The 72,089-nt window shown below is 41.7% G+C and overlaps 1 protein-coding gene across 1 annotated transcript; it reads left to right on the plus strand.

Moving 5' to 3' along the window:
* Positions 1–21,410: 21,410 nt before the first annotated feature.
* Positions 21,411–59,676, plus strand: LOC122893076 (aromatase). The gene is made up of 9 exons (XM_044229872.1): positions 21,411–21,555; positions 27,416–27,566; positions 38,628–38,782; positions 43,099–43,275; positions 45,684–45,798; positions 54,579–54,693; positions 55,121–55,283; positions 57,997–58,238; positions 59,428–59,676. Exons 1-9 carry the CDS (start codon positions 21,411–21,413, stop codon positions 59,674–59,676), a joined length of 1,512 nt encoding a protein of 503 aa, XP_044085807.1.
* Positions 59,677–72,089: the final 12,413 nt, after the last annotated feature.

The raw sequence follows: 72,089 nt of genomic DNA on the forward strand, positions 1-72,089 counted from the left end.
CACAGGCGGCATTGAGAAGAGAGAGGCAGGGGAGAGGCAAAACTTGCAGAGATAAAAGGGCAATTGAATATGGGGGTGGGATGGTGGGCAGGGAGAGATTGCCCGGAATCAGAAGACTTCAGTACTTTGCCCATCACCCACTTCAGCAAGCCTTCACAGCCATGATGTTCTCTCTCCCTGGAAAGACCTGCCCCACGCTTCCCTCTTTGGAATCCTATTGCTCCCTGGTGAGCTCTATGAAGCTCTCCTTGGTTACCCCAGGGAGAAGGACTCCTTCTCATTACCACATATATAACACAAGTGCTCTTATTGTTGACTCTATCAAGGCATTTGTGCCATCTGTGATGAACTGGCTAGTTCAAACTGGAACACTTGCCCCCCCCCCAAAAAAAATTAATAAGAGAAGCATATTTACTATTGTTATTTCCTTATAATTAACTAAGGATATCTCTTTTCTTATATCAAACAAAGTTCTGAAGGGATATGTTAATAATGCTAATTATTCATTTCTTTGACAAGATTTATACAAAGGTCTTGGCTGATCCTGGCTGCCTGCTCCTTACTTTTGTTTCAGAGTCAACAAGCTCTTAACTCTAGAATAGCCTAAGAGGCCATCTCCGAGCTTCTTCTTCTTCTTCTTCTTTTTTTTTTTTAATTCATTTATTTGACAGAGATCACATAGCAGGCAGAGAGGCAGGCAGAGAGAGAAGAGGAAGCAGGCTCCCTGCTGAGTAGAAAGCCTGATGCAGGGCTCCATCCCAGGACCCTGGGACCATGACCTGAGCCGAAGGCAGGGTTTTAACCCACTGAGCCACACAGGCGCCCCTATCTCTGAGCTTCTAAATGATGCTTGTATCCTGAAAACCCATGGTAACTGCTCTCCAGCTCAGCTGGTTCAAATCAACCTCTTTGTGAGCTTTGTGTGTGTGTGCTTTAGCAATGTAGCAAAGGGGCCAGACGTTTTTAGTTACACTGGATGCATATTATCACGTGGTTTAACTCATAAATGCTCTGGGTTGACTTAAACAGATTTCCTCATAGTAAATGCTTCTCCTAAAATTTCTGAACATTCACCAAGACTTCAGCAGTCCTTTAGGACCAATGCCTTCCATGAAAATGCTCAGAATATACCCGAGTTCGTGTCCTATACCATTGCCAAGAGCACTTTGACATCTAGTTTCCACAGAATCCTAATGATCCCACAACACCAGAAAGACTTCCTCCTTGTGAGATAGTTCCTGATTTCCATCATCTTCTGTGATCAGAGTCAATCCTTTGCTATTCCACTGTCATAATTTGCATACTCCTTTCCTGTGGAGTTTATCACAGAAAGCCTTGCTATTTTTATTTGTATTCATGTCTTTCTCTCTAGCTGTATCAAAACCTCCTTAACAGCACAGACATTATCCTTTTAGTCCTCCCTACCTGCCTTGCTTAATACCATGCCTTGCACTTAGTTGGAGTTCAGAGTTCTAGAAAAGTCAATGAGTCATAAGCATAATTTGGGTCATTTTTTTTTTCTGCAAAATGCATCACCTATCTTTGCCCACATTGAAAATCCTCAGCCTCTTCTCAGCCCACTCCTACTGGCTTCCTATAGTTTCTCCCCATCTGTCTGGCATTTCCCTCTACCTCTAGAGAGCTTTCCAATCTGCTCCCTCTTTTGACTCATTTTTAAACGTATTAATAGGGCTAGTTCCAGGGTTTAGCTTTCTTCCATTTGAGAACCGTTCTATCACTCCTGGTTTCTCCAGCCCTAAGAACAATGCCACCCACCCCGCCTCCTTACCCATGGCAAATCTACAAGAAAGCCGTATGAAGTTTCCCTTCGCAAAAGAGCTGGTCATCTTAGAACCAAAAGAAGCTAGGTGCAGTGCCCAATTCACCCCTAAAAATCTCCCTTGAAACTGAAGAACACAATGTGGTCTCTCTCTGGGTAATTTCCTTATACCATCTTTTATTGCACATAGCCAAAATGTTTCCAGCTATCTCCAGTTATTCCTAAACTTAAGCATTTGCCAGAATCTGATCCTGTGCAACACATTCACCATTATTTTTCATGCAATTTCTTTTCTTTCTCTTTCTTTCTTTCTTTCCCCCTTTCTTTTTCTTTCTTTCTTTCTTCATTGCTTCCTTCCTCCTTCCTACCGTCCTTCCTACCTACATTCCTTCCTTCCTTTCTTGCTTTGACTACTTGATAATTTGACAGATGTTACAGGGGATAGCAATGCTAAGCCCTAACTCTGCCTAGCATAATTCTCTGGGTGCTTGTACTAGAGATTCACAATCTCCTCTAGTGATTACATCATCCTCTGGATGGTGAGAGGGCAGGAATCATTAGCTCCATTTTACAGATGTACAATCTGGGGCTAGGAGAGAGCTTTTGTGATTTTCCTAAACTGCCACAGCTTGTAAATCATGGTAGGGGCTGGAGGTGGAAGTTAGTTAAACTCACAGCATCCTAAGACTTTCCCACTTTCTCAAGCTTTTGTCAAATTTGTCGTGAGCAGCATTTGCTGTGGCCCACTTTGGTTCCTTGGACATTCAGTCATCTACTTAAGATGGATGACCCCCCGCCTTAGTTTTTTCGATTTGAATTCTTCTAATTGGATAAATCAGACTTACATTTTAAAGAGAAAATCACTCTTATACTCCTCTTTGTTTTCTGTAAATATTTGCAACAATTTCAACAGAGCCTACCTTAGAATTCCAGACCGCCAACACATAGATAGGTACTGAGCACTTCTTTCTTAGCCCTTCTGCTAGACACAAAGAGGGCGGTGGGAAAGAAGTGCAAGGGCAGGAGGAACTGGAATCCAGTCCAAGGTCCACTGAAAGGGAGCCTTTCCCAAAGTTTTCCTTCCAGATGTGGACTTTTCTAGATCATACAAGTGTGCTGTAGAGGCTGACAGAGGTATTGCTGGGAAGTGACTGGACAGAGAGGCATGATAGTTTACAATCTAACCTGGAAGTCAAGCCACATGCTTAAAAGCACCTGGGTTACACTGGGATAAAGGCACGTTAGAAATGTCACAAGAAGCGACAAGAAGAGAAGCTCACAAGTGCTGACCCTGGTCGTGGGCAATAAAGGAAGACACGTGGGAGAGGGGACTGGGGAGATCTGGAAAGCTTTGTGGAGAAGAAGCAGTGATTTGGAAAGCACACAATCCTAGCTATAAGGACAAACATAGTTCCATCCTCTGGCAGGGCTCTAGAGTCCTACTTAGTGCCTGCTCAAAGAGCTTCTGGTCCTTTGGAAGTAGGTAACATATGTAACATTAGCTACCAGTACAGAGCAGAGGAGAGAGAAGAAAGCAAGAAGCAGTAGAGAGGATCAAAGTATGCTTCTGAGCTACACTGCCAGGATCTGAGTCTGGTTCTACCGCTCAGTAGCTTGGTGACCTTGGGCAAGCTGTTGCTAGTTTCTGGACTTCAGTATTAGTGTCTAACTCCTAGAGTTCGTATAAGGATTAAGTGAGAATATTACCTACAAGGCGCTTTGCACAGTGCCTGGTGCACAGTAAGTGCTCAATAAGTGTTAGCTATTACTATTTTTACGTTTACTGATATATACATAGGCACAAAATGTCTGTTGTGATCCACAAGTAGGATTGAGAGTTATAGTCTAAAAGATACCACAAAAGGGAAAGAGGGTTTGATCCTCATGTTGCTGCTGTTTTTGTATGGTTTAGCACTTTGGAATAGTATTTGGAAGAAAATATTGCAATGAGAAGGGTGCTGTTTGAGGCTGACCTCAGTGCCCTGGGCTCAGGCACTGGAGCACAGTGTCCAAGAAGCTAGGGCCTGTTTGGAATTCCTTCCACTCTGGCATGGAGGCAAAGCTCCTATTGGTCACCAACCCAAGAGCCAACATTCCTTTGAGCTCTGCACCCTTCCCAGAGCTGTTTGTGGTTCAGACCCTGGAGGTCATGGGAGACCAGCTCTACTGGCAAGGGAAATTTCCAGAGTGGCTCTCCTCACCCTCACAGAATCACTACCTGCTCTGCCCTTCTCTAGACTGAAGGCCACACAGAAGCTTGCTATTCCATCCAGCCCCAAGTTCTATGCTTTGTGAAATCTAAACTCTTAGGCAAGTTACTTCATCTCTCTAAGCCACATATGTAAATGGATATGAGAGTAAAATCTTTATGGGACTTATTGTGAGGCTTGGATGTAGCAAGGTAAAGCTTGGTGTTCAATAAAATGTAACCATTATAATTACTGATAGCTGCAGTCACTGTAGTGTGATGCTGCAGGCAGAAGGAAGGGGGTGACTGCTTCTGGAAGCACACTGAAGAATCACATATAATTAAGGTGATTATAAAATTTATTACTAAACTTGAACATTTTTGAGAGTAAAGGGAATACTGTTAATGGTGCAGGGACAATAGGCATCATTGGGAGTGTTTTGGGCAAACCAGTCCAAGACTCTCTCTCTACTGATATATACCCCTCACTCTACCCTCACCTCCAATGCCAAGCTGTCTGACTATACATCTTTTCTCAAAACATAGCTCTTAGTTGAATATTTTTTTTCTTCTTAACATCTTTGTCTTTTGACAGGTATTTATTTTACCATTAAGGTTGGCTATCACTTATTGGGGAATGAATATGCATTAGCCATTGTACGAGGTGCTTTAAGTAAATGAGCTCTAAAATCCTCACCAACCACTCTAGAAGGTAGGTGCTACTTCCATTACAAGGCTATCGAATCCGAGGCTCAGAGAGGTTAAGTAACTTGCCCAACCAAGGTTACCCGTCTATTAAATGGTATATTGGGGAATTACCACATAGGTCAAAGCCAGGCCTTTACTGGATCAGAATTTTTAGAGGTGAGCCCAGAATGATATATGCAGGGCCGTCATGCCCACCCCTCACCTGCTGGACTTATGGGTAAATATCCAAAGTAAATATCTTCCTCTCCTATAAATGCCAAATTTCCAAATTCTCAGGTCAGAGAATGGGGCTAAATAACCAGTGGCTTCTGTCTTGATTTTCACAGAAATGGGAGCTTCATAAATATAGGTTCTTGAACCTGCTCCTGGATTCTTTGTAAATGGAATCTTGTGTAGTTTTTGTAAGACCTAAAGATTGTACAGCTAAGCTGGCAGCAGATTTTATCTTTATTTTTTTTTTCCATTTTAAGATCCCTAGAGTGGGGGCAGAGGACAGAGGGCATTATCTCTAGGCTCAGTGCTTTTTTTTGATAAGCTGTACAGAAACATTTCTTTCAGGAATGCCTACTTTGCATTCTGCCACAGTGATATAGGTATACTGCCTTACCCATTAAGTATCTCTTGGTGGAAAGATACTAACTCTGAATGTCTGGTTCTATATGAGCAAAATTAGGGCTCCCATAAATTGAGGGAATAATACTCAGGATTTGGCTGAACTATTTGGGCCACTTCATTCTTTCTGGGGCAATAATTTTCAGGATGGTTCCCATCATGTGAGGAAAGGACTGCTTCTTATAGCACTGGCAGGAGTGTGGAAAGAGCTCTTTGGCAAACACCTTACTCATCCATCATTACAGAGCCTCTCACCCTCAGGATGCTTTCCAGACGTACTCTCTGCCTACGTCATATCCAAGCAAGGGGGAGTTTTCCTCTGTACCCCTTGGCTGGTTTCTTAGGACCCTTATTAGCAGCTCCCATGTAGAACTTGGGATCAATAGCAGGCAAGCCACAACTTTTGTCTCAGCTAAACGTGGGGTTAAAGGCTTCCAAACTTTTCCTGAGGAGTGGAAACACCAGAAAGCCTCCCTCCCCATTCACTTGTGAGCAAAACAAACTGAAAATGAAATTTCTTCTCAAAATATTCTGTTGAGTAAAGATTCCTTTGAGTTACTTTAACTGGGTTTTTATGGGAGACAGGGATCCCTCATTGTGCCCAGGTCAATAGTGACTTTAATGAGAAATGGTGACAATCAATTCAGTGGTAATCAATTCAGGCGAGTGCACCTGCACATGGGGCCGTCCCCCCATTTCACTCCCCCGACGAGTCAGGAAACCATGTAAGAACTTACAGCCCAGCTGTTCCAGAGACCCTCCACACAAATAAGATCTGCCTCCAATTACTGGAATAGTGTCTGCATAATTTGGAAAGAAGTTTTCCTACTTTAGGTAAGAGCATTTTCTTCTTAACCACCAGAGCCTTTATACACACTGTTCCCTCTCTCTGGAATAAGTTACCCCTTTGCCATTCCTTCTCCTGGAAAATACTATCTTTCAGATTGAACTTGAGTAGGCACCTGACCTCATCTGGGGAATCTGGAAGGGGTTTTCTGTTACATACTCCTATAGGACCATGCATGCTCTCTCTGATAAACCTTGTCTCAATGTTATGCTTACCAGTTCAAGGCCTGCCTTCACAACTAGGTCATGAGCTCTAGGAAAAGGGCCTGTCAACCATGTTCCTCAGGTGCCCATCACCTGATGTAGTACCTAGAACAGAAGGCCCTTGCTGAAGGAGTAGACACCTTGAGAGAACATGTCTGGTTCGCTGGTTGTGGCATTTCAGAGCCTTGCAGGGATCCCTGGAATGCTTACCTGAGGTTTTCTCTCTTTCAAGGGACTCTCTCTTTCGTTCATTTTTGCTTTGCTTCTGAATTCCCAAAAGAGAAGTAGTATCAGGCAAAATCCTGCTTGCCATTTGTACTCTATCACAGTGTATGTAGATATTTCATCTAAGTTATCTCAAGGCAAAGAAGACTCTATTATCTCCATTTTACTGGGAAGGAAACTGAAGGCTCAGATGCGTTTAGTAACTTGCCTCAAGTCACACAGTATGGGGCTGTAAAGTAAATTATTCCCCATTATGACAACATAGAATGTCATAAAAACTGTAACAATGCTGATTGTCTCACTCTCAAGTTCCAACTGGTCACAGATCATTCAGGGCCTTGTGCAAACTGTTTCTAACACTTATGAAGGATTCACCCATTCCCCTTTTCCAAGTTTACCCTGCATTAGAGAAATGTTGATCATTTTATTAGAATCCTCATGCCTGGCCAAAATCTCCCATGTTCACTATTCTACCCACTCTGGGAGAAGCCATTTTTATGTGTGTGTATTTCTGCTTGTTTCTTCTCCCTCCAGCTGGGTCACAGACCTCCATATCTAACCTATGTTTGCTCTCCTGGGTCTCCTGAGTATATCACTCTTTGTTCTTTATCCCTTGCTGCCTCCTCTGTTTACCATATCCAACTCTGGATGGATGAAGTCTAGAGCACCTCGGAAATCAACAACGCTGCCTTATTGCCACAGGGTCAGGCCTCAGAGCCACAGGACTGATGAGTAACTATTACATCAGACATTACAGGACCAAGCAGATGACACTCCTATTCAGCCTACTCACTCATTTCAATAATAGAAGCCAACACATCCCCAGAGTTGCTTCTTTGGAATTGCTTTCAGAAGCCTGTGACACTTGTAATTTCCTGAGTAAACTCCTGGTTCAAGACAGTAGGTAAAGCACACATTACAGTCTTTCTTTGTCACCCCAAATCTCTGGAATTGATAGAAAAAGATATTTTAAAAACCTACAACTGAACTCTAAAACAAGAAGGGAGCTCTCCTTGGGCCAGGAATTCTGAAAGTATAAAACCTGACAGGATTGACCTGGTAGAGGAGATAAATCAAAATACACACTGAAGAGTATCCCTACAAAGGAAAGACAAAACTGAATGGGACTCCCTATGTGGAGAAAGTAGATTCATGAGAGTAGGAGGAAACTAGGGGTAACAAGCAGGTTGAGGAATTGGCTTCAGGAGTTCCTGAATATCTCCTTCCCCCTTATCAAGCAGTAGCTGATGTAGGGACTCTTCCCAAAGGAGCTCTTGGCAGAGGGCTGGAGCGGGAGGTGTAAGGTATACCCGAGCCCAGAAGCCTAACTCTAAGATATTCTGACTAGTGGCACGTTTTACTTCTTTCTCACTCTTCCTGTAAACAGATTGGAATACAAACTGCACCAGAACGTCCTGTCTCTTCTCTTCCTCCCCAAAAAGGTGGACAAACAGAAGCAGCCAGATGCCTTACGGGGAATTTCAGCCACAAAAATGAGCATGTAATTAAGACTCACCAAAATCTGATGAATGCCAACACCAGAGGAAGTCACAAACTGTAAACAGAAGAGTTTGAACCTGAGGAAACAAGGCTTACTGGTCAATGAAAACAGGGCCCTATACAATACACTGAATTAATAACAACCTCAGAGATATCAGCAAATACTGCCATCCATAAAGAAATTAATATAAAATGGACATTAATAGTTTGATTTTTGAAATGGAAATCTGAATGGATAGACTGAAAGCCAAATAACAGTTGAAGACCTGGGAGTTTCAATCATGGAATTATCTCAGAATGCAGCACAAAGAGGAAAAGAGATGGGAGATGTAAAAAGAGCAGGTAAGAAACATGAAGAATGGATCCATAAGGCTCAATATTTGTCTAGCTGGTATTCTAGGAAGCAAAAATACTGAGAACAGAGGAGAGACAACAACCAAAGAAATATTAGCCAAGAATTTGCCAGAACTGAGTTGGGATTGCCTGAATTTTCCTACACATATATCAAGGGGCCAATTCTTCCTTCACCAATGAGAGACTTGATTTGGGAAGCCGTAAAAGGTCATTTGAAGCCATGTGTGGTGGAACAAATGGATGATCAAACCCAGTGCTTGTTGACAATGAGCCGTAAGTGAAATTAGATATGAATTTAAAACATTTTTGCAAGGCTCACAAATTGGTTTTGAGGATGCCTGCACCCACACAGGCAGTTTAGCTAGTCGAATTTTCTGTTTCTTCAAACCTTCCCCTAGTTTTCCTAGCACAGGAGTACATGAACAAGCTAGAAGCCAGGGGGTTAGCTAAGAGAATCCTGCCTCTCCTGTACCCTCCCTCATCATCCCTACCCCTGCTTAGAGCTCCGCCAGTGGACAGTAATGCTTCCCAATATGGATCTAGCTTCTTCAGTCTCGTTATCCCCAACCACCCTACTCATTCCTGCCTCCAAGCACTTACTAAACCCTGTCTTCTTCCCATTAAAACTCCAACCACATTTCAAGGCCCAGAACAAGTCTCACAATTCATGCAAAGCCTTCTTTGGCCACTTCTCTGTGCTAATATCTCTTTGTACTTGTCAACCGTGTCATGCTTATTAGTTCTCTTCTCCTTCTAGACCACAGGCTCCCAGAGAGCTGAGAGAGTGCCAAACATTTCTTTTGTGCCCTCCAAAAAACTGCTCCAGGCACCTGTTAAAATGAAAATATCCCTAGGAGGGAGAACAAGTTGAAAGATTAGCCCCTGGAGACCAATTATTTTGGTGAGATGATTTCTTATGACTGGGGAGAAGAAAGTGGGTGGGTACAAAATGTGGGCAAATGACTCAGAAAAGGAAGTCTGGGTGAGGAAGGGCACTGGAGGCAAACATCAATTATTCTGCAACTCTGCAATTCTGTTCAGGCCACCTCAGCCTCTCTCACATGATCCCCAATTGCTCCATGACAAAAGGGTCATAGAATCATTGACCTCCAGACAACCCAACAATGGGGCTTATGGTGCAGGGAGGTGTAGTGACTTGCCCCAAAGCACAGACATCTTTGGTGACCCCCAGGACACCACTCCAGTCCAGAGACTGCTGCTTCTAGCTATTTCTAGGACTGTCCCTTATAGTCTATGTTTTTGCTGGACACTGGAGACTAATAACAATAACATTTACTCAACTCTTCCCACGTGGTAGAGACACTAATAAGGTCTCTCTCTTTATAGTTACCACATCAAGAAACTCTATTTCTCCTTTTTTTCTGATGAAGAAACTGAGGCAGAGCTATAGCAGTGAACATAATCAGTGATGGCATTCATCTGAACACAGGAAAACTAATGGCATGGGGAGGGATGCAGAAACAGCTTTGAGTTTCCCCTGTCAATTCTTTTCTCATTCTCTTAAGCTGCAATGCCTTTCCTTCCATTTGATACCTTGAAAATAATGCTCCTCCTTCAAAGCCTGCTCACTAAACCATAGCCAACCTTCCCACCATAATCAGTTTCTCTTGTCTTCCTAAGAATGCCTGTGGTTAAACTTGTAATTTGACTTACAAGAATGATAATACAGGTGGCTCTGTATTGTCCAAATTAACTCCTTGAGGGCACGGACCTCATTTTGTTCATTGCTATATTCCTAGAGCCTAGTGCATAAGATGTTGTAGATACGAAACTTGGGGAGTGAGCACAATAGTCTGCCTGCATGTGTGTTTTCCCATGAGATGGGACCTTCCATGGCAGAAGTCCACAGATCTTCTGAGCCTTGATGCCTACCAAGGGTTACTTGGACAGTGTCAGTGAGAGACAGTGTCAGTGAGAGGTAGGCCACAGCTGGGATTTCAGGGTTATCAGACATTCTCCTGTTAATTTTTTCTCACTAGTTCCACTGGCTGCTTCATCTACCACCTTATCATTAAGGCTTCACCTGTAGATTCAGGGTCCAGGAGAAATGTAAAATTCCTAAAGGAAATTCCACTCACTTACAATCTGAAAATCACACTCTACTGGTCAGTGAAGGTGGTTTTGATGTGGAAAGGGTCTCTGGGATATTGGGAAACTGAAGTGGAAAGTGGAAAAATGAACTGGCCCCAGAGGTTGTTAATTTGAAGTCGGTGAATGGGCCTCAGGGGGTCCAGAATCCATAACTGTATTCAAAAACACTGCATATTGATTCCTGAGTGTGTTTCCCAGACTGAAGTTCTGTAAGTTCTTTCATTTAGTTCTCATAATGGGCCTGGGGATTTAAGGAGAATGAGAAGAGCTACAGCACCCCAGCTTCCCAGATATTCCAGTTTTGCTCTGGATACCTGGGCCTTTGGGCACCCCTGGCTGGCCTAAGGCAATGATACACAAGGCAAAAGAATCAAGGAAGATGAAGAGAGAACCAGGAAGGGAAGCTAAGATAAAGGGTAAGAATTCTGGGGATCAGACACAGAACTAGAAAAGGTCATATGGCCCAATCCCTGTGTTTTAGAGATAAGGAAAGGAGGTCCAGAGGGGTTAAGTAATGTGAACACTTGGGGTCAGCCAGTGGCTCCCTTGTCAGAGGCTGGCCCTGCTCTAGGCCATCTGTGTGGCCTAGTTTGCTCAACAACAGATAAGCACAAGGAAAGGCCAGCCGCTGTTATCTGACTGTATGGGTGGTGGCTGTGGGCCACTGCATTGCTGAAACTTGACATAGGCAAGCACAGATAGGATATGGAAAACATTCCCTTGCGGGTGTGTGAGTTCATCATGTTTTAACAACCCAGGCCCCAAAGTTTAACCTGCTAACCATTCATGTCACTGACATTTACTGAGCACTTACTAGGCACAAGGCACTCATGTAGCCTCCATGGGAGCCACAGAGAGGACAGAGATGTGACTGTTAGCCCTGGAGGAACTTATGCTGTGGTAATGACAAAAGACATCCCACTGCAGAGGCAGCTGGGCGTTCTATACAGGAGCCAGCTTAGTTATTGCCCTTAGAAGAACTTATCACATCCAGGTAGGTAAGCTAAAGCAGGGCCACTTGGGACCTCAGTGAAGTAAATCTTGGATACCAAGGCTGAGGGAGGGCTCTGGATCTTGCCACAAGAAAGAGGTTCTCTCTCTGGGCCTCTCCAGCTGGTGGCATCAGGGCTATCTTAGGCAATCACACTTGGGGACCTGGCATAGTTGCCCCCAAAGTCCTGGAGTCCCACAATCCCATGTGCCACAGAGAGTCTGAACCTGAGGAGCACCAGCCAACACCACTGGTGCTGGCTCTGGAGGTTTTGCTTTAACCCTTTTCTCCATGTCCTAAGGTAGAGAGAATTGGTTTCCTCAGCCAGGGGTCAGGGAGGCTTGGGAAGCAAACAAGCTCACAGAGCTGGTCAGCCACTGAGACCTGAACTCGGGCCCCCTCTCCAAAACTTCCTGTGATATGTGTCACTTCTGCTTTTTCCCTCTTCAGGTTAAAAGCCAAGATTAGGTTGAAAAACACTGCTACCTGTTCCCTCAGAGACCAGACAACATGTTGGGTCTTGTAAAACTGCACGGCCCATGGTGGGTCTCTGGTTCCACAATACCCACACCCTGTCTAGTGGCCTGAAAAGCTTTTAATGTCAAGATATAGAAGATTTTGCCAGGGATCTCTGCTAGCTATGTTTTAAAACATTGTCTTGGGAGGAGATATCAGATATAGCCCATTGGGAAGACAATGGATTAGGTATCTGAGGGACAAGAGGGTACCCTCAAATGGGCAAAGAGGAAAGCTAAGGTAACAGAGCAGCCAGGCCTACTGGTAGCTGGCCAGTAAGCTCTTGCAAAGAAAAGAGTATTTCCACAAACATGCACTGAAGTCATGGGACCTCAAAGATGAGGAAGAAAGCCCTAGTCCCGCCTGATGTCCAAGAGCTTTGGATCTGCATGCTTATGTGAAATGTGGGTTTTGACAGCTATGCAATTATTCAAGAGGGACCCTTGCCTTTAACACAATGTCAATAAGTCTTCCCTTTGTGTTTGGAGTGCCAGTGGCTCAGGTCTTGCCAGTAGACCCTAAAGGGGAGTCCAGGCCAACCACACAATGTTTATCCCTCCAGGTGTCCCCTGGTTGGTTCTTGTTATCTCTCCTTCTCCAGAACAAGAAATTCCCAGAGACTCACTTGGAAACTTGCTGGAAAGAATGACAAGAATCTGCAGTGTCATGACCCCAGTAGGAAGGCATCATGGAAATCATACCGTAGAATGTGCATGTGGGTAAACTTTTTCCACTTGTAAGGGACCACTGATGAGTGGATCTTTACTTCCCTGGACCTCAGGTGGTTGGTTCATTTTTCAAGAGAGAAAACTGTACTATTGGAAGATCTCAGAGTTTCTTTCCAGCTGTGTTTCCTTGATGTAGCAGTTCATGGGCAACTCTGCCTGTCATCCTAGAGACTTGCCATCCACCCACCAGTCCCTGGATTAACACCACCTTCTTGAAACTTGCCTTATGCCTCTCATCTCTGAATATAGCATCTTGCTCAGACAATATCTTTAATAAATGCTTGTTTAATGAAACAATGACTCTTGAGTTATAGAGTGACTTGGCAGTCAAAAGCAAGAGTGTCCCAGAACTAAAGTCAAAGAAAGGAGGGAGGGGTTTTTATACCAGGTAAGAGATGGCTCAGAGATGGGAGAGGAGGAAGCAAATCTTTCCTGTGAGGCCTGTAGGGCAGAACCAGCTAAGTTGGGGAGATAGGGAAGGCATGAGGAAGAGCTCCCAGGTAGGATGTCTGTGGATCAGTGAGGAGTCAGAATGTTGGTGCAGAAAGCCAAGGCATAAGTCTGAATGAGGATGAATTTGGAAGCCTTGCAATCAACTAGAAGCAAGGAGAGGCTTAGCAAGGAACTGATGTCATGAAAACTGAATTGAAAAGCAGTCTGGCAACAGTGCACAGGATAGACTGAAAGAGAAGGTCTGAAAAGAAGGGTCTCAGGGAGATTGCACCGAGGAGTAAAACCTGAATGAATGTGGAGACTGCAAACCCAGGCAACAGGCTTGTAGTGAGCGTATACCAAGTAAAGTCCAGGACACTGTTCCAGGAAGGAGAAAGACACAGATCTTTGGCCTTGGAGAACTCCCCTCCTAGAAGAAGTAACAAAAGGAGGGAGAGAACTTTTAAGGATGAATGCCTCATTTTATTCTGTAAGGGACTTACAAGGAGAACCAAGGTAGCTGGGTCACATTTCTCTGTGAGTGGGGACAAGAGGAGCACACCAGGTATAGTGACGAGAAGGAAAGGACGGGCAGGCTTGACACCTGGCCCACAGACCCAGGGTGGAAGGGTCCCCTAGACAGGTTGCCCCCATACTGCAAGGCAGGATTTGGTAGGATCTGGCCCGGCCAGGTGGTACTCCTGCAAGCCTGGGGACTTCTTCCCCACCCTGCGGAGGGTCAAGGCTGTACCAGGACATCTGGGAACCCCTCCTGGTACTGCAGGGCCCAGAGTGTGTCCTGAACTCAAGGCACCAGGACACCCAGGCTCTGCAGTTCCCCAGCAGCCTTTGCCCTGCACTGGGACTCTGGAGGTAGGACTGGCATTTCCTCATCCTGAGGTTATGGGGCAGTAAGTGAAGGTGTTAGGATACCTGTGGTTCCACAGAGCACAGTTTAGTACTTCCACAGGTCCTGTTTGGTACCAGGACCCATGTGGGATGCCCAGTGAGTGAAGAGTAGAGACTGCTTGGCAAACAAATGCCCGGAGCCCCAAATACTTGAGATGGCTTTTGAAGGAACATGGAACTTGAGGGCCATGTGTATGTGTATGTGTGTTTGGGAGTGGGGGCGGGGGAGGTATTCCTGGCACAGAGGACATCTAAGCATCCCCTATGACGTTCTAGGACTTTCCTACATTCCTATACCATTGCTCAAAGGTGTCTGTTCAACCAACCTGTCTGTGCGGCCCATTAGAATGTTCTACTGAACAAGAAAATCAATCTGCATGGAAAGAATTTGAAAGGACCTTTCCAGGTGTGGTATTCAAAGGTCTGAAAAGCTTACTCCTTTAAAGGAAGTCATTCTGAATAGCTTACAAATGAACATAAATAGCTTAGAATTGAAAAGTCCCTGAATGAAGAGACCCAATAAATCCCATAATAGGCATTAAAATGGCACTGAGAGCATGGGCTCTGCACTGGGTGTTGTATGTAAGTGATGAATCACTAGATTCTACACCTGCAACTAATGTTACATTGTATGTTAACCTAACTGGAATGTAAATAAAAACTTGAAAACCAAAAGCACATGGGCTCCAGGGAGAGACTACATGGACTTTAATCCCAACTCTGCAGTAAACAAGCTGGGTACCCTACTTATCACACTTCCCATTTCCTCATCTGTAAAATAGGGATCATCTTACTTAGCTCAGGATGGTTGTGAGGATGAATGACTTAGTATTTATAAAGCACTTGGAACAATGTCTGACACAGAGTAAATGGACGGTAAGCATTAAAAAAAAAAAAAAAACTCTCACACTCATCTTGAGGAAGATGAGGAACCAGCAACCAGATGAGGAACCAGGCCTCTAAGCCCTATTAAGCATTTAGACATACAGGCAGTCTTTGCTTTACACAGTAGTACAAGACCATAACAACGACTATAAAAAGTGAAACTGTAAAAATCAAAAGAAAAGGGCTCCTGGGTGGCTCAGCTGGTTAAAAATCTGCTTTCGGCTCAGGTCATGATTCCAGGGTCCTGGGATTGAGTCCTACATCAGGCTCCCTGCTCAGCGGGGAGTCTGCTTCTCCCTCTCCTTCTGCTGCTCCCTGCTTGTGCTCTCTCTCTGTCAAATAAAATAAAATCTTTTGCAGAAAAAACATTTGACAAAGTACAGCATCCTTTCTTGATCAAAACTCTTCACAGTATATGGATAGAGGGTACATACCTCAACATCATCAAAGCCATCTAGGAAAAACCCATTATCAAAAACCCAAATACCATTCTCAATGGGGAAAAACTGAGAGCTTTCCCCCTCAGGTCAGGAACACGGCAGGGCTGTCCACTATCACCACTGCTATTCAACATGGTACTAGAAGTCCTAGCCTCAGCAATCAGACAACAAAAAGGAAAAAAAAGCATCCGAATCAGCAAAGAAGAAGACAAACTCTCACTCTTTGCAGATGAGATGATACTTTATGTGGAAAACCCAAAAGATTCCATCCCAAAAGTGCTAGAACTCATACAGGAATTCAGTGAAGTATCAGGATATAAAATCAATGCACAGAAATCAGTTGCATTTCTATACACCAACAACAAGGCAGAAGAAAGAGAAATTAAGGAGTCGAACCCATTAACAACTGCACCCAAAACCATGAGATACCTAGGAATAAACCTAACCAAAGGCACAAAGAATCTATACTCAGAACACTCTAAAGCACTCATGAAAGAAACTGAGGAAGACACAAAGAAATGGAAAAATGTTCCATGCTCATGGATTAGAAGAACAAATACTGGGAAAATGTCTATGCTACCTAGAGCAATCTACACCTTTAATGAAATCTCTATCAAAGTACCATCAACTTTTTTCAAAGAAATGGAACAAATAATCCTAAAATTTGTATGGAACCAGAAAAGACCCCAAATAGCCAGAGGACTGTTGAAAAAGAAAACCAAAGTTGGTGGCATCACAATTATGGGCTTCAAGCTCTATTACAAAGCTGTAATCATGATGACAGTATGGTACTGGCACAAAAAGACACATAGACCAATGGAACAGAACAGAGAGCCCAAAAATGGGCCCTCAAGTTGACAAAGCAGGAAAGAATGTCCAATGGAAAAAAGAGTCTCTTCAACAAATGGTGTTGGGAAAATTGGACAGCCACATGCAGAAGAATAAAACTGGACCATTTCTTTCTACCACACACAAAAACAGATTCAAAATGGAGGAAAGACCTCAATGTGAAATACAAATCCATCAAAATCCTCTAGGAGAACACAAGCAACAACCTCTCCGACCTCAGCCACAGCAACTTCTTCCTAGAAACATCACCAAAGGCAAGAGAAGGGCAAAACTGAACTACTGGGACTTCATCAAGATCAAAAGCTTTTGTACAGCAAAGGAAACAGTCAACAAAACAAAACAAAACCTGACAGAATGGGTGAAAACATTTGCAAACAATGTATCAGATAAAGGGCTAGTATCCAAAAAATACATCAAAGTCAAAACCCAAGGAACAAATATCCCAACCAAGAAATGGGCAGAAGACATGAGCAGACATTTCTCCAAAGAAGACATACAAATGGCCAATAGACACATGAAAAAAATGCTCAACATCACTCGGTATCAGGGAAATACAAATGAAAACCACAATGAGATACCACCTCACGCCAGTCAGAATGACTAAAATTAACAAGTCAGGAAATGACAGATGTTGGAGAGGATGCAGAGAAAGGGGAACCTTCCTACACTGTTGGTGGGAATGAAAGCTAGTGTAATCACTCTGGAAAACAGTATGGGGATTCCTCAAGAAGTTGAAAATAGAGCTACCCTATGACCTAGCAACTGTACTACTGGGTATTTACCTGAAAGATACAAATGTAGTGATCCAAAGTGGCATGTGCACCCCAATGTTTATAGCAGCAATGTCCACAATAGCCAAACTATGGAAAGAACCCAGATGTCCATCAGTAAATGAATGGATAAAGATGTGAAATATATGTGTGTGTGTGTGTGTGTGTGTATACAGAGTCCCAGAGTCCTGGGATCCAGTCCCAGTGTGTACACACACACACACACACACATACATACATATACACACACTACATACATACACACAAAATGGAATATAATGCAGCATTCAAAAAATGAAATTTTACTACTTGCAATGATGTGGATGGAACTAGGAGGTATTATGTTAAGCGAAATAAGTCAATCATAGAAAGACAATTATCATATGATCTCACTGATATGAGGAATTTGAGAAACAAGACAGAGGATCATAGGGAAAGGGAGGGAAAAATGAAACAAGATGAAACCGGAGAGGGAGACAAACATTAAAAGACTCAATCTCAGGTGAGGGCTGCTGGAGTGGAGGAGAGTGGAACTGATGGGGTGGTTGGGTGATGGGCACTGTGTACTATGGTGAGCACTGTGAATCGTGTAAGACTGGTGAATCACAGACCTCTACCCCTGAAACAAATAATACATTATATGTTAATTTAAAAATATAAATAAATAAATAAAATATTTTTACAAATTGAGAGAAAAGAACACAAGTGTTCTATGACCTTTTAACTTTTTTTTTTTAAAGACTTTTTCTTTATTTATCTGACAGAGATCACAACTAGTCAGAGAGGCAGGCAGAGAGAGAGGAGGAAGCAGGCTCCCCACAGAGCAGAGAGCCCGACGAGGGGCTTGATCACAGGACCCTGGGATCATGACCTGAGGCGAAGGCAGAGGCTTAACCCACTAAGCCACCCAGGCACCCCAACCTTTTAACTTTTTGTTGAATCGTTAAAAACTTTCACACTACAGATTTTAAGTGTATATGGAAGTGAAAAAAAAAAAATAGTAAGACCCAATACATAATACACTAAATGTTTCTTTTAAAGATTTTATTTATTTGAGAGAAAGGAAGAGATAGAGATAGAGCATAAGCAGGAGGAGGATCAGGAGAGGAGAGGAAGACTCCCCACTCAGTAGGGAGCTCAATGGGACTGGATTCCAGGACTCTGGGATCTTGATCTGAGCCGAAGGCAGAAGCTTAAGCGACCGAGCCACCAAGGCGCCCCTTCACTTACACTTTTAACACTGGGTTCAGGTCATTAATATCAACAGAAACCTTGAAGGGCCTGGATGTCATAAAGTCACAGGGAGCTTATTCAGAATGTTGTAAAATTCCACAATGGAAATTCAAAATCTAAAATTCAACCTGTTTCAAAGCAGTTTCTTGTTAACAAAGGAACCAGATAACCAGATGATAACAGACACACTTCTGACTTCTCAGCCTCATCTTATATACATTTAAAAACACCCAAATAGGGGGCACCTGGGTGGCTCAGTGGGTTGAGCCTCTGCCTTCAGCTCAGGTCATGATCTCGGGGTCCTAGGATCGAGCCCCGCATCGAGCTTTCTGCTCGGCGGGCATCCTGCTTCCCCCTCTCTCTCTCTTCCTGCCTCTCTGCCTACTTGTGATCTCTGTCAAATAAATAAAATCTTTAAACGAACAAACAAACCAACAAACAAACCACCCAAATTGCCCAATATACATACAGGCACTTTTAATGCCTTGCACTTAACTGTTAATAATTATTTAAATGGGGGTGCCTGGGTAGCTCTGCAGGTTAAGCCTCTGCTTTCAGCTCAGGTCATGATCTCAGGGTCCTGGGATGAGCCCTGCATCGGGCTCTCTGCACAGCAGGGAGTCTGTCATCCCCTGCCTGCCTCTCTGACTACTTGTGATCTCTGTCAAATAAATAAATAAAATCTTTTTAAAAAATAATTATTTAAATGGTGCAATAATAGAATGAACCAATAGTATGAATCAAGCAAGTGAATAAATTAAACTATATTATGAAATTTCTCTAATTTCCAGAAATGGGTTTTTAACTGGATATTTAAGATCTCCTATAGATTGAGAGGTGCCTGGGTAGGTCAGTGGTTTGAGCCTCTGCCTTTGGCTCAGGTCATGATCCCAGAGTCCTGGGATTGAGCCCCACATCAGGCTCCCTGCTCAGCAGGGAGTCTGCTTCTCCTTCTCTCTCTGCCTGCTAATCCCCCTGCTTGTGTACCCGCCCCCCGCATCAAATGAATTTTAAAAAAATAAATAAAATGAGATCTCATATAGATCAGGGGAGAAATGTAATTACGTACGTACTCTTTAAGAATCTGATGAAAGTTCTCTCCTTATAAAAGTTCAGGTGAGGAGATATAACACTTCATGTAGCATTTCAGGGAGTTCACAGAACATCCATAATCCAGTTAGAAGATGTGGTTAAGAATCTAGAACTATTCCTAGATAAAATCCTGCCAAAAACTGTTTCAGAGCCATTACAAGTCTTGCAAACTCAGCTCACTTTCCAAGGAAGGGTAATCCTCAGAGCAGTCATGGGGCCTCAGAACCACACTGAATAATGGCTCTTGCCTTGTTATGCAAGTTTATTCAGTCTAGGTTCTTCAACAAACCACTATCCCTGAAGCTCTCCTCTGTGAGTATTGGCCTTAGAAAACCCTACACAATGGAATACTATGCAGCCATCAAAAGAAATGAAATCTTGCCATTTGCGACAACATGGATGGAACTAGAGCATATCATGCTCAGCGAAATAAGTCAAGCGGAGAAAGACAACTATCATATGATCTCCCTGATATGAGGAAGTGGTGATGCAACATGGGGGCTTAAGTGGGTAGGAGAAGAATAAATGAGACAAGATGGAATTGGGAGGGAGACAAACCATAAATGACTCTTAATCTCACAAAACAAACTGAGGGTTGCTGTGGGGAGGGGGGTTGGGAGAAGGGGGTGGGGTTATGGACATTGGGGAGGGTATGTGCTTTGGTGAGTGCTGTGAAGTGTGTAAACCTGGCGATTCACAGACCTGTATCCCTGGGGATAAAAAATATATATTTATAAAAAATAAAATTAAAAAAAAAAAGAAATTCCCTGTAATATTTCTATATTCAGAGTACTAGAAAAATGAAATGTCCTTTCATATTAGAGACATGTATAATTCCAGATTCTTCATGAATATACTCTTTTCCTAGAAAGTAGTCTCTAGGAAAATATGTTACTTAGGATACTGTTTTATGTATTAAATTATATATTTATATATATATATATATGTATAATATGATGTTGTCATTTTTTCTCTAAGGACATAATTGTCTTTGCTGAGAATCAGTTCCCCAAGGAGAAGGTAAATATTGTGGAATTCCCAGTGATGATCATTAAATTAACGTGATATATCATGATCCAGAAAAAAAAAAAAAAAGAAAACCCTACTGAAGAGACAGATTCAACATTACATTGTTGAGAAACATGACAGACCCAGCAAATCAAATTGAAAGTTACCTTGCACAGGAGGTTAGCTGCTGTGGGCAAAGCACAAGTGGGACCTGAGCCTATTGCTGGCAGCATTCTACTCTTTCTGTCCTTTCTTTTCTCCCTCTTCTCCATTCCTTCTCTTTCTCCTCTGCCTTGATTCTTCCTCTCTCATTCTTCTCCCCTGCTGCTTCTGACATTGGCCCACATGGACACTGTTTCATCCAGCCTGTGGTGCAAGAGATTTTAAGCCTTATTAAAGCCAATAGAGAAAGATCGTTCTGAGTCACACTGAATTCAAGAAACAATCCAACAGGAGGCACTGAGGATACCTCAACAATGCCCACGCAACAATTCTTGCTAAGGAAGCTCACTCTTTGGGGGAAGGAATTTTGAGCAAGGAAGGGGGTTAGAGGTTACTTTTTAAAAAACTGATTTGATGTCAAGAGAAAAAGATTGCCTAAGCAGTATTTGTTGATGAAGTCACAGAATGACTCTACCTCTGGAACGAGCTTCATTTTCTTATATTTTGGTAAGAAATTTGATTCTTAATTGGGAATTCAGTCACTCTACCCACTCAAGGGCAAGATGATAAGGTTCTATCAAACCAAGTGTCTAAACAAACCTGAGACTCTACCAAGGTCAGAAATGCTGCACTTGAAGCCAAAAGATCTCTCTTTGGCTTGTTTTGACTTGTAACCATAAGTTTATCTTGTCTGGGTGTCCAATCACTTTATAAAACAAACGCTGATTTCTGCACTACAGCATCCTCTGAAGAAGCAACGGGAGTCCTGGATGTAACCTTTCGAGGATTCTCTAATTTTTTTTTTTTTCACTCCTCTGATTTCCACAGGACTTTAAGTTTTTTCTCCTGAGATCCAGCAACAAAGGATGGTTTTGGAAATGCTGAACCCAATGCATTTTAACATCACCAGCATGATGCCTGAAGTCATGCCTGTGGCCACCATGCTGATGCTGTTGCTCACTGGCTTTCTTCTTTTAGTTTGGAATTATGAAGACACATCCTTAATACCAGGTGAGTCAGTCATTTAGTTCTGTAACTAAGGAGATTGTCTCCTGGGGGCTCTCGGTCCATGAGGGTAAGGAAAATTTTACAAAAGGACAAAAGCAAACATGGGGAAATGGCAGAAGCCCATGGCAATGTTAGCAAATAAAAACTCAGGTGAAAAATTTTATACCAATTACCTGCACTTTTCAAATGAAAGCATTTGAAAAAAAAAAATCTTAGATAATCCCTTCCAGTCTGTGCTTTGCTTTGGTAAAGTAGACTTGGCAGAAGTACCCTTTCAAGTAAGTTTGGGGAAAAAAAAAAAAAAAAGATGGAAGAAAAAAAAAACAGTAAGTTTGAGATGGGATGAAGCAAGGTAAACCAGGATTTTTTTTTTTTTTTTTTTTTTTAAATTCAAACTCATTCCAGTGTTGCTCTGGAGGTGAAAATGTCTCTGGAATGCCTTCTTTTTTTTTTTAAAGATTTTATTTTTAAGTAATCTCTACCATCCAGTGTAGGGCTTGAGCTCACAATCTAGAGATCAAGAGTCATGTGCTCCTCTGACCAGCCAGGCTCCTTTGAGCCAGCCAGGTGCACCTGGAATGCTTCTACACCCCTCTCCTTCTCCCTCCTGCTTTGCCTCATCCATGAGCTCTGCCCTCTTCCTTTTTTGAACTTACTTCCTCTCTTCATCCCACTCTTTCTTTCTCCTTCATCCCACATTTCCTCTTAGTCTTGGCGGTAGGTGTGATGGTGGTGCCACCTAAGAGTTGGCTGGGTCCTGGGCAGTGGAAGAAAAATAGGGACCACTATGGTTCCCTTAGAACATCGTATCCTGAAAGAATCATCAACCAGATCTGTGGATAACCAAACATAGGGTGTCATATAATTATGCAGATAACTCAAAAAGAAACTGCTACCACTCCACACTATCAGATTAATTTAGAACTACCAGAACTATTCAAATATTTCTCTGGTGTTCAGTGAAAATTATTCAGGGCAGGCCTCAATCCCCAGTCTCATGAGATAACCAACAAGGCTTTACTTCAAGAGCATAGTTATTATGCACTTCCAAGTGCAGTGGGCTTCATCGCAGAGCGACTAAATGTAGGAATGTGAAGCTGATGCGAAGTTGCCAAGTGCCCCATGTCTGGTTCTTCCAAACCTTTCCAGAGAACTGTGTGTCCTGTTGATCTAATTTAGCCTGGTGTTGTGGGGGGCTTTCATGCCCACTTAAACACAGAGCACTCAGTTAATGCTGTTCTCTGCTCCCTGAGGGTTCTGAGGGAAGACTCTTTCATGGCTTTTAACTTAAGCTCCTTCCCACAAGAGCCCCTTCCTCACTGGACTTCTCCCACAGTGGGCTCCCAGGTCAGGATGTGTGAACAGTGGGGTGAGGTGGAGAGTATTTTTTAGCAAGTCCCCCCAGACATTTATGTTGCAAGTGTTAGAAGAAGTCCCTGGACCTTTGAAAAAAGAGGTCAGTCTATGGGGGGCAAGCACAAGAACCAGCACCCCTGGAGCTTTGGATCAGGAGCCTACGTGACAGCTCACTGTGTCTACCATTCCTGCGCTGGGGACATCATGCTGTCATACACTAATTGTACTATGGTTCCCAGCCATGTCTGGAGCAGGGCCTGCATGTTGATATTTAAAAAAAAAAAAAAAAAAAAATCTGGGATACCTGGGTGGCTCAGCTGCTTGAGGGTCTGACTCTTGATTTTAGCTCAGTTCATGACCTCAGGGTCATGAGATAGAGCCCGCCTGGCCCGCACTGGGCACCATGCTAGGCTTAGAGCCTGCTTAAGAGTCTCTCTCTCCTTCTCCCTCTGTACCATGACCCCCAGCTGAAAAAAATAAAATAAAATAAAAATTTAAAAAACCTTCCCAAGTGATTTTTCATTAGCAGTCAGAATTGAGAGACATAGATATGAGCTCAACCCCTTCACTTGACAGAAGGGGAAACCGAGCCCCAGAGAAGTGAATGGCCTTGGCCTTACCCAAACAAATCATTATGAGAAATAAACCACTGAGTTCAAACCCTTCAGTGAGGGTTTAAAGCCCTCAAAAAGGAAATGGCTTGTCAGCATCTCAGCTTGAAAGGAAGTGGGAGCTGAGGGGCAGCGGGGTAACCAGGAATTCCTAAATTTCAGGTTAGTGATCATTTTGCTAGCTGGGAATCTTCTAGTACCATGCTTTCCCTTTGGAAATGTGAGCTCTGGCCAGAATCCACTTGTGGGGGCGCCTGGGTGGCTCAGTGGGTTAAGCCGCTGCCTTCGGCTCAGGTCATGATCCCAGGGTCCTGGGATCGAGCCCCGCGTCGGGCTCTCTGCTCAGCGGGGAGCCTGCTTCCTCCTCTCTCTCTGCCTGCCTCTCTGCCTACTTGTGATCTCTGTCAAATAAAATGAATAAAATCTTTAAAAAAAAAAAAAGAATCCACTTGTGGCACAGACTAAGGTCCCATGGTGCCCAGCGGGGGAAGGAAAAGTGGGAAAATTGGCTTTGTTGGGGTTGTTCTTCCTGAACTCCTTTTGATAGTTTCCTCAAATCACTGGTTCTCTGGGTTCTTGGTTTTACAGGTTTGGGGGAAGCTTAGGGTCAGGGAAAATCAAGGGGAGTTAAGAAGGTGTAATAATTTAAAAACACTTAAGTTAGTTACAATTCACAAAGCAGTTTCACATTCATTTTTCTCTTGTGATCCTCATAGCACCCTGGTGAGGTAGGTGTGTTTATGCCTATTTTGCAGATGAAGAAACAGATTAAAGAGGGTCAATGGTGCGTAGCTAGTAAGTGATGAAACTGGAACTCAGAGCTAAGTCTCTTGAGCCATCCCCAAACCTGCATCTGAGTCCACTTCCCCAGAGCCTCTCTCTGCCCTGGGCACCATGTCCCCAGAGGATGGCACTGGGAAAAGGACATAGCCACACATTTCCCTTTCTCCCACTAAGAAAAGACTTCACAGAAAAGTATACAAATAAATATGTCACCACAACACAAGACAAGAAACAGGGTGTTAGCATCCCAGAAACTTCTCTTGGGCCTCCTCTCTCACTTCCAGAGATAAACATTCTTCGGTCTTGTGATAATCACTCCCTTGCTTTTTATAATTTTGCCACCTAATCTCATATCCCAAATAATACAGATTAATTTTGCCTGTTAATTTTAACTGTTTTAGCAATTGAGTCCTATGTTATTCTATATTCTTCTTTTGCTCAGTATTGTGTTTGGAAACTTCACCCACATTGTGACATGCCTCTATAGCTCGCATGGTATGCAGTAGCACACACATCTCATGGTTTAGTTACCGATGATACTGCTGGTGCTGATGATACTGATGATACTGTTGGGTGGTTCCAGTTTGAGACTATTGTGAGCAGTGCTGCTATGAACCTTCCCATGCACAGGTTTCTCTAGGGTGTACACATAGCCTGGAATGCAACATCTTCTGCATTAGGACAGTGGGTGAAAGGTCCCAGCTGTTGGCTTCTGGGAGGCTATTTCTACACAAACACGCAGTGTAGTATTTATTGCTCCTCTTAGGGTATGGAAGAGCTTCCCGAAATCACTGCAGGCCTAGATCAGCTTTCCCAAATCTGACAGGCAGAGAGCAGCTTAAGGTGATTGCCAACAAAGTATTTCCTAAATATCGTACCAAAGTCTCTCCCCTCCTAGAACAGTCTTTTCTCAGATGGAGGGTTTAAGATATACATGTAAATGAAAGGGTCACACTGTGTTATAATAATTCAATATTGTACTTTCTCCTCACATACTCTCCTCTCCTGGCCGGGACTCTGATGGGAACCGAGTTATGCATATCGCTCATCTCTGGCTTCTGACTTGTAGTTAGGGTCTTTACCTAGCAGAGTCTCAGTTAAGTGTTTGTTGGATGACTTAAGGTGACAAGTGACCAAGTGAATCTGACAAGTGATCACTAGGGACTCCAGACTCGGATTCTCCTCTGGTTAGAACATTCAGGTTTTCAACCTGAGCAAAGCTCATTATCATCTCCCTTTTTCAGTGGATAGAGATCTGCACTGTCATATTTTAAACTTGAATGGTGGTTCCCTAATATTAAAACTGTCTACATGGCACCTAACTGTTAGATTATAAAAAGGATGAGTGCAGCTTTTCATTTGTATGTCTTTGTGCCTCATGGGCCTAGCATATTAAGTCAGTAAATGTTTGTTGAATGACTCTATTTCCAAATAGCCAGATGTCTGACCTCCTGTGGACTAAATGTACATGACACAACAATATTTTTCCATTTTATCAAAATGTAAATACTACCTAAAATACTCTAAATGAGGATGACACTTAAAACTTCATCCTTTATATTATACACCCATTTCTAATTAATTTTAAAAAATTCACCAGGAAACACTTATTACACATCTACAATGTTTCAAGCTGTAAACCCCAGCAGAGTAGTTTATTGTTACGTACACTTTAGTTGATTAGAGATATATATATCTGATGACCTTTAAGGAAATACATATTCAAATTTGCTTTTTTCAATCTTTTAAAGAACTTAATGTAATTATTTAATATAAAGTCATTCATCTACTTATAATTCAGTATTATCAGAACAATCAGAAGATTAAGAAGAACCCTTTGAAAATGTTTTGATTCTATAGATACTACCAAAGACCTTCACTTCAAAGATTTTATTTATTTATTTGTCAGAGAGAAAAAGAGAGAGTGAGCACAAGCAGGGGGAGCAGCAGGCAGAAAAAGACACAAACTCCCTGCTGAGCACGGAGCCTGATGCTGAACTCAATCCCGGGACCCTGGGATCATGACCTGAGCTGAAGGCAGACACTTAACGACTGAGCCACCCAGGCGTTCCAAAAGACCTTCACTCTAAAGAAAAAAACCTGACAGTCTTATTCCCATTAATCCAGCAATTGCAAAAGACTAAATCTTATTTGTCAAATTTGGGAATTAAGATCTAATTTAGATAATTTAAGCAGAAGCTTCGATTATCCAGATTTATTTACACAGCGCTTGCCCCTGGAATGAGAATACTGTCTCAAACCATTGTGCATGTTGGTTTCCTTTTTTACTACTGGAATGGAATTAAAGGAGAAAGATTTGATGTAGAAAAGCTACGATTCCCAGGAAAACTCCTAAAACCATTCCAAGAAGTTTCTGTCTAACTTTTTACTGCGACCAGTAAAATCAAGCTAACAAGTTTGTTCTCTGGTTTAAGTAATAGCAAATTTCTCCATTTTTAATGTAAGCAAGGACATGAACAGTCACTTCTCTTGAGTAAAACCACATCACTGGACCAAATTCTAGTCCAGATTCTAATTGGACTCATTAACTAATTAGCCGTATTATTTGCATAATGAAATTTAGCTTAGGATTCTTCTCTCAAATGGAATCCTTTTTGAAGGAAAAAAAAAAAAGAATGGTTAAAAAAATGAATGGTTAAAAAGTTTACACCAAAACTACAATCTAATTTTAACCCACCCATTCCATCAGCTGGGCATTCAAATTGAAAGTTTTCAGACAAAACTAGACAGCCAAACAGATCGGTCAGATTGTTGCATGTCCTGGTCTCTGTGCTTGGAACTAGATGGACTGACTGACTTGTATTTAAAACTCACTGACATTGTTTAATATGGCAAGAAAATAGCAGACCCCTACCCTGGTTCATTCAGATCAAAATGATGGAGACCAAATGGAACTTCTGTGGTATGGACACTGAACTACTCTCTTTTTCATGTTAAGCTTGTTTGTTTGTTTGTTTAGTGATTCACAGATATACACTGGAAGATATCAAAGACCTTTCAGATATAAAAGAACACAAGCAGAAATAACATAAAGCGGTTGCTCTTTTTTGGTGTCTGCTAAAATGCTGACTCTGGTCTGATGACTCTCCTAGGTCCTGGCTATTGTATGGGGATCGGGCCCCTCATCTCCCACTGCAGGTTTCTGTGGATGGGCATCGGCAGTGCCTGCAACTACTACAACAAGATGTATGGAGAGTTCATGAGAGTCTGGATATGTGGAGAGGAAACACTCATTATTAGCAAGTGAGTCTGTTATAATCAGAGACAAATTTTTAAAACCAAGGCTGTGTTTTTCCTATTAAGTAACAAACAAACTTATTTTGATATCTTGATGCTTTTGTTGCTAAGGCTGTGTTTTTACTTCCCAGGTAAAAAAAAAATCTAATCCTATATAGAAGTAGAATGCTTGAGTTTTGCCTAAACCCAAAGGTACATACATAGATAAAGAACTCTGGAAAGCTGGGAAACTATTTGAAATTTCTCGGAGCAGTGAATGGAAACTTAGAAAACTTAGAATCCAAAGAATTTGAGTTTGACAAGACATACTTTAGGGAGAGGCATTATCTTTTCTGCTTTCCTAAGATTTTGGTCTTATTGCTATAAGTGAGCAGTTAAAACAAAAGAAAACCAAACCCTCAAGAGAAAGGAATCTGCATCAATTTGCTAATGTGCTTCTAATGGCAGGCTCTGGAGCACCTTTAGAAGGGGAAACAGTAGAAAAAGATGTCATTCTTTTTTTTTTTTTTAATTTATTTGACAAAGATCACAAGTTGGCAGAGAGGCAGGCAGAGAGAGAGGGAGAAGCAGGCTCCCCACTGAGCAGACAGCCTGACATGGGGCTCAATCCCAGGACCCTGGGATCATGACCTGAGCCAAAGGCAAAGGCCTTAACCCACTGAGCCAACCAGCTGCCCCAGAAAAAGATGTCATTCTTATACTCCTATTCTATTTGTGACTGTGGGCCAGTGTCTCAGCTGAGTTACCTCAAATAAATCAGGAATATTTCCTATTTTTAAAAAATGATTTGTTATATTTTCTGGATAAATTTAGCAGATTGACTTCATCCAGGGTTAATCAAATAGGCATTGACTGTAGAGATCTAGCTTTGTGAAATACTAGTTTTCTTATTTACTGATCATAGAAAATAGAGAGCACATTTCACTAGACTTTCAGCTATCTTTACTAGATATTTCACAATATTATACTCCAACACTGGGTCATTGATAAGTTTTTATATTCCCTGACAGTAAAACTAGGGTTTTACTGATCCATTAGAATTTTTTTGTCCAGATATATAGACTATTACTCAGAAGTAAGTGAAACATTTCTGGAAACTACAGTGGTTTCTTTCAAGCCAAGATTACATGCATTATTTCATAAAATACCATGGCAATCTCAAAGGTCAATTCTTTGAACCAAATAACACAGAAGGAAGTGGGGACCAATAATTATCCTTGGGTTTACTTCTCTGGGCTACTCTGATCAGCCAGGATTTAGGTTTTAGAAATTAATACTTTACATTAGCAATGGCCTACAGTCTCAAAATGTCTCAAAATGTCCTCAAAATGTCTCAAAATGTCCTGGGACTGATGACACAAGGGCTTCAGGGCTTGGGATGTTTGGCCCTGTTCTTTCATCCACCGGCATAGCTAGTTGCCTTCCAGCCCTTCTCAGCAGACAGGTGAAGTGACCCGCAGGGTTTTTAACCTATAGCTCAGGACATAAAGCGGTGGTTCTCACCCAGGCTGCACATTAAAGTCACCCAGGGAGCTTTTAAACATCCCAGTGCCCAGGGCACACCCCAGCTTTCAGAATCTCTGGGGGGGGGTGTGGAACCTGGGCAGCAGGTATTTGTAGAGCTCCCCAAGTAATGCCAATGTGCTGCAGAGCCTGAGGCAGGAGAATAGGTAAGCAGCTGCCAGCACCGGGGGGGGGGGGGGGGGGGGGGGCCCTTGCCTTGGGATTGGGCAGCAGCTAAGCAGGGTTGGAGTGCTTTCCCCTGATCAACTTACCCTTCAGTCTAGCTCAAGTGGTGATAGTATAAGATAAGAACTGGAGTGAAGAATGTGACAAAGGACCAGAGAACCAGAACACATACTACATACACATTTGGATCACAAGATCCAATCCTGGAAGCCCAAAGCCATTCCTGAAGTAGGATCCTTCAGTGACAGTGCAGGGTGGCATCGGACTTCTCTCCTGTCTTCATTAAGAACGTCACCTTAGCGACCCTGACCAATTCAGATGCTGATTCATGCTCAAGATGAGTACAAACCCATCCTGCCCTTCCCCCAGCTCTCAGTTCTCTCCTCATCCTGTCCTCACAGGCTCTTCACTGGTTGGAGTCTTTGTGTTCTCCTTAATTGCCTCTGAGCCGCTCAATTTTGTTGTTAAGGGCTGAGCTCCTGCGGGAATAGGACATGTTTGTCCCCATCTCCTTCCCTTGCCTGTTCTTCAGGTCCCTTCCAGAACTACCTGTGCCTCTTGAAAATACCCCACTGGACCTCAGAAAGCTTTTTATTTTTAGTTGAATAGTTTGCCAGGTTTTTTCTTTTGAAAAGTTTAAGATCTGCAGTCATTACAACTGAGTAGAGATTATGGTCCAACTTTCCCTACCAGCATCGTCCCAAAGTGGTGGGGGCTGCAGAACTTCACAGGCAGGGGACGGAGGGGGTTGGGCGGGTGGGGCCGGAAGGTCAGGCCAGAGTGCTGCCAGGATGTTGCCTGAGCAGCTCGGAGTTTTGGGAGAAAGTTCATCTCAACATCAGTAGATGAGGCAGGTGAGCTCTTAAGGGTCTACAGATTCTGTATACAACACTGTATGTTGTGTGTATATATTAGCTTTAGTAATGAATTAAAAAAAAAAGAATATAGGTAGCATCCATTAAGGAGAGTTAGCAATTAACATGCTAATTAGGGTTATTTTTGCATAGTTGTTAGTAATTAACATACTAATTAGGATTATATTTGTATATCTGTTTTAATCATGTGTACATTTATATATTTTTTTTCATGTGTACATTTATAGAGAATGCATTCATGTATTCTTTCAACATACATTTATTGAGAATTTACTATATATTAAGCACTGGATGATCCTAACATATAATTATTATTGGCTCCCATTCACTAAATAAATATTTATTGAGGACTTAACTATGTACATGGGGTATCATGAGCAGATCAGTCAAATATCCTTACTCTCATGGAGAAGTATATTGTTGTGTTGTTACTATACCAACAACAGATGAGTAAAACATATAGTATAGAAATAGAGTGACCATTGGTATGCCTGGGTCTGGGGGGTTTCACAGGATGTGGGACTTTTAATGCTAAAACTGGGACAGTCCCAAGCAAACCAAGGTGGTTGCTCATCAGGTAGATATGAGCTATATAGGAGACTAAAGTGGGGAGGACCAGTTGCAGGCAGTCAAGAATGGCCTCACTGAGAAGAGAGCATTTGAATAAAGACCTAAAGGAAGTGAGAGAGTGAGTCATGCAGAGATGTAGAGGAAAAGCATTCTGGATGAAAGGAAGAACAAGTGCAAAGTCACTGAGGTGGGAGCCTGTCTGAAATGTTCAAGGAACACCAAGGATACCAGTGTGGCTACAGGAAGAACAGTGGTGATGACATTAGAGAGGTATTAAGATACCCAGTCATGTTGGGCCTTGTTGGCCATTTTAACAACTCTGAATTTTATCCTGCATGAGATGGGAAGTCTTTGAAGAGTTTGAGCAGAAGAGTGACATATCTGACTCATTCATGTTTCAGCACATTCCTGGCTTCTCTACTCACATTTTACTTCCATTCTACCTACACTCTTTAAGAATAGGTGCTAAAGGAACAAGGAGAGCAGTTATGCAAGAGAGGGTAGCTGGTCCACGTCAGCACAGTAGAAGTGATAAGATGAGAGGTGAAATTCTAGGCATATTTTGAGGGCAAAGCTAGTAAGGTGGTAAGAGATTGGAGTTGGGTGTAAGAATCAAGGTGACAGCATAATTTCTGCCTCCAGGACCTAGAAAAATGCAGGTACCATTACCTCAGATAAGTGGAGCTAGTTTGGGATAGGGGGAAATCAGGATTCCATTTGGGATATTTTGATTTGATGTGCTCGCTTCGGCAGCACATATACTAAAGAAAAAAAAAATGGGATATTTTGACTTGACATGGCCTAGTAGACAGCTGAGTGGGATGTTGTAAAGGAAGGTTTGTGTCTTTAGACCACCCCCTCCCATCTCACAACCATAACCAGAAATTAGAAAAGGAGGCTGAGAAGGACAGCCAAAGAAGGGAAAACCAGAAGCATGCACTGGTCTGAAAGCCAGGTGATGAATGCAAATCAGAAGGGATGGAATTGTCAACCATGTCAGAGAGTGCCTGGTGAATAGGAGATTTGAGTGTTGCATTTAGCAAAAGGGAGGTCATGGGTGACCTTGAAAAGAGCAGTTTCAGTGGAGTGCTGGGGGCAGACGTAAGACTATAGTACAGAAAGAGGGGAAAGAATTATAGACAGCAGGTGTAAACAACTGTTCCAAGGAGTTTGTCTTAAAGGCAGCTGAGAAATGGGACAAAGAAATAGAAAGGATGTGTGGTCCGAGGAGCCTTTGTTAAGATAGGAGAATTTACAACGTGTGTGTTGAGATGGCAGTAATGGATTACAAAGCAAAATTGTTGATGGAAGAGAAAGGGGTGTGCTAGGTGAGATGGCAAGGGGGTCCAAGTGACAATAGAGTTGGTCTTGAATAGGGACATGGAAGTTCACCCACAGTAAGTTTGGGAAGTTTGAAAATACAAGCACAGATCCTAATAGTTGGAGCTTACAGAGATTCTAGTTTCTTCTTTTTCTTCAGTAAAATAAGAAATAAAGTCTTTAGCTGAGACTGAGGAAGTAGAGTATTTGAGGAGCAAGAAGTCGGGCTGTAATAGTCATCTAGAACAGTGACAGTGAAGGGACTTGAGGAAATGTAGAATTGCCAGCTGTGCTAAGGGTCCACTTGAATTTAACTGGGACCTGTGTGTCTGTGTGTGTGTGTGTACATGTGCATGTGCAGTTTTTTTCCCCAGGCACATTCAGCTGTCAGGGGCAAACACAGAGTAAGCTAAGAGTTGGATTTAGCCAGGGGTGAGTTTTTACCAGGCAACTATGACAAAGTAAGGAGAGGGTCAAGGGAGTTGAGAATGCATGGGAAGAGAGAGTGATTTTAATGATTGATGATAAAATATTTTTCCAATTTTTTATTAAGAAAATGTTCAAATGAATAGGAAAGCTGAAAGACCCGTTCTCTCATTCCCTGCCCCACATGACATTGACCTTCTCAAGAGACCAAGTCAATTGTCTTATGGGATGTTCTGCATTTCCAAATTTCTCTCATTACATTATGGTGTCACTTAACATACTCCCCTATTCCCTGTATTTTTTATAAACTGAAAATTATGGCTTAACGCTCAGTTTCATTCAGGTTAAACACTTTTGTAACGATACCTCCTGGGCAATATTGGGCATTTCATACTGCATCCCATCAAGAGACAAGAAAATGTTGTCACACTATCAGGGATGTTAAATGCGATCACTGGGTAGGGTAGTTACAGGCAGATCTCTCTTTTCTAAAAATTGTTTTTCTCTTGCATGATTCCACTATTTAAGCTGGGTAAGTGAGAATATTAGAGGGGCAAAGGACAGGGGAAAGGCAATGGGATCAACAGACTGTAAGTCTCAAACACAAAACAGGTCTACACAGGCCAAGTGTTTTTAACTGTTTGGTACCAATTATTCCATTAGTTTCCCCTCCGTATGTTCAGTACTCATCATTTCTGAACCTGGCCACAGACACGTGAGTCCTTTTTTTTTTTTTTTTTTAAAGATTGTATTTTTAAATTTTTTTTAAATTTTTTTAAAGAGTTTCTTTTTAAGTAACCTCTATACCCAACACGGGTCTCAAACTCACAACCCCAAGATCAAGAGACCTGTGCTCCACCAACTGAGCCAGCCAGGTGCCCCTAAGTGAGTCCTTTAAATTCAGAACTGAAGGTGGCTTCCTCCTCCATACCTAAGAACTTACTCTGGCTACTTTTCATTTTGAATAGGCAATAGGTTTGCCATCTTTGACAACGTCTTTTGACTTTAGTCATGTTTAAAGAAGAATAATGAAGGGGAAAGGGGGATATAGGCTTCCACTTATGGAATGAATAAGTCACAAGGATGAAAGGTACAAGACAGGAATACAGTCAAAGGTCTTGTGATAGCACTGTATAGTGACAGATAGCAGCTGTGCTTGTGGTGAGCACAGCATAATGTATAAACTGGTTGAATGACAACCTTGTACTTCTGAAACTAACATAACATTGTGTCATCTATATTCAAATAAGGAAGAAAGAAAAGAAAAGAAAAAGAGAGAAAGAGGAAGAAAAGAAGGACGGAAGGATGGAGGGAGGGGGAGAGGGAGAGAGGGAGAGAGGGACGGAAGGATGGAGGGAGGGAGAGAAAAGAGGAAGGAAGGATAATGACCTCATTTACCATCCAGTTTACACTACCCACTACCCCTCCTGAGCCTGGGGTCTCTCTTGAGTGGTAAGAAGTCCTTACTCTCCCAGTCAGTATAACATCTCCCTTAACTTGTATTACAGGCTAGCCCACAAGGCTGGAGCAAGGTCTCTACTATTTCCAGAATGTCCTGAGAGCTCTGGGCTGGAGTCCTTAGTTCTTCACCAACTTTCTTTTCTTCACTTTCTTGATTTATTCTGGTTAGATAATGCCAGCCTACTTTTGATCAAAGACTTGGTTTTAAATTGCTCACCTGCAGTCAGTCTTCTCCCTCAAGGTCTCTCACTTCTATCTTTGTCCCTTGCCAGGTCCAAGTCCGAGCCTCCGACTTGAAGAAATCACTGAGTTGTTGGCGCCCCCTAAAGAACACATTTATGTCTGAAGTTAGCTTTTTAGTAACTACACCTTTAGCAGGATTTAAGTCTGGAGTCTCTTGTTTTTTTTTTAAAAACTGATTAGTAATTTTTCAAAATAAATGGACAGGCTAATGTGGTTAAATGCAGTATATAAAAGCTCTAGGGGTCAGACCAGAAAAAATAGTGTTCTGCTTTACCTCTGAACACTTAAAAATTTTAGATATGAATTTGTGAATACAGAATGTACAAATCACTTACTTTCTGTTGTCATTATAGACTAAGGTAGGGGAAGGTAAAAGAAGCTAAAGTCCTGAAATCTATTAATAAGATTTTCAGCCCTCTCATAGCATGATTTTTATTTTATTTATTTATTTTTTAAAGATTTTATTTATTTATTTGACAGAGAGAGATTACAAGTAGGCAGAGAGGCAGGCAGAGAGAGAGAGGAGGAAGCAGGCTCCCTGCTGAGCAGAGAGCCCAATGCAGGACTCGATCCCAGGACCCTGAGATCATGACCTGAGCCGAAGGCAGCGGCTTAACCCACTGAGCCACCCAGGCGCCCCACATAGCATGATTTTTATATACAGGACAAAGTTTTAGCTATTTGTCAGTCAAATTAATTCCCTAGAATATAAACAGAAGCATCTGGATTTTTGTTTTTATTTTTGTCGCTAGGGAGAGAAAAAACTTGTGCAAAACACAGGGATCATTTGACGAATATTATCCAGAATCGAGAGAACATCTGACTTAATAGAGAGTGTTTTGATATGAAAATAAGAATTTTTTTCCTTAAAGAAATTATCTAGTACATAATTTACTCATAAAATAATTGTTTTCATTTTTTGACATTGACATTATTTCAGGGTCTTTCTTTTAAAATTTAAATAGGACTACGGAACCATCATAAATGTGAGGATTTGGCTAATTCTTAGCCCGCAGACTGATTTATTCAGCCAGAGCCCCCAGCTCCTTTGGCCGAATGCTTTCTTTAGGAATGTGTTTTCACAAGCACTAACTGAACAACCTCATTAAGGCAAGGTCATCCTTTTAGGAACCAAGTATTAACTTTAAGAGGGAAGAGCAAGTGGTAATATGGCCACTCCAGCCCAGTGTAGGAACCAGGTACATACACTATAATGGCCACTCCCATCTCTCAGGGTTATGTGTTCAGAAACGTCCCATAGTAGGAGAATTTGCAGTTGAGAAACAAAATTTCAGTGGAAAAGTGGAGAGGAAAAACCGAAGTCACAATGAACACATGAAAACTCGTATAAATATTAAGGTCACCCAAACAGAAAAAAAAATAACAACGGCGTCTAAAATGTAACACAGGTGATATTTTATGTATTTTGATTTTGCACATTTAAGGCACCATGCTGCTAGTTTTTTTTCCCCCTTCTACCCCTCCCACACCAGAAAGCTGCCCAGGTTCTCCCTCCTTTGCAGTACCAGAGAGACATTTTAGATATACTTTGCTTTCTTGCAAGAATGTGCCCGTTTTATTCCTATTCCTCTGCTCAAATGTTTAGTTCCTTTCTAATTTTGTGATCTCTTTCTCTGAACTCCGCTCTGGTCTCAGAGACATGCAGTAATTTATAATCCCCAGGTGAAAAAAAGCTTGGGGAGATCTATTTGAACTTACCTGGCAGCCCTGAGTAGTTTAGTTCTTAAGCCCCAAGGTTAAGAGTTATGTCACTTGGGGTTTGCCTGAAATCCCCGCCAGCGCATACACAGGTAGGTGACATTTATACATGGCCTGGCTCTGGCACTGTTAACACGGCCAAAAGCCAGACTCCTGACAGTTTACCCTGCCTCCACTTTCTTCACACTTCCCATGGTTGCATGCCAAAAACCTCTATTCCTCCTCTGCTCACCATTCTGACTCCTCTTTTTAATTCCCAAACCCTTCTCCCTCCCATTTTCTCCCTATCTCCAAGAAAAATGGTGATCCATTTGAATATACTTGAGTGGAAATTCATTGAAGTGGCTGAAAATATATATGGAGGGAAGTAAATCTGCTTATGCTTACAGTTTACCAAGGGTAATTTGCATTTGGCCATCTTGTCCACATATAAGTACTTGGACATCGGCCTTATGATCTGAAGAACCTGTCACCATGCACCTCAGAGGAGTCTGGGTAATGTATGTGCTTGGAACAGGCTTTGTTACCATAGGGAGGCCAAGGACGACACATGAGACTTTCTGAGCACAAACTAAGCAGTCCTCTGTGTACTCTGTGTTTCTAGTGTCCACTTGGGAGCGCAGGGATGTTGGAGGGCCCCAAGCCTCTGAGGTGACATGCTCCAGCCTTCTGTATGGAAGGGCTGGGCCTTGAAAGAAAGTGGCTGACGTGTGACCTCCCTTTCTTCACTCACTCAGGCATGACCATGCACCACTGTGGGTGAAGATTTAGGGATCTGGCAGTTTGCACCCCCTTCTGCACTGTTTCGTCTGCCTCTTGTTCTCACTCTGCCCACTTTCTTCAATATCCTTTAGATAACCTCATTTGATTTTTTTCCAAGTGGGGTCTACACCTACAATATGATATTGGCATTTATGAAAACAATAGACATACAAGCACCACATGTCCTGTTATCTTCTCCATCCTCCAGTAAACACATGAGGACCATGTGGTGTCCATCTTGCTTAGCTTATGAAGGGTTAGCCACATAGCTTATTAACACATGCCATCTTGGAGTTCTGGCTTCCTGACCCATTACATCCATGGCCTCAGCCATCATTCAGCCCTTGTCCAGTTAGCCTGCTTCCCTCTGGGCCCTGCATGAACCTATTTTCCAGCCAAAGCCCCATGCCACAGGAAATGCAGTCACCTGTAACATCTCTTAATTTTTCTCTTGGCAGGTGAAAAATGAATTCATCCCATCTACCCCATAATTCTCAACTTCATAAATTACAGCAGACTTCTTTTGCTGAGTACTGAGCCAGGAGTCCTCTCTCCACAAATCTTCACTCTACAGCATTCATCTCAGCTCCCCACCCTCTCCTTCCCCATGCTGCTTGCACCCACCCTCCAATTATTTATCCCGAAGAGAATAATTATCATTTTGTCTTTAATCCTTTTGATTATTACTTAATTACCCATTTATCCTTCTAATGCCATAGGCTAACTCCTAAGCAGTCTTAACATCTTCTCAACAAAGCGAGTCAGTCTCTCCCTACAGAAGAATTCTATACCACTGTCCTAAGAATATAATACTCTATGCACATGTGCAGGCTCCTTAACTCCTTCAGCTTGAATTTTATAACATTTTCTAATTTTCAGTGCCTCATCATGCCCAAATTGCCTCCCTGAGATGTGGAGGGGCAGGAAGTAGCTCCTAGAGGAGGAAAAGGGTGGGAAGGAGAGAAACAGAAGGAACTGCTTCCTGCCCCCTAGTTCTTCCCAGGCCTTAAAAGCTGGGCATGGCAGGGGATGGAAGCAAAACAGCAGAGAGGAGCTGAGAAGTTCAAGGAAGACTGTTGGCAAGGTCCCAGTGTTGCTACCTCAAGGGCTATCAATGCCTCACCATGCCCTATATCCTGACAGAACTCTGTGACCCTGGAGACCTTGATGAGTCAGGATGGAATGTAGTCTCAAGATAACTGCTGCCACCACCACAGAGAGCCATCCAGGCCCAGCCCAGCCAGCAAAGCCAGACTCATGAGTGCCCAGGAGATTCCTTCAAGCCCAGAATGATACCCACCAGAGAGACTAGGTCTGATGAGAGATTCTGAGGATAGGTGGTATGAGGAAGAACTGCTTGTTCCAAACAGAAGAAGACTTCAGCAATTCCAGGAACTCAGGATTCTGAGACTCAGTCCTGCAGGGGCTAGCAACTGTCTGGAATGGGGCTGGACTCTTCTGGGACTCAGGGCCTTGCAGCTCTTACCCCAGTCGTGGCTAGTATTTTTGTGATTTGGAATTAGAAAAAAAGGGGAATGGTGTGTGTGTGTGTGTGTGTGTGTGTGTTCTATCTTTGGTGATACTCAAACAGGGAGTTAGTAAGTAGGAATATTTCAACTGGAGAGGAATGTTCTTATGCTCACAAACACTACTCAATATGAATACTAGAATGCCTTGCATTTTTAAAAAATATTTATTTATTTATTTTTGGAGAAAGGGAGAGAGAATGTGAGTAGGGGAGGAGGCAAAAAAAGAGGGAGAAAATTTCCAGCAGACTTCATGCTGAGAACAGAGTCCATCCACCCTGGAGCTTAATCTCAGGACCTCAAGATCACGACCTGAGTCAAAACCAAGCATTGGACACTTAACCTACTGGCACCCCTTGAATGCTTTGCATTTAGAGCAACATGCATTTACTAAGAAAGCCACCTGGTAGTCAAAATCATCATCATGAGCTCTCTGGACCCTTCAAAATTAACACAAAGTTTTGCTGTCTCTGTAGGTCCTCAAGTATGTTCCACATAATGAAGCACAGTCACTACAGCTCCCGATTCGGCAGCAAACTTGGATTGCAGTGCATCGGAATGCATGAAAATGGCATCATATTTAACAATAATCCAACCCTCTGGAAAGCCATTCGTCCTTTCTTTACAAAAGGTAATCAGATGCTGGTGACCTTCTGCTCTTTTATCTATAAATGAGCCCCTTTTCTGGAACTTAAATTCTGCTGCATCACTTACATTGAAATAATAAGATATGGTAGGCACTATTCTAAGTACTTGATGTTTTAATCCCACAACAACCTCATGGGGTAAATACTCTTGTCACCTACATTATACACATAAGAAAGCTGAAATAACCTACCCAAGGTCCCCAAATTAGTAAATGGTGATCCAGAAGACAATGCCAGTGCCTACATTTTTTTAAAAGATTTATTTATTTGACAGACAGAAATCACAAGGAGGCAGAGAGGCAGGCAGAGAGAGAGGAGGAAGCAGGCTCCCTGCTGAGCAGAGAGCCCGATGCGGGGCTCGATCCCAGGACCCTGGGATCATGACCTGAGCCAAAGGCAGAGGCTTTAACCCACTGAGCCACACAGGCGTCCCCAGTGCCTACATTTTTAACCACCACAAACTCCATTCTTCCTGTTGATACATAAAGCAATTCCACAGACATGAAGAAGAGCTACAACTCTGTACTTAGGATCATTTCAATTAAGAATTTAATGTTTCAGTCACATGTTTGATTTAAACATAGCCAAACAATGTGTTCACTGAATCATTGACTGATGTCCTAGATGTTTTAACAGAAAGCAATTTGTGAATAACACTAGAGAATTTTAGAACTAGGAAGGACTATATATGTCATCTCATCCAGTCTCTGAATTTTATAGTTGGGGAAACGCAGTCCTAGAGAGGTTGTGATTTTTATTCAGGCAACATAGCAAATAATAGATGAGTAGAGACTTGGTCCCAAGGCTCTTTATCTATCCTTTACTGTATTTCACTGGAAAATGAAGCAGCTGGGGAATACACACAGCCAGTCTTTGAAATCAATATCAAGGAAGATAATCATGCCCTGTCAACACTGTTAGTGATAGAATCTGGGGCTAGATGGATCTTAGGCCTGACCATGCAACATTCTTCCCTCTAGCCAGCCTCTGTAGTGAACCTGGATGCCTCCCATGTGGCTACTGGGACTGGGAGAATCTATGCCTGACACAGCTGTGCATTGATTCTCTCTACAGAGTTACCCATCACCAAGGCTCAATACAACTCTACTATAGACTCCACTGTATTAGTCTCCTAGTGCTGCTGTACCAAATTGCCACAAACTTAGTGAGTACCCAGAATACAATGATAGTCAAGACATGGTCCTTGCCCTCGGGAAATTTATAAAAGGGGGAGGGGCAGATATCATATCACCAAATATCATCCTAGGTGATATATTATGCTAGAGGTGTGTGCAGAGTGCTACAAGACATAGAAAAAATGGGCCATCTAAAGTATTCTGAAGAGTCATGGGAGGTTTTTTCAGGAGCAGATGCTTGCAATAAGTTTTGAAAGAAGATAAAAGCTATCTACATTAAGAAAGTTTGACAAGGATGCATTCCACAGAAGGAAAGAACAGGATACTCCAAGACAGAGAAGGGTGGGTGGAACAGCACTGTGTGTCCATAAGTAGGCCCTTGTGCCTGTCATGGACACATGTAGGCATGAGGCCTAGGGGAGGCACCAAGCTGAGTTCATCTCAAAAGTTACAGTAAGTCATTCAAGATTTTAAGCAGAATGCTTAAAAGGTCTCTTGTGACCTTTTTTTAGATAAACATTGTATATAGAAGATCAGATTTTCTAATAAAAACATTATAAAACTACCCATATTAAATGCCAAAAATAGAGGTCTTTAAAAAAAAAAAAGTAGAGGTCTAATTACTTATTAAATGTTCCCTGTTGTGTCTGACATTTTTAGTAATCAATGAGAGTCCCAAGCATTTTTTTAAAGATTTTATTTATTTGAGAGAAAGAGAACATGAGTGAGAAGCAGAGGCAGAGGGAGAAGCAGACTCCCCGCTGAGCAGGGAACCTGAAGTGGGGCTCCATTCCTGGACCCTGAGAACATGACCTGAGCTGAAGCCAAATGCTTAACTGACTAAGCCACCCAGGCATTTCTTGAATCTCCCTTGAGAGTTATGTTTCTCATTAGTTTTCCTGATATAGCAGATTTTGGAGTTACCCTATGACCCTGCAATTACACTACTGGGTATTTACCCCAAAGATACGGATGTAGTGAAAAAAAGGGCCATATGCTCCCCAATGTTCTTAGCAGCCATGGCCACAATAGCCAAACTGTGGAAAGAGCTGAGATGCCCTTCAACAGACGAATGGATAAAGAAGATGTAGTCTATATACACAATGAAATATTACTCAGCCATCCAGAAAGGAGGCATACCCAACTTTTACATAAACATGTATGGACTGGAGGAGATTATACTGAGTGAAATAAGTCAAGCAGAGAAAGTTAATTATCATTTGGTTTCACTTATTTGTGGAATATGAGGCATAGTATGGAGGACATTAGAAGAAGGAAGGGAAAAAAGAAGGGGGGGAAATTGGTGAGGGAGATGAACCATGAAAGACTATGTACTCTGAGAAACAAACTGAGGGTTTTAGAGGGCAGGAGTACGTGGGGATGGGTGAGCCCAGTGGTAGATATTAAGGAGGGCACAGGCTGCATAGAGCACTGGGTATAATATGCACACAATGAATTATGGAACACTACATCAAACACTAATATACTGTATGGTGACTAACATAATGTAATAAAAAAAAAAGAAAAAAATTGGGGGGTACATTTTGGTATCTAAAGTAGTAACATTAATGAAGGCTTTGATTCCCTGGGCTTACCAATGGAGAGAGAATGAAGAGCAGCCTAGGCAAATGGCCCATCCTGGAGAGATGAAGGTGGAGGGGCAAAAGATAGCCTGTATTTCCTGAAACTGCCGGAAGAGTTCTCCACAGTGAAGGAATTACGTTGATTACTTGCTCTACTTTTTTTTTTTTTTTTTAACCTGGATAAGATTCAGTACTTTTTCACACATTTTAAAAATTAAAATTATATCCACATCAGGCCACTGCCTATAAGCAATGATATTACATTTTGCTTATATGGTTGAAACATGGCTTCCAGCTCTTGGACAGAGAGGTAAGTCATACATTGGTATAGGAGGAAACCACCTATACTCCAAGCCAACCCTTCTGCACAAAGGGCTGAATCATTAAAGAATCATTAAGGAATCCCACCAGGGAATGAAATAGAAAGTATGAAAATCAGAAAGTATGCTACCAACCCAACCTTCCTTTTTTATAGATAAGTAGAAATCTTAGGACTCTGGAACTGCTCACCAGGCTTCCTTTCTTATTTGCAAAGTCTGCCTTCAGGGGGTTCTATTGTACAACTGATTTTTTTTTTTTTTAAGAAAGAATTATGGCTACAAATTTTCCTAGGATTTTTCATTGCATTTCAAGAACTGACTTTAACAGTAAGTCTGAATAATAAAAGACGTAAGTAGGAGAGATGACTCTTAAAGAAAGCTTAAAAAAAAATAGGAGAAAGGAGGGCTTTAAGAGTTAAATTCTCTAGACAGATCATCTACCACCATGACCCACTAGTTACCCAGATGACCTAGAGCAGAGCCAGTTCACTCTGTCTTTACTCATTTATTCACCCATCCTTTCATTCGTTCATTCCTCTATTTGACAAATAGGATTTGAAGGCCACCATGTTCTGTGGACTTGAAGGACAGTGCTAATAGGAGGCTGTCACTGCACTTCAAGAATTCCCAGCCAGTTGGGAAGACTGATACACAAACAAAAATTTGTTTAGTTGTCATGACCTTGGCTGAGTAAAACAAATCTAGAAGTAGTCTGAAGAGAAACCAAAAATAAGAGAACACTTTTGGTAATTTCTAAGACTAGCATTTTGAACTGCATAAACCACAATTAAACAGGAAGCACTTTAGATCAAATAGTCAAGGGCCAGTTTGAGTAGTTCAATAGCAATACCCTGCCACCTGTTGAAATATAAACATCTCCCTGGCCAAATCTAGACCTTCTTTAGAGAAATACATATACAATAAATATGGAAAATCACTGATGTGTGATTCATGACCATAAGTACTAAATGTTTCATTTGTAGTCTCACAAGTGATTTGCCATAACATGAAGAAGAGTTTAATTTTGAATATTTTAAGATTTTCATTCATTCATTCATTCACTTTTCCCCATAAAGGTGATGCATGTTTGTAAAAAATTAGAAGAATGCAGAAAAGTATTCAAAAAGACATGAAAATTTCTGCTAAGTTATTGAATTAAAAAAATCATGTATAGTGAAACTCCACACAGAAAAGGCCAAACTAAGCTGATTGTGTGTGTCCCTAAGTTCATGTGACTCCCTCTCCAACATGCTCCCCTCAGCTTTGTCCGGCCCGGGCCTTGTGCGCATGGTGACCGTTTGTGTTGGATCCATCCTCACGCATCTGGACAGGCTGGAGGAGGTCAGCAACGAATTGGGGTACATCGATGTGTTGACCCTCATGCGGCGTATCATGCTGGACACCTCCAACATTCTCTTCCTGGGGATCCCCTTGGACGGTACGTGAGAACTGACATGCTCCACTTTATTGACTAAGGGGATGGAGGGGATTACAGACTCAAGGAGAGATAATGTTGCTTTTGTACATCGCTCATATTCAAACATCTCCAAGTATTCTTCTGATTTTTTCCCCCTAGAGTGTCTGCCTTGCTCCTTTATAAGTTTCTGTGAGTAGGGACCATCTCCTCATTGCTCTGGGAAATACGATTCTACCCACAGTCAAAGCTTGACAAATATGATCAGTTCATTTGGCCATGAATATATCCTACCACCAATCAAATGGATATATTTAACCAATTCCAACCATTCTTGTGGGCACATGCACACACACACACACACACACACACGCACAGATATACATACATATATACATAACTATACATATATAGTCCTCCCTCAAAGCTACTAAGAATGAAAAATTTGACTGTCTGTACAATAATAGTGCTGGTGCTGATGCTGTTGGAAATGATAAAAAGAGCTACTATTAGTTTAGTATCTACTATAAAAAAGTTGCTTTATATATGGAGTTTATCATGTAGCATTATAACAACTCTTGTAAGAACGTCCCACTCAAAAAGCTACTCCCTTCACTATACTACAGAAACAAATATTAAAACACATACATGCAACTCTATCACCACCAAAAAATAAACACTAATCAGTTGGGTTAATTCCATGCTGCTGTTGTCCAGCTTAATGTAATTTCCCCTGAATTCTAGCATGTTTGCTGACTCATGCATTCATTCAAAAAATATTTGCTAATTGCCTGTTTTATGCTAGGCACTGTTCTAGGTTCTGGGGACTGAACAGTGAATAAGACAGATAAAGTCCTTGCCTTCAAGGTGGTCACATCCCAGTGGCAATATAAACAGAGACAAGTAAATATCTCATAATACATCAGTCAAAACTAAGTGCCCTGAAGAATAAACGAAGCAGGGCAAGGGGATAGAAAGTGAAGGAGGAGGTGCATGGGGTGGGGAGAGTGGGTGTGGCTATCCCAGAGAGAGTTGTCAAGAAAGGACTGCACAGGGAGGACACCTGGACATCAGCCTCAATGAAGGGAGATTGGGAGCCACATCCAAGTCTGAGGGAAGAACACTTCCGGCACGAGAATGGGGTCTCATTTTAACAATGGCCCAAAGCAGCTAAGCTGTAACACCTGCTGCCTCACTGGCCACATTTGGAAGAACAGATAAGCTATAAGCCTCCTTTTCTCCTCTCCAGCTCTGCTTACCTCATGTCCCCTGCTCTTTACTTACTCCCCACAAGAGTCATAGAAACCTCGCCTGACTGTCATTTGGATGGGCGCCCCATTCAACTCTGAGTATTTTTAGTCACACCCATTGCTTCATCCCCTTCAGACAGGAACTCTAATCCTGGCTGGCCTGTCCTACATGCAGCTCTCCGAAGGTCAGGCAAGTTCGTGTTTTATTAGTCCCTGCTTCTTCTGGTTCCTGGCTGGCCTGGGTTCTTAGGAAGGATGTAAATCTCTCTGTAAATTTAGGCATGCAGGCTGTGATGTTAAGAATCTGCATAACTCATGCAAAGTTATGTTGATTCCCTTTCTCCGCACCCTATCCTAGTTAAACTCTCAATTTGCCTGAGGGAGCCAGAGTAGCAAGAGGAAAGAACATTGCTCAGAGGTCAGATAGGGCTGGGCTCTAGCCTAAGGGCCGCCTGCCACACTGGCTGTATGGTGTTAGGCAAGCTTCCCAGTTTATTGGTCTGAAAAAGTGATGACACTGTATTACTCCCCTAGCAAGATCTTAAGGATTAAATGAGGTCTCTTTTGTAAAGCATTTTGCATGGTGACTGGTATTTAGCAGTTGAAAAGAAACGGCTGTTCCCTTCCTTCTTGCACAATTTGAAAAATGCAAGAGTTTTCTTTCCCCAAACATGTAATTTAATTAAAGGATGTTCATTAGGAGTTGACTATGCATGAGGCTCAGGATAAGGGATACTAAGATGAATTCTATACTCTGGACCAAGATGTAACCAGGAGAGTGACGTGGCTTTTTGTCCTCCCAGGTGCCAGAATTGAGGAAAATGACACCCGTAATTACTGGTGTCCCTCTTATTTCCCATAGTCAAAAAAAAAAAAAAAAAAAAAAAAAAAAAACCTCAAAAAAAACCAGGAAGGTGTTGGACACCCAAAGAGGTGACATGAGATTCTAGGCTGTGTCTATAACACAAACTTGAAAACTTGCCAACTCTGGTTAGCTTGGTTGATTTAGATGTCAAGCAGAATAAGTTAATGTTGGTTTGTCTAGTGGCACTCATATGGCTGAAACACCTGCTAAAGCCCAGACTGGCAAGAGACTCTATACAGGGGGACTTCTCTTCTCAGGTAACTTTCTTGGGCTCACATTTTTGCTCAACTACTCTGCTCTTTGTTTTGTTTTTCCAGAAAGTGCCATCGTGGTTAAAATCCAGGGTTATTTTGATGCATGGCAAGCTCTCCTTCTCAAACCAGACATCTTCTTTAAGATTTCTTGGCTATACAAAAAGTATGAAAAGTCTGTGTAAGTAACACAAGTTTGGAAAACTTATCAGTGAGATTGGATTGACTGTGGGTTATGTCTTTGCTATTGTTGGCCTGTTTGGCTAGCTTTCTGCTCTTCAGAACCCACAGGGGAGCTGTGGATTAAGTTGCTGATGAAACACTGTACAGCAATTTGGCTGCAAGTGGTGGCCAGACCAGAGTAAGGGAGGCCTGAGGCCCAGGCAGCTTTTTAACAAGGGGGCCAAGTGGGTGGTCTGAGAGCCCCACGTCTGGAATTAGGACATGGCAGTATAGTTTCAGTTGAAGAGATGGGTTGGCTCAACCTATCATCGTTATCTGTAAAAATTGGAAAGTGGAAACACAAAATCATTTTATAGCCCTGTTGCTTCTGAATGAATTTAACATAATTCAACTTGTAGGAATTAGCAGTAGTCTCAAAAGATTTTTTTCATAATGAATATAATGGACTTCAACAAAATGTGTGATTTCCTTTTTTTTTTTTTTTGGTCATATATTATGAAACTGTCATTAAATGGCTTTGCCTTGATTATAGACAAGTCTAGACAGAAACTGGACAAATGCCCAATGGCCTTCAGGCTAAAGAATAGGTTTCTAGAGTGTAAGGAGCCAGCCACTAAACACTGCCCCTCTAACCATCGTGAGGAGATTATGGGGTTTAGAGGCAGACAGACCTGGTTTATATCCTGTCTCTACTGCTTAGTAACTAATTGGCCTTGGGCAGTTATTTAAAGTAAAATATAACCTACCTTCCAGAATAGAGATATAGATTAATGAGAGCCTATATATGGGCAATTATCACAGAGGATGGCACATAGAAGGCACTAAAGATGATAGTGTTCTCCTTCCCTCTGTTCATATCTTCTCCCAGATGTCCCTGATGATTTTAAATTCTCCATCTCTAAAAGTTCCCAAACTTGTTTGAAGACCCAACTTTATCCTGTTTGTGTATTTTGAAAATTTGATAATGTTAGTCTCCAGGAAGGAAGCCAACTTGGTGTTGCTTTATATATTCTCCTGTGGTTGGTGAATATTAAGTAGGTGATTTGGACACTTGGGTCTTTATATGTTTCATTTAGTTTTCACCAGAGCTTATTGTAACTTGAATCAATGAGATAAAAGATTCATCACTTCCATATGTTCAAATTTGGCAGTGGTTTGAAGAGTCTCATTTTATGCTTCTTGGTCATTAGTTTGGCTTCGGTTTTGGCCAGCAAGCCCGTTGAAACTTATTGCATGAAACTATATAATGGTTTCTCTTAGGTTTCTATAGAAATTAGCTCCACAACATTCCCTCTGTATATAATATTTGTCAATGGTTGTTAGTACATTAATCTATATATCCTATGTCCTATAGCAGTAAAGACAGAGAGAAATCTTTTAATCTTCTCTCCCACCCATGCCCATTGTAATAAAGGCATTTTTTAAAAATTAAAGTATAACTGACATAAAACATTACTTTCAGGTATACAAACAACATCATGAGTCAGTAATTTTAAATATTGTGAAATGATCACCATTATATCTCACTACTAAACTTTCTTCTCATGATGAAAGCTTTTAAGATCTATACTCTTAGCAACTTTCAAATCTGTAATACAGTATTGTTAACTATAGTCACTATGCTGTACATCATGTCTCTATGACTTATTTTATAACTAGAAGTTTCTACCTTTTGACTCCCTTCAGCCATTTTGCCCACCCTTACCCACCTCCACCTCTGGCAGCCACCAATCTGTTCTCTGTATCTTTGAGCTAGGGTTTTGTGTTTTAAGAGTCCATATAAATGAGATCATATATTAGTTGTCTTTCTCTGTCATGCCAGTACTTTTTAGGAATATACTGATGGAAAGGATTCTGGGACAACTACTCCCATCCCTATTTATTCAGTTTTATACTTCGCCTGTCTTAATTCCCAATATTGCAGCAGTATTGTTTTCTACTTTTTATTCTGGCAAGTTTAAGGTTTTTTTTTAGCCCCAGAACACCTTAAATAAGTGTTCCTGGCCTGGACTGATAACCTAACCAACCTGTTTGGATGCAAAATACGCTCAGAGTTCCAAACCACAGACTCACAGATACATTCTTATAATACATGTTTGTTAAGTTGGAGATTTCCTGTTTCCTGAACACTGTCGATGAACTCAATTCTCCCAGTTTTTAAGGGCATATAAATTCAGACACCTACATTTATGTAACACCAGCTTCTAACCTGAATAGGGAGAATTCCAATGGACATTCATAGGTCCCAGTTCTGGCCCAGGGAGGACGTAGGTGGTCAGAAATGGCTGAAGTTCCATCAAGGAATTCTCCATGAATTTATAGTCTTAGAGCATTTCAACAACTCCTCAACCTAAATTTAGGGGCCGTGGCTCAGGTAGGAATGCTATGAGCATTCACAGCCTACTAACTGAGTGAATATCTGTCCCTTATAAGTAAGAGTTTCAATATTCGCTGAGTAAATGGACTAGTAGATGAATGAATGAATGAATGTAAATTTATCCCTGGTGTCTTTCTGGAGGTATGTATGTATCTACAGGCACACTTACAGAGATACACAATAGATAGCAGCTTCATTTTGAATGACACAGTTACTACACTAGCCTGAAGAATACCTCTTCAAATGTTCAAACACCTTTCTTAAGGGGCACCTGGGTTGCTCAGTTGGTTGAGTGTCTGCCTTCATCTCAGGTCATGGTCTCAGGGTTCTGGGATCAAGTCCATCTTGGGCTCCATGCTCAGTGAGGAGTCTGCTTCTCCCTCTGCCTGCTGCTCCCCCCTGCTTGTGCCTGTGCTCTCTCTCTGACAAATGGATAATAAAATCTTAAAAAAAAAACAAAAAACTTCCTTGAGATGCCATAAAGAAACTTCAAAAAGTGGGAAGAATCTTTTTTTTTGAATCTTAAAGAATGTTCCCTTACTGTTCCTGCTGAGCTGGAGTAAACATAGAGGTTATTTATGTCAGCACCACACACAAGGTGTACAGGTGACCATATCAGCAAATTTTTGAGAGAAAGATTTATTGTACATGTAAGGTAATGCAGAATACCATGCCCTGAGATTGGTAAACACTACACTTACAGGTGGACACATACAGTTTAAGACAAAGGCAAGCGTAGCAGAATCTAGATCTTAAGATGGACTTATTGTTCATTGAGCTGAGCCCTTCACTTTAAAAGAGATGTAAGAGATGTAAAGTAGAAATAAAGAGAGTCAATTATCATATGGTTTCACTTATTTGTGGAGCATAACAAATAGCATGGAGGACATGGAGAGTTGGAGAGGAGAAGGGAGTTTAGGGAAATTGGAAGGGGAGGTGAACCATGAGAGACTATGGACTCTGAAAAACAATCTGAGGGTTTTGAAGGGGCGGGGGATGGGAGGTCGGGGTACCAGGTGGTGGGTATTATAGAGGGCACAGCTTGCATGGAGCACTGGGTGTGGTGAAAAAATAATGAATACTGTTATGCTGAAAATAAAAAATAAATATAAAAAAAAAGAAGAAGAAGAAAACTAAAATTAAGAAAAAAAAGAAAGATGTAAAGTAGATCACATAGAAAGAGAACAATCTGAACTAGAACCTGACTCTCTTTCCAAGGTGCTCTTCCCCTTACCACACCATCAAAACACATATAATATACATACTCTTGTGGCTAGTCCATCAATAAATATCTACTTCATGTTTACTATGTGGCAGAAACTGCAAGGTACAGGAGTAAATATCAAGAATAATATTTGATCCCTGTGTTCACTTTCTAGAACAGGTAATCTCAAACTCAATTGTTTCCAGAGTTGGGCAAATAGAAATGGGCTGGGTGGTTATGAGTCAATAGGAAGTGAAGGTGCCTGGGGCAAATTGGTGAGTGCATGCCCCCACCAAAGACCTTCACCAGCCTTTGGTCACTTCAACTTAGACACTGTACGGGATCCATCAAAAATCAGAAAACATGATTGGATTTATAATTCTGGTACGAGTTTTTAATCCTTAACTAGAGGTTACAGCCTTCATTTTGCTACCAGTACCTACAAATCTTAGCTAAATTTGGTTCCTTCAGATGAAGTGTAATGAAAATGTAATTTAAGGATCTTTGCGAAAAATTAAGTTCAAATTCAGTAATTCATGAGTGCTAAAGGCTTCAATTAAAGCAGATAATTTTATTTAAACAAATGGCAAATGAATTCATTTTTGGGCGCCTGGGTGGCTCAGCTGGTTGAGCAACTGTCTTCAGCTCAGGTCGTGATCCCGGGGTCCTGGGACTGAGTCCCTCATTAGGCTCCCTGCTCAGTGGGAAGACTGCTTCTCCCTCTGACCCTCCCATGTCTCATGCTCTCTCTTTCTCAAATAAATTTTTAAAAAAATCTTTAAAAAAATGAATTCGTTTTTCTAGATGTCTTTTTTTTTTTTTTTTTTAAATTAAAATTAAGGCAAAGCTTTATTTTTATGCCAGCCATCAGAAATCAAAATGACTGGTCAGGGCTGCCTCCAAAGAGGGTGACCCCATCCTGAACTCACAGGCTGGTTTTATAGGTTGTTGATTTTCCAGTTCTTTATTTTTTTTTTTTCCCCAATTTATTTATTTTCAGAAAAACAGTATTCATTATTTTTTCACCACACCCAGTGCTCCATGCAAGCTGTGCCCTCTATAATACCCACCACCTGGTACCCCAACCTCCCACCCCCCCGCCACTTCAGACCCCTCAGACTGTTTTTCAGAGTCCATAGTCTCTCATGGTTCACCTCCCCTTCCAATTTACCCAAATTCCCTACTACTCTCTAACGCCCCTTGTCCTCCATGCTATTGGTTATGCTCCACAAATGAGTGAAACCATATGATAATTGACTCTCTCTGCTTGACTGATTTCACTCAGCATAATCTCTTCCAGTCCTGTCCATGTTGCTACAAAAGTTGGATATTCGTCCTTTCTGATGGAGGCATAATACTCCATAGTGTATATGGACCACATCTTCCTTATCCATTCATCCGTTGAAGGGCATCTTGGTTCTTTCCATAGTTTGGCGACTGTGGCCATTGCTGCTATAAACATTGGGGTACAGATGGCCCTTCTTTTCACGACATCTGTATCTTTGGGGTAAATACCCAGGAGTGCAATTGCAGGGTCGTAGGGAAGCTCTATTTTTAATTTCTTGAGGAATCTCCACACTGTTCTCCAAAGAGGCTGCACCAACTTGCATTCCCACCAACAGTGTAAGAGGGTTCCCCTTTCTCCACATCCTCTCCAACACATGTTGTTTCCTGTTTTGTTAATTTTGGCCATTCTAACTGGTGTAAGGTGATATCTCAATGTGGTTTTAATTTGAATCTCCCTGAGGGCTAATGATGATGAGCATTTTTTCATGTGTCTGATAGCCATTTGTATTTCTTGATTGGAGAAGTGTCTGTTCATATCTTCTGCCCATTTTTTGATGTGTTTGTCTGTTTCGTGTGGGTTGAGTTTGAGGAGTTCATTATAGATCCTGGATATCAACCTTTTGTCTGTACTGTCATTTGCAAATATCTTCTCCCATTCCGTGGGTTGCCTCTTTGTTTTTTTGACTGTTTCCTTTGCTGTGCAGAAGCTTTTGATTTTGATGAAGTCCCAGAAGTCTATTTTCGCTTTTGTTTCCTTTGCCTTTGGAGACGTATCTTGAAAGAAGTTGCTGTGGCTGATATCGAAGAGATTACTGCCTATGTTCTCCTCTAAGATTCTGATAGATTCCTGTCTCACGTTGAGGTCTTTTATCCATTTTGAGTTGATCTTTGTGTACGGTGTAAGAGAATGGTCGAGTTTCATTCTTCTACATATAGCTGTCCAGCTTTCCCAGCACCATTTATTGAAGAGACTGTCTTTTTTCCACTGTATATTTTTTCCTGTTTTGTCGAAGATTAATTGACCATAGAGTTGAGGGTCCATATCAGGGCTCTCTACTCTGTTCCACTGGTCTATGTGTCTGTTTTTATGCCAGTACCATGCTGTCTTGGTGATCACAGCTTTGTAATAAAGCTTGAAATCAGGTAAGGTGATGCCGCCAGCTTTATTTTTGTTTTTCAACGTTTCCTTAGCGATTCGGGGTCTCTTCTGATTCCATACAAATTTTTGGATTATTTGCTCCAGCTCTTTGAAGAATGCCGGTGGAATTTTGATCGGAATGGCATTAAAAGTATAGATTGCTCTAGGCAGTATAGACATTTTAACGATGTTTATTCTTCCGATCCAAGAGCATGGAATGGTCCTCCATCTTTTTGTGTCTTCTTCAATTTCTTTCATGAGTGTTCTATAGTTCCTCAAGTATAGATCCTTTACCTCTTTAGTTAGGTTTATTCCCAGGTATCTTATGGTTCTTGGTGCTATAGTAAATGGAATCGATTCTCTAATTTCCCTTTCTATATTTTCCTTGTTAGTGTATAAGAAAGCCACTGATTTCTGCACATTGACTTTGTATCCTGCCACGCTGCTGAATTGCTGTATGAGTTCTAGTAGTTTGGGGGTGGAGTCTTTTGGGTTTTCCATATAAAGAATCATGTCATCTGCGAAGAGAGAGAGTTTGACTTCTTCATTACCAATTTGGATACCTTTTATTTCTCTCTGTTGTCTGATTGCTGTTGCTAGGACTTCTAATACTATGTTGAACAAGAGTGGTGAAAGTGGGCATCCTTGTCTTGTTCCTGATCTCAACGGGAAGGCTGCAAGCTTTTTCCCATTGAGGATGATATTTGCTGTGGGTCTTTCATAGATAGATTTGATGAGGTTCAGGAATGTTCCCTCTATCCCTATACTTTGAAGCGTTTTAATCAGGAACGGATGTTGGGTTTTGTCAAATGCTTTTTCTGCATCAATTGAGAGGACCATGTGGTTCTTCTCTCTTCTCATATTAATTTGTTGTATCACATTGATTGATTTACGAATGTTGAACCATCCTTGTAGCCCAGGGATGAATCCCACCTGATCATGGTGGATAATCTTTTTAATGTGTTGTTGGATCCTGTTGGCTAGGATCTTGTTGAGAATCTTAGCATCCATATTCATCAGTGATATTGGTCTGAAATTCTCCTTTTTGGTATGGTCCTTGCCTGGTTTGGGGATCAGGGTAATGCTGGCTTCATAGAAAGAGTCTGGAAGTTTTCCTTCTGCTTCAATTTTTTGAAACAGCTTCAGGAGAATAGGTGTTATTTCTTCTTGGAAGGTTTGGTAGAATTCCCCAGGGAATCCGTCAGGTCCTGGGCTCTTGTTTTTTGGGAGATTTTTGATCACTGCTTCAATCTCGTTATTAGATATCGGTCTATTCAGGTTGTCGATTTCTTCCTGGTTCAATTTTGGTAGTTTATATTTTTCCAGGAATGCATCCATTTCATCTAGGTTGCTAAGCTTATTGGCATATAACTGTTCGTAGTAACTTCTGATGATTGTTTCTACTTCCTTGGTGTTAGTTGTGATCTCTCCCCTTTCATTCATAATTTTATGAATTTGGGATTTCTCTCTTTTCTTTTGGATTAGTGTAGCCAGTGGCTTATCGATCTTATTGATTCTTTCAAAAAACCAGCTTCTAGTTTCATTGATACGTTCTACTGTATCTCTGGTTTCTCCCTCATTGATCTCAGCTCTAATCTTGATGATTTCCCTTCTTATGTGTGGAGTTGGTTTGATTTGTTGTTAATCCTCCAGTTCTTTAAGGTGTAGAGACAGCTGGTGTGTTCTGGATTTTTCAATTTTTTTGAGCAAGGCTTGGATGGCTATATATTTTCCCCTTAGGACCGCCTTTGCTGTATCCCATAGGTTTTGGACCGAAGTGTCTTCATTCTCATTGGTTTCCATGAATTGTTTCAGTTCTTCTTTGATCTCCTGGTTGATCCAAGCATTCTTAAGCAAGGTGGTCTTTAGCTTCCAGGTGTTTGAGTTCCTTCGGAACTTTTCCTTGTGATTGAGCTCCAGTTTCAAAGCATTGTGATCTGAGAATATGCAGGGAATAATCTCAGTCTTTTGGTATCGGCTGAGTCCTGATTTGTGACCCAGTATGTGGTCTATTCTGGAGAAGGTTCCGTGTGCACTTGAGAAGAATGAGTATTCTGCTGTTTTAGGGTGGAATGTTCTGTATATATCTATGAGGTCCATCTGGTCCAATGTGTCGTTCAATGCTCTTGTTTCTTTATTGATTTTCTGCTTCGATGATCTGTCTAATTCTGAAAGAGGCGTGTTAAGATCACCTACGATTAGTGTATTCATATCAATATGACTCTTTATCTTGATTAACAGTTTTCTTAAGTAATTGGCTGCTCCCATATTGGGAGCATAGATATTTACAATTGTTAGATCATCTTGGTGGATAGTCCCTTTAAGGATTATGTAGTGTCCTTCTGTATCTCTGACTACAGTCTTTAGTTTGAAGTCTAATTTATCTGATATGAGAATCGCTACCCCAGCCTTCTTTTGAGTCCCATTGGCATGAAAGATGCTTCTCCACCCCTTCACTTTCAGTCTGCGTGTATCTTTAGGTTCAAAATGGGTCTCTTGTAGACAGCATATGGATGGGTCCTGTCGTTTTATCCAATCTGCAACCCTGTGCCGTTTTATGGGTGCATTTAGGCCATTCACATTGAGAGTGATTATTGATAGATACGTTTTTATTGACATCGAGTTACCTTTGAAGTCTTTCTTTCTGTAGACTGTCTCTATATTTCTGTTCAATGCTATTCTTGGGATTTTTCCGTTTTTCTAGATGTCTTAACTGACTGCAGATAGATTATATTTTCTTTTCTTTTTCTTTTTTTTTTTTTTTTTTTTTAGCAAGGATTTGAAAGATGCCATGGAAATTCTGATAGAAGAAAAAAGACATAGAATTTCCACAGCGGAGAAACTGGAAGACTATATGGATTTTGCCACTGAGTTGATTTTTGCTGAGGTACTGACCTGGATTAACCATAATTCCCACACAATATATGTACTCAACTGTGTGCAGGTTGTGTAAAGATCCCCTCTTGTAATTGTTGCATACTTCTGCTTTTAAGTATCTGCTCTAGTACTTCTATAATGATGACTCAAAGAGCCCACTCATTGCACATTCTGGTGAGACTGACCTTTAAGATCGAAACTGCTGTGTCTGCACAGTACAAAATATGAAAATGGAGGAGCCCAGAGACAGTAAATACAGATAATTGGTTAAATTTTTCTGATTTCACATGAAGACTATTATGAAAAATGTCAGTTACAGAGGTGTAATATTTATGACCTCATTTTACTGATGTTTTTGATCCTAACTGTCCCTTCCCCTCCTTTTTGGAAGCTTTGAGTTTCTTTTCTAACTTTTCTCCCTTCTTCCAATTGTTCAGAAACGTGGTGACCTGACAAGAGAGAATGTGAACCAGTGCATACTGGAAATGTTGGTCGCAGCACCAGACACCATGTCTGTCTCTGTGTTTTTCATGCTATTTCTCATTGCAAAGCACCCTAAGGTTGAAGAGGCAATAGTGAAGGAAATCCAGACTGTTATTGGTAAGAACTGATCAAATAATAATAGAGCTTAGAAAACAATTCCTTCTGAACCTCGGCTTTTTATGTCCTAAGAATCTGGTTTCAAAAAATATTTATTTTAATCCATCCAGAGAATAATAAAGGTAGTCATTTTGCCACACTTGGTTATGCCAGATAGATAGCAAATCCATTCTTACTGTGTTTTTTTTTTCATTATAAAAACAGTGCATCCTCATTGCAAAAAAATTAAATAACACAGAGATGTATAAAGCAGAAAGTGACATTCCCTGACCCCTTCCACTCTCTTCACCAGCCTCATCTGTACTCCCCAGGGGGAACCACTGTTAATACTTTGCTGTATATTCTTCAAGGTCTTCCTTAATATGCACTTAAATGTTCTGCCTACCCTACCAGGGCCAAATGCTTTTCTGGGTCCTTCCAGGGAACTGGCTATCATCTACAGCAGTGTTTCTGGGTTTCAAGCAGTCTGTTTACAAATAAACTTCCAGTCAGTGGCAGAAGGACAAGGGGAAGATGACAGCAAAGGCAAAAGAATGATCAGTTTCCCTCTCCCCCCAAATCCAGTGATGCTGGACCCTTCTTCCCTAGTCCTCTGCCCCTCAAGCTGAGCAGGGACCTGCTCAGCTCTTCCTGACACTACATTTTCTGTTCTGCCTTTGCCTAAGCATCATTCTGCATGCTGCCACTCCCTTCCATACAAACACTGTCATATTTGGAGGAAATTGCTTTCTGGGGAACAAAACCAGAATTCCTTATTTGGAATGTCCTTCATGTGGATAATCTTTTTTTCTTTTCTTTTCTTTTCTTTTCTTTTCTTTTTTTAAGAGGGAGAGCAAATGAGAGAGAGCAAGCACAGGTACCATGAACACGGTGGGTGGGGTTGGTGGGAAGGGGAAGAGGAAGAGAAAGAGAGAAAGAGCTGCCTCAGGATCCTGGGCTGATTTTGATTCTGCAAGAGTGGTAACCTATTTGAGGATGCTCTGATGCAGGGCTTGATCTCACAGCCCTGGGATCATGAGGAGCCGAAATCAAGAGTCAGACACTTAACCGACTGAGCCACCCAGGCTCCCCAATATAGATGATCTTTTTAGGAACACATTTCTGACATATGAAGAGATATCAGTAATGATAAAGACATTTCTCTCTTGACCTTATACAATCCCTGTGAAAAGACTTACTTGGTTGCAGAGCAGCACCATCTTTTTAAAGCCATTCAAGTGTTACTTGAAATAGTTGACAGTAAGGGGAAATTTCACAGAAGGGTTAAATATGTGAGAGAAGGTATCTACAGATGTGTTGCTGTGCCTGGGAAAACAGATAGCAGGAAGCCAGAATAACATCCAAGCCCCAAATTCCAGAATGGTTTCTCATGTGCCCCGTCAGGTTCTGGGTTCTGGGTCAGGCACAGGGGGAAATCAGTGAATAAGCCAGAGCTATTCCTATACCTGTAAGGCTCACAGACTGGCAGGAGAAAGAGAACTTAACAAGAAAGCCCAGTGGAGTGAAGAGAGAGCCACAGAATGATGGAGTTCGGGCAACAAGGTGAAAATTGTTCTTGAAACCATGAGCATTTAATACAATTTCCTTGAGAGGTGAAAAGTGTTTGCGCCCTATCATGTCCCCCTGACACTTCAACAAACCTTTACGAAGATGGAAAACAGCTGAACCATGTGTCCATGTGTTCGTGCTCCCTCCAGATACACATACATACTAATTACTTCCTAGGGAATGCCTCTCATTATCTTCTCTATCGTCTTCACTTCTATCCACCCCACCCCAGATAAATGTACCCCCATGAGACCCTTGAGTTTAAAAAAAAAAAAAGCAGTATGCAAAGTGCAGGGCTGTTACAGTTCTCTAACCAAATGAGAACTTTTCTGAATGGCATAGTTGTATAGAAGACAAAGCTGACTGAGGAACCTGGGCTGATTTTGCTTCTGCAAAAGTGGTAACCCATTTGAGAATGCTCTGAAGCTTTGCCAGTTCTGGGAGTAATCCAAGCCTCTCTGACCAGTGTCAGGCCAATCTGAAACAGTGAAAGTATCTGTCAACCCTAGCACATCCAGAGTTTAGCTGAGGCACCTGTTTTGCTCTGGTAGGGAGAGAGGTTCTTGCCACTCTACTGCAATGGGTCGTACTTGATGAGATGGAAGGAGGGACTATCAGTGAAGCATTCCAGGCAGATGACTGCACAGGGGACCAGACGAGAAAATTTCATTAAAAGGCATTTAATTCACCATTTCTCTTTGACTAGAGAAGGAGTGAATGTCCCCTAGAATTTAGAGGAGGATACCAAACTCGAAGACCTCAGAGGCCAGGCAGATAAAAGTTTGAAGCAGACTGTGTAGGTCTGCGTAAAACCGCAGGTCGATGCCCCTCTAAAGGGCTCATCGGCCACTCAAGGTCAGCCCATCATTGTCATGCAGGGATATGGGTCCAGTATCCCCAGGTTTTCTGATTTTTCTAGAAATCCAGACTTTTCCATGAAATCTCCTAGGTTTTATAGTAATTAGCTTCAAGTCTGAATTTTTATAAAACATGCTGTGAACCAAATGACATACTCAGCCTATGTTGCTGGTTTGCATTAGAATCTAGGAAAAAAAAAATATTTTCAGCCAGGAGCTGACTTTTCTGTGGAAACTATGGGAGTTTTAATGCCCATCACATATTGTAACTACCATTACCTCCTTGTCCTGTTTACCTGTTCCCACAGGTGAAAGAGATGTAAGGATTGATGATATGCAAAAATTAAAAGTGGTGGAGAACTTTATCTACGAGAGCATGCGGTACCAGCCTGTTGTGAACTTAGTCATGCGCAAAGCCTTACAGGATGATGTCATCGATGGCTACCCAGTGAAAAAGGGGACTAACATTATCCTGAATATTGGAAGAATGCATAGACTCGAGTTTTTCCCCAAGCCCAATGAATTTACTCTTGAAAACTTTGCAAAGAATGTAAGAGCTCTTCCTTAAAACTAAGCATGCCACTCTTAAAAATGTCAACTGTTAAATCCTCTCTGGTTCTGTGTTTGCACCATGTACATTTCATTCTATTTACTTGTTTCCCTCTATTGCCTCACCAGAAGCACATGTTTCCTCTGGCTTAGGACAAGACTACCGTCCTCAAGCCAACAATGCTGGGTCTCCAGCTCTGAGAAGCATCCACATGGTGGCCACACAATGGGCCAAAGGGCCAGCCCTTAATTTGGCTGCCATGAGACAAATGTTGTTTAACCCAACAAGCCTACTTTCCCATTTAAACTTGTCCCTTTGTAACCATGTAGATTCAACTCTGGCACCCCCTAAGCAAAGGAAAATCCATGCTTCAGATGGAAATCAAACGAGACCAAAAGATTTAGTTTTTACAGTCTGCCTTTGGTTAGCCAAATGGCCCAATGAACCCTAGTTCCCATTCTAAATGGAATTCAGTACCTAGAAGAGCTTCAGCTTTTTCTATCACTGAAATATAGTGTAGATTCTGCTTCAGTTATGTCAAATTTTAGGCAATGATGTTTATTAACCAAAATTTTCCAGATATTTCCCTCATCCTCCTCTTTTTCCATTTGATGTATAAATCTGATCCCAATTAATCCAGTTCTCTAATTCATTCTGTTTCTATGTGATCAACCCATGCTATGTTGACAACTGTTCAACAAAGATTTATTGAACATTTACTATGTGCCAGGTATATGTAAACACAGATGGTAACAAGACAGACAGATGTGGTCCCCATTAATTTTTTGCATATCTAAAAATATTTGGATGCTTGACACTAATGGGCCAGGAGTCAACACCTTTGCACACAAAAAAACAATCTTTGCCTTGGTGAAATGCAGTAGAGTAATAAAGCTGTGGCTATCGCACAGACCTTGTTGAGTATGCTAACACTGGTTGTAATAACATGACGTGCATTGCTTTATCCCAGCAAATTAATGTGAAAAGCAGAGACTGTCCAAGTTGGGCATATATCATGGGGTGAATCACACTGGATTAAAAAAAGAACTTATTTGAGTTACACTCATGCATCTCAGTGAAGGAACAGTATGGTTTGGACCCTATAACAGCGTTCTGACCGATTGGTGGTTTCAGGGTGAATCAAAGAGAGACTACATGACTCTGGCTAACTGTCTGATCATTTTCATAGGTTCCTTACAGGTATTTTCAGCCTTTTGGTTTTGGGCCCCGTAGCTGTGCAGGAAAATACATCGCCATGGTGATGATGAAAGTCGTCCTGGTTACACTTCTGAGACGATTCCACGTGCAGACATTGCAAGGAGAGTGTGTTGAAAGTTTACGGAAAACATATGGCTTGTCCTTACACCCAGATGAAACTAGCAACTTGCTGGATATGGTTTTTATCCCAAGAAATTCAGAAAAGTGCCTCAAACACTAAAGAAAATTGATCAGTACCTACTCTGGAGCATTTCTCATCAGTAGTTCACATGAAAATCGTCCGTCTTGACCAGGTAGTGTCATCCTCACAATGAACATTTGGTGGCCTGTGCCATTTTATAAGCATACCTCATATGGATTGTCAACAAGTCAGGAGACATTGCTCACCTGTTCTTTCCAAATCAGAGAACAAGACTTCCAGAGAAAATAGAGGTCAAGAGTTTACAACGAAAATGGTCAATCCCACAAAACATGCTTTGGAAAAAGTAGGTCATCAGCAAAACTTACATCCTCCTTCCCACAAAATCTCCACTGCCTGCCCCAAAAGCACTTTAATGTCTGGGGCAGAAACACTCAAGTCCATTAGAAAGGCCAGGCCGATGTCCAGATACTTAGGACCCAACATACCTGCTAATGTGAATAAAAGTATTTCGATTTAGTTTTCAGTGGTAGGCTCCATGACATTCATATTCTTTGGAGAAGTGCTTGCAAATTCAACATTTGATGTTTCCTATGAATTATTCAATTAACTCTTGATTACCCACAGGTGACTTGCCTGTGGCAAAAGTTAAATAAGGGACTATCCTTTCCCAGGGTCTCAATTTATCCTCAGCTACTCACTTTCACTACAATAGACACAGATTTGGGTAATATAAAGTAACTTAGTAATAGACTGAGTAAAATATAATCAGGACCACACATCTGCTATAGGAAAAGAAAAACCACCCAATGCATTTCAAATCAAATAAAAATTCTTTTCTTCATGTTTGCATCATTGCTTAGCTCCACTAGTGTTAATCAAGAGATAACTTTAAATAATGGTATCTATGAACTCTTACAATGGCCCCAATGATTTGAGAGAGGAGAGCTCGTCTACATCTACATCTAATTCCACAACCTAGTGGGTTCAAACCCATTCCAACCTCTTTCTCCCTCAACAGTTTCCCCCTCTCTTTCTTTCCGTGATTCCAAAGTTAACAGCAACAAATCAGTAGAGAACATGGTCCAGGTAGAGGTCTTGCAATCATCTTTTATCCTACCTCGAATTTAATAGTGACTTTAGAGATTTAACAGCTATTGAGTTTATTGAATCATTATATATAGCCACGGATAAAATGCACACCTTATAAATTAGTTCTTTAAAGAGAATCAAGTATGGGGCCCCTTGGCTGGCTCAGTCAGTTAAACATTTGACTCTTGGTTTTGGTTCAGGTCATGATCTCAGGGTTGTGAGATCGAGCCACGTGTCGGGCTCCATGCTGGGTGTGGAGCCTGCTTAAGATACCCTCTCTCCCTCTCCTTCTGCCCTCTCCCCACTCTTGTGTGCTCTCACTCTAAAATAAATAAGGAAATAATAAAATTTTTTTTAAAATAAAGAGAATCAAGTAGACAAGTTAATTTTCCAAATACCACTTTACTTGTGTTAAATAGCCAATATGATTGTATCTACTGAATGCCATTTACAAGTAAGTAAATGTTTGCTATTGAGTTAAGTGCCATCTCAACATTTGAATATTTTTTTCATCCTACTGTTTGGTAATAGGACAACAGATGAGAATAAAATGAGAGTATAAGAACCCTGAGAGTAGGAGCTCTTTTATTTCTTTTGTAATCCATCCCAATCCCCCATTCTGATTCTGTATATTTACCCTGGAAGAAGGATATCACTGAACAGACACTCTTGCTTATACATAATTTAAGTGGCTTCAGAATACAAGTAAAGGGGAGGCAAGTATTCTAAGAATTCAAGGATAGGTCTTAGTAAAGAAGGAAATATGGATCAATATGGATCATTTATATGGCTTAAACATACACAGAAATATACCTGTATACCTGGATATGTCCATGGTCAGGTCTGGACAATCATCCAAATAATTCAGGCTCCAGTAAGAAAGGCCAGGATTCTATAGTTAATGTACCCAAGTTAATTCACTTGATGACTATAAACACACACTTTACTTGGCCTCTAGCTGGAGCTGCAGGGTAGAGGAAAAGAGACTTCAGACAGTATACTTTACCCATCCAGTTCCCTTGGAACATCTACTGTATTTTGTATGTATGCATGTAGCCAAGGCCAATGTCTACACAGTCAAACTCAAATGGAAGGTTTATATAGTTATATAGAGATATTGTAGATACAAAAGTATGCTGGGGAAAAGCTAGGTATGGGGGTGGGGGAAGGGAAGGATAGTAAGAGGGAAAGTGTTGGTTTGAATGACCCAAGAAGACTCCAAAATCAAATTATCCTGGTAGTCATTCAACTTTTCATTCTGCTTGGTCTGTACTAACAACCCTCATATGTTTGTACAGGCTTTGCTTAAGGAATTGGGAGTATCATTGATTTTTCATTAGGTTGATCAACATATATTTGAAAATCCTGTTTTCAGAATTTTGCCTCATTGTTATGTACTTAATTATCATCTTGAATGTGCTGTGGATTCAACTTTCACCAGTTTTCAAAGAAATTGTGAGTGAAATGCATATATAAAGACTCTATTGTGGTGAAATCATGAAGACAGTTGTGCTCTCCTATCTTCAGGTATACTGGACACCGCTCCCTCTGCCTTCATTGACATCCCACTTTTTTCTCATCCAAGGAGAAAATAATGCCATACGGAACATCCCACATATTGAGAAATTCAGTTGGAAGTTGTCACTTTTATTTCTAAATAGCACCTTTGGCTAATCATGGTGCTAATATTCTCATAAGTGTATGGCATTGGCCCACTAGAAAGAATACAAGCTGAATCCTCCTCAGTCTCCTGTATCATCTGAACTCTGTGATTGAATCTTTCACTCATACTTGCAGAAGGATATGCTCAATTAAATTCCGCCAAAGTAATGAATGACATGGAATTTGTGATACTTTAGTTGGACTTAGCTCACGAAAAGCAAAGTCAAAGGCTGAACTCTCCAGGGCTCAACAGATAGGGCTTACCTGAGTGAACGCCCTCATTTCTTTTCTGCAGCTCTTTGTAGATGTTGGGATGTTGGCCTATGTCTAGGGAGCCAATGGCCATACCCTCTTTCCACCAGCTCAACCAAACAGTATGCATTCACACAAATCAACCTGGTCCAAGTCCAGCCCACTAGGTATACTCTGCCCTTCTTCTTCTATCAAGAAAGTATTTTAAAGCATAAAACAAATGGGAATTATTATAAGAATATAATTATAAAAATTACTATAAGAATAACCTTGAATCCACTCTTACTATAACCAAATGCAAACGTTTCACAAACTTCAGTATTTTAATTTACAGTAGTCCCCCTTTATCCATGGTTTCACTCTGCGCCATTTCAGAGACCCATGGTCAACAGCAGTGAGGGAGAAGATGATCCTTTGTAAGTACTATGAGAAGGTCAACAGTAGCCTAACACTGTGTCACAGTGCCTGAATCACTCACCTCACTTCTTCTCACCATGCCGGCATTTTGTCATCTCACACCATCATAAGAAGAAGGGTTCATACAGTATAGTAAGATCTTCTGAGAAAGAGTGAAACCACTTTCATACAACTCATACAACAATCTATTGTTAAAATTGTTCTCTTTTATTACTAGCTATTGTTGTTAATCTTTTACTGTGCTTAATTTAAAAGTTAAACTTTATCATAGAGATGTCTGTACAGGAAGAAAACAGTATGTTTAGGGTTTGGTACTATCTGGTTTCAGGCATCCACTGTGGGTCTTGGGCATCCCACATGGATAGCATGGATTACTATATTAGTAAAATATTTCTTATGATGAAGATCTGAAATTACAAGACCTAGAGGTTGAGCCTGTGGTCCAAGTGGTTTTTTAAATTCCTTTCAGCTCTATGACCCCCTAAATAAGGAGGCAATAAAGCCTCAAATCTAGGCTCGGCCTTTTCTTAAATGTATAGTTGGGCAAGCTGTTCAATCTCTCCATACCTCAGTTTTCTCATCAGTCCAATGGGGGTAATAATTACTTCAGAAGGTTGCTGTAAGGCTTATAAGAGATGATTCATGTGAAGCTGTTAGGACAGTGTCTGGTACAGGACAACTTCTCAATAAGCATAGGCACAATAATGATGATGCTCAGCAGTTATGTTGACTCATGACACCCTCAAACATTTTCACATGCAGTAGAGAGGGCAGAAGATGTGCCAGATGCTTCTACATCCATTTCTGATTTTAATCTTCATGACGACTCTCACAATAGTATGATTGCTCCAGAAAGCCCCACATTGTATCCATGAGAACAGAAACCCAGGGAGTTTGGGAGACTTGCCCTCAAGTCCACCACTCCTTCCAAAGCCCTTGGCCCCTTCATTGAGCTGCCTCTTTGCAACAGGACTCACTGCTGGAAGGCTGAGAAGAACAGTCAGTTTCCCAGCTCTCCCATCTTATGATGTTAGGCAACCCCCTTTTGAGACTTGTCATTCCTTGCCTCCTTACCCAAGGAATCTGACACAGGAAATATATCAGTTTCTTCATCCATAAAATCTGGATGATTCTGCCTTACCCACCCCACACACAGGTATGTTTGGAGAATCTTTCTCAAAAAGAGATAGTCCATGGGAAAGCGCTATAAAATTTCTCTTAGTATAAGGTAGGGGATTTAACATGTGGATGTCAACATCTCCCTCAAGAGGAAATTATCAGATTCCATCAGGCTATTCCCCAACCACTAGGAACATTTCTAGTTTTGCACAATTTCAATTCCTTTCAGCTGCAGTACTGTGTAAAAAAAGAGAGCAGAAGAAAAAAAATAGTAATTTACTATAAACACACAGTAGGCAAACTGGACCTTATGATGGCCACAAAATCATCTCTATTTTGGTCAAATTGGAAAAGGCTAAGAAGCTGACTATGGTGGACAGCTGTTAAGGAAATTCTACATTTGGCAAGGATTCCAGATATGAATGAACTATTCAATCTTTCATTACTTCCAAATTGTTATGTGTTTGGCATGGAGGAAACCAAACCAGACACAGTGCATACAAGCTTCCTCTGCTAGCCTACTTGAGCTCAGATGGATAAGTAGCTGAGCACAATACCCCTTTGCCTCCTTCCCACTCCACGTTATTGTGAAAGTGTGTTTCTTCTTTCAGACCAAGAAAACAAGAATGACTGCATTTACTTTCTTATTCTACTAAATTCTTTACATTCTCACTTAACTCTCCCAGCAATACTATGACACAAGTATTATCCTCATTCCCAGAAAAAGTCACCCACTCATCCAGCCACATATACCCCTTTGCTACCTGCTTGCTAGAGTTTCCCTCTCATACCCGCACATCCCCAACACACATGGTGAGTGTCTCAAGTTCTCTTATCAAAACCTGTTCTCAAAAAAATTTTAAGTCTGCTTTTAACCAATCGTTTTCTTTAAGATTTTATTTTATTTTATTTTTTTTAAAGATTTTATTTATTTATTTGACAGAGAGAAATCACAAGTAGATGGAGAAGCAGGCAGAGAGAGAGAGGGAAGCAGGCTCCCCGCTGAGCAGAGAGCCCGATGCAGGACTCGATCCCAGGACCCCGAGATCATGACCCGAGCCGAAGGCAGCGGCCAAACCACTGAGCCACCCAGGTTTTTAAATAATCACTACATCTAATGTGGGACTTAAACTCACAACCCTGATATCAACAGTCATGTACTCCCACCACATGAGCCAAGGAGGCACCCCTCTCTTCTGGTTTTTAGATCTACCTAAATTATAAATGATAAAGCAAAGCTAAGGCTTGAAATGTTATCCTCCCTTCCAACACAGGTTTTTGTTTGTCCAGAGGATTTCCCCAAAGCATTATAGGCAACAACAAGCTGGGCTTGTGGAAGGAGAGGAGGGAAAAGGAGGCAGTGCCTTTGAGAACCCCTTAAAATGATAGCACCTACTTCACACACACAGGAAGCTGGCTTTACCTACACAGTAGTCTCTAAGTTGTTAAGGGTCCTGAATCAGAATGTCTAGAGGAGCCAGGCAGGTAACATAAATCAGACGATCAGGCCAGCTGTAAATAGAGCTTGTATGAAAAAAGAAGCATTCTCACCCAAAGGCATTCAAGTTCAATGTCCACAAAACACAGTGCCAGCCAGATCAGTCATCCTTGGGCTGGACTGGGCCCATGGCTTAAGTCTCTAACATCAATCCCTTTCACATCCATCATTCTTTTGGTGCCCCCTTCCCATCCAACCACCCTGTGAGGAAGGTGAGAAGTCTCCATTTCACTGATGAGGAAACTGAAGCCCGGGGAGGTCAAGTGGTTTGTCCAATGTCACACAGTAAGGACCACATCTAGAATTCCTCCCAGGGATCCCAGCTCTGAGTTTGACCTCACCAGCCCAACTTCTCTTCCTAGCTGGCCATCCTCCAAACATGACTGCGGTGTCCTCTCTCCAATCTGAACCTCGGTGGACCATCTGTAAATGCAGATTTCACCAGAGGATTTCTACAGTCATTTTCAATGCCTTCATTCAAACGTGTTATTTTGCTTCATAAACATAACACCATTTCCCCCTTTATATCTAGGCTCTAATAAACTGAGTGGGTAAGGCAATTTCACTCACAGGTCAGACATCCAATTTGGCTGTTGAAGGGACAATTTGGGCATTCACTGAATATCAACTGCAGAATACAAGTCCCAAACACTAATATGCCTGTATGTAGCCCTGACTTACTGCTGAAAGGGCATGAAATGTGTTCATGGACCACTTTTCACTCACAGATTATCACTTTATGCCCTATTTGAACTTGTAGGCAAACCAATACATATACTGAAGCAAATCCTTTTCTCTGAGTAGCCTTGGTTTTATACTCAAACTAATGGATCACTAAGATCAAAGTACCTCCCTTCCCTCCTGAAATTAATGCTCTCTCTGGCATGCTTACCACCCTCCCCAAATGCAGCTTGGTGCTTTACTGTTCGTGTAACTCATGAAACAATCAAAAACACACAAAGAAAAATGAACTCTCTGCTCGTGATAATGCAGGAGTGCCTGACACATCTTTGTGTGTGGTCTCTGAGGCAAGTGTGGAGAAGAAGGAAATGTTATAAATCATTAAGTTGAAAAAAAAAAGAAAAAATCATTAAGTTGTCACAAGCAATTGCTCTCCATCTTCAAGCACTTGCATGTCCAGCCTATCTCATTTAAACCTCACAACAATCATGCAACAGATTATTCCCCATTTTGCAGGTGATAAAACTGATTCTCAAAGAGTAACTTGCCCACACTTTCTTACCTAGAATTTGAGCCTCTGACTTATCCCAAAATCTATGATTTTTTTTCCCTGCTACACTGTCCAAAAACAAGTCCAAAACAGTGACTTGGGGCTCTGTCTTGTCTCTCCAACCACCAGGCAATGATAGGTCAAACCAGTTATATCCATTTGGCTATATGAAGGAGTCAAAGTAAATTAATCAACATATTTTCTCTAGCCATTCATGTTTTAGTCATCTTAGTGTCTGGCATATAGCATGAACTCAATACATTTTTGGTGGATAGAACACTGGTGAAAGAATATTTGAGTCACTGAGAAAATCAAGTTCTACTAGATTCACAAAAATAATTGGTATCATATGTACAACTTCTAAAATGAGCCACTGACCCAGGCTGAGTCAGTGAATGAACTGGCTATACATTTAAAAAAAGAAAAACGGGGCACCTGGATGGTTCAGTTGGTTAAGCCTCTGCCTTCTGCTCAGGTCATGACGCCAAGGTCCTGGGATCAAGTCCTGCATCAGTCTCCCTGCTCAGCAAGGGGTCTGCTCCTCCCTCTCATTCTGCCCCTCCTCCCTGCTTGTGCTCTCTCTCTCTCCCTCACTTAAATAAAATAAACTTAAAAAGATAACAACAACAAAAAAACAAACAAACAAAAAAAAAATGGGCAAACCAGCGGAGCTGGTACTCTTCTTGCTCAAGGCTTTTAGGGAGAGAGTTCCTGCTCATTAGGGAGTTGGGACAAGATAAACCTTGACACCCCTCTTATAACTTGAAATTCCACAAGTCTATGGGTTGGTAAGGAGTTGAATATTTTCCTTTTTTTTTTTAAATAAAGACTTTATTTATTTATTTGACAGACGGAGGTCACAAGTAGGTAGAGAAGCAGGCAGAGAGAGAGAGAGGAGGAAACAGGCTCCCCACTGAGCAGACGGTCCAACGCAGGGCTCGATCCCAGGACCCTGGGATCATGACCTGAGCCAAAGGCAGAGGCTTTAACTCACTGAGCCATCGAGGCACTCCAGGAGTTGAACATTTTATAATTGGAGCCAAAAAGCTGGTCCCCTGAACACACAGCTTCAAAGAGGCCATCTTCCAGAAGAAACTCCCTTAGCTCCACAATCAGTCCCAATTCATAAGGATAGTGAATATACGGTATTTTTGTGCTTAATGATTGCATGTGATGCCCACTGATTATCAGGAGAGGTAACACTGTGCATATTTACAGCTCTAAGTCATTTCCAAATAAATCCAAAAAAGCACATTTCATCATATTTCAATGTGATTATCTCCTGTTCTCCATCGTAGAATTCAGTAGTAGTGGTAGTCCTCTCTAATTCAGTAGCTTGCATCCCGGCTTCTCATAGATCTTTGGCAGGGCCTGCCACATGGGTTCTCCTGGTAGTCCTTTCACTGCCCTGCCTCCTGTCTCAGGTGCACTGAGGACTGTGCTCAGGGAACCCCCACCCTGATTCCTGGCCCAGGACTGCTGTTCTCTTCCAGCGAATCTTGTCTGTATTTGCTTTTCATCCTTCTTTTTCTTCTTCTTCTACAGATCCCCCTTCCACAATTCTTTGTGCTTTCGGAACCTCTGTTACCTCTTTCCTTTCCTTTCCTTTTATAATCCCCAGTCACCTTCCCGAATTGCTCTGGGCACAAGCCACAGGTTCAGGGACTTCATGGACCATTTTATTCAGCACTGGGGGAGCTGAGTTGCCCACTCCCCATTTACACCTGAAGCTCTTGCCTCAGTGAGGGGTCACCCTTCCTCACTGGCTCAGTGAGGAAGGCCATAACTACCCATAGCTGGGAGGCTTAAAACCTCAGAAATAGACTCTCTCATGCTTCTGAAGGCCAGAGGCTGAAATTAAGGTGTCGGCCGGGCGGTGCTCCTCAGATGTTCTAAGAGAGACTCCACTGCCTCCCCAGTTTTTTCTTGGCCTCCTTGGCTTATGGCCTCATCACTCTAATCTCTGTCTCTGTGGTCATGTTGCCTTATCCTCCTCAGTCTGTCTGAAGTCTCCCCCTGCCTCTCTTGTAAGGACACATCATGTGATTGCACGTGGATTACCTGCACACCAGGTGATCCAGGATAATCTCATTTTAAGATATCCTTAATTAGGGATGCCTGGGTGGCTCAGTTGGTTAAGCAGCTGCCTTCAGCTCAGGTCATGATCCCAGCATCCTGAGATCAAGTCCCACATCGGGCTCCTTGCTCAGCGGGGAGCGTGCTTCTCCCTCTGCCTCTGCCTGCTTTTTGGTCTGCCTGTGCTCGCTCTCTCTCCCTCTCTCTCTCTGATAAATAAATAGAATCTTAAAAAAAAAAAAAAGATATCCTTAATTACACCTTCAAGGAAACCTCCACACACACTTTTTTTTTTTTCCAAAGATGGTCACATTCACAAGATCCAGGGATTTGGGTGTTGACATATGTTTTAGGGTAGGGCATGGGGAGGTCATCATTCAATTCATATAGTCCCTCAGGACCTGCCTGGCAGTTCATACTTTCTAGAGCAGTGTTTCCTAAACTTGAATTTACATCTCAGTGACCTGAGATTCTATTGCACTGTGGATCCTGACTACATTGGCCTGGGCAGAGCCTAAGATTTCTGCATTTCTCTCAGGTAACTATGGTGCCCAGCTAGGTGGTCCCAGATGAGCAAAGCATGTCCGAGCATGGTCTACTGAGCAGCCACGACGGCACCTGGAGCCTGTTAAGATGGAGACCCTCGGCCCCCGCTCAGACCTGCTCAGTCCAAATCTGCATTATAGCTAGATCCCCAAGCTGCAACACTGGGGATTTGGTTGCATGTTGAAGTCTGAGAAGCATCAATAACACAAGAAGGTTTTTATCCTCCTGTGTTACACCCTTAGAAAATGAACAGGTCAACTGTGTCTTTTTCTTCCTCCTCCTTCTTCCTGGCTCAGTGGTCTTTCAAATAGTTCATTTTATTTTTTTAAGATTTATTTATTATTTGAGAGAGAGAGAGAGAGCAAGCTTGAGGGGGGAGGGATGAAGGAGAGAGAGAGAGAATTTCAAGCAGACTCCCCCCTGAGCATAGAGCTGGTGGCGGGGCTTGATCTCACGTCACTGACCTGAGCCAAAATCAAGAGTTAGAAACCTAACCGACTGAGACACCCAGGTACTCCTCAAATAGTTCATTTTGAAGAAAAGACTGGTCCCTGTTTTGTCTTAAGAAGTCTATCTACATTTGTCTCCACATCAAAATAGAACTATGCCAACTTAAAAGGAAAAGAATTCTGAAACCAATGTTATAAACCTCCAGAGTCAAGCTTTTGCCTAATGCTTATCATTTCCATCTTGCAATAAAAACAATTAACTCTTGCCCTATTCTTAATTTCATTCTTCAACAAACATGCCATGAGCAGGCCCTGTTCTAAGTGCCTATTCCCTTGCAGCTTATATGTTGAAACAGAAAATAAGTAAGTTGACAGATAATAAGCAAGATGATTTCAGATGATGTAAGGAGAGTGAAGGAAATAAACTGAGTGATGAGATATGATGGGGGAAGGGGTTCTATTTTAGTGTTAGATGGTCAGGTGAGGCTTCTCTGAGATACTGACATTAAGACCAAAGAGTAACTAGTCAAGATCTGGAAAAGAAAGTTCTAGATAGAAGGAATAGCTAATAAGAAGGTCAACTTGGGATGAAAGTTGAGTACTTGAAGGCTTACAGGCAGTGTAGCAGCAGTGCCATAATCAGAGGGAGCATGAAACAGGGTTGACGAGGTAGGCAGATGCTACGGCCCCAAATTCGTGTACTGAAGGCCTAACCCTGGTGTAACTGTATTTGGAGACAGAGCCTTTACAGAAGTAATTAAGTTAAAGGAAGCCATCAGGTTAGGGCTCCAACATGGTGGGCTGAGTGAGTACCTTGTAAGTACATAAGGACATAGTGAGAAGACAGCTGTCCATAAGTCAGGAAGAAAGTCTTCACCAGGGACTGACTTGGCCAGACCTTGATCTGGGACTGCTAGCCTCCAGAACATGGAGAAAATTGATTTCTGTTTCTTAAGACATCCAGTCTAGTATTTTGTTATGATAGCAGACCAAGCTGGACCACAGGGCCACAGTAAGAAGCTGGGTTTGAGCAGGAGTATGCCGGGTCTGGTTCATTTGACTTAAGAAAGGTCAATGTTGAGTTTTTAGGAATTTTGTGAGCCAGTAAACACCAAGTTGGTGGCTTGAGATTGGCCTCAGTGGGAACATGTACACCATGGAAATTGGCAAATTCTATAAATCAGGGCTCTTCTTCCTCATCCCAGGCAACCTTTTCTTTTAACATTTTGCTCCCAGGCCTGATTTCCTGAACTTCTGATCAGCAACCAGCTCTCCTCTTCACTCAAAATAACCATCAGTATCAGGCTTCACAGTCAAGACCCCTCCCTCCCCCAAATGCATTAGAGCTTGAAAGACTCTCAGAGCTAAAGGGCCTGTAAGACCATCTGGCTGGCTGAGCCCTTGCTCCACCCCCACTCTACTCAATGTGGAAACTGGGGCCTGGAGCTTCATGGCCTGCTCGTGGATGTACAGATAGATGGCAGGGGAAGAGCACAGATAGACACTGGCTCCTTGTCCAATAGCGTTTCTACTACACAGAAAGGCTGAGCACTAATGAGAAAGAAGACTGTCCTACCATTCTTACTTCAGTGGAAGCCCTCAACAAATGATAATGGCAGGATATTTTTGCAGACTGCAAATCACTAAACAACCAGAACAACCTCTTTGTGTGGTTTGCCTTCATGGCTGATCACCTGTGACTTGGTGTACATGTGCAGAGAAGGGACATTTCCAAGAGAATTGGTGGATCCACTTATATCCAAGTAGGAATGTCTTAATTTTTTCTAAGTCCAATGCTGCTTCAGCTCATAAATTCCCTGTTCTACAATCTTTCAGTATATTTTTAATTTTCTAGGTTGCTATTCATGTTTTCAGATGACACACCCTCGGCACCCTCTGCAGCCTTTATGAGCATGTTCCCTACAAGGCCATCTGGGTTAGGAGCATATAACAAGAGCAGATCAAGAATCAGCTCTCATGGGATGCCTGGGTGGCTCATTCAGTCAAGCACTTGCCTTCAGCTCAGGTCATGATCTCAGGGTCCTGGGATCGAGTCCCATGTTAGGCTCTATGCTCGGTGGGGAGCCTGCTTCTCCTCCTTCTGCCCCTCCTCCCCTGCTTGTACTCTCTCTCTCTCTCCCAAATTAATAAA

The sequence above is a fragment of the Neovison vison genome, chromosome 13 (assembly GCF_020171115.1).
Source record: "Neovison vison isolate M4711 chromosome 13, ASM_NN_V1, whole genome shotgun sequence".
NCBI lineage: Eukaryota > Metazoa > Chordata > Mammalia > Carnivora > Mustelidae > Neogale > Neogale vison.

Bases quoted from the DNA above. Each gene is read 5' to 3' on its own strand.
- LOC122893076 (XM_044229872.1), top strand. From the start codon at position 21,411: ATGGTTTTGGAAATGCTGAACCCAATGCATTTTAACATCACCAGCATG. The intron at 38,783-43,098 runs GTAATCAGATGC...TGCTCCCCTCAG, and splicing joins TCGTCCTTTCTTTACAAAAG to CTTTGTCCGGCCCGGGCCTT. The intron at 55,284-57,996 runs GTAAGAACTGAT...CTGTTCCCACAG, and splicing joins GGAAATCCAGACTGTTATTG to GTGAAAGAGATGTAAGGATT.